The sequence below is a fragment of the Somniosus microcephalus genome, chromosome 1 (genome assembly GCF_052327205.1).
Source record: "Somniosus microcephalus isolate GS21.2 chromosome 1, FLI_Smic_1.0, whole genome shotgun sequence".
NCBI lineage: Eukaryota > Metazoa > Chordata > Chondrichthyes > Squaliformes > Somniosidae > Somniosus > Somniosus microcephalus.
The window spans coordinates 386,385,154-386,457,242 of NC_140987.1; the positions used below are offsets into that span (position 1 = coordinate 386,385,154).

The following is a 72,089-nucleotide window of genomic DNA, read 5'->3' on the forward strand; positions in this document are numbered from 1 at the left end:
CACCTTTCACAACCTCAGGACACCCCAAAAGTGCTTCAGAGCCAATGGAGCACTTTTGAAGTGTAGTTACTGCTGTAATGTAGGAAACGTTGCAGACAGCAATTTGCACACAGGAAGGATGCACAAACAACGAGATAAGTGACCAGATGGTCTATTTTTGGTGGTGTTGGCCAAGAAATCAGGAGAACTCTGAATGAATTACAATAGTGCAATGAGTCTTGGTTTCAACACAGCGAAGGAGCATGGAGAACAGTGGCTCTGCAATATGAAGCAGGCAAGTACCTCTACACCATGAATAAATTGCTTGCAGGTTAGGTTAGCCATTGATGGATGTAGGTTGAACTGCCAGAGTACTAAACAGCTGCTAGTACTGAATCAGGTCAGATTTAAAGGGGTGGGATGGAGCGGGAAAGGACATCTTCTCCAGTCATGCTTCATACTCCATATATCCTTCTGGGGTTATGGTGCCTAGAACTGAATGCAGCAATGTTTCCTTTAAGCTGTGCAGCTGTCCAGTGGTCCCACGCAGCCGGCTCACCGGCTTTTAAATCGAAAAACCGCGCACGCATGGAAGTTTGAATGGGCCATGCACCCAAAAAAAAGTTAAAGGCAGCATCGGAACACAGTACTCTAGATTGGGTCTAACCAGAGCTCTATATAACTGTAACATAGCTTCCACCACTTTGTATTCCAGCCCCCTTCAGATAAAGGCCAACATTCCATTAGCCTTTTAAATTATATTTTGTACCTGTCCACCTGCTTTTAGTGATTTCTGAACGTGGATCCATAAATCTCTCTGCTCCTCCACAGTTCCTGGCTTCTCACCATTTAGAAAATACTCTGTTCTATCTTGTATGTCCAAAGTGGATGACCTCACACTTCCCCACATTAAACTCCGTCTGCCACAGTTTTGCCCACTCACTTAATCTATCAATGCTTCTTTGCAACTTTCTGCTCTCATCTGCATTATTTACTGTGCCACCTAACTTGGTGTTGTCAGCAAACTTGGATATATAGCTCTCTATTCCTTCATCTAAGTCATTTATAAACATAGTGAAAATCTGAGGCCCCAGTACAGATCCCTGGGGGACACCACATCCTGCCAATTTGAGTACATACCCATTATCCCTACTCTCTGTCTCCTACCTCCGAACCAATTCCCTACCCATGTCAATAGGTTACCTCCAATTCCGTGCGCTCTCATTTTTGTGAACAGTCTCTTGTGTGGAACCTTAGCGAATGCCTTCTGGAAGTCCATATAAATAACATCTACAGACAATACTTTATGGGGTGGTGAGGAAAGGGCAGCTAAACGAAGGCAAGGACAAATATAAACATTAAAAAGTCATGGCGTACTACAGTTTTAATATGAATAGCCTTTGTTTTGAATTAGAGCTTTGAATTTGTTTTCTACATTTTAGTTGTGATTCAAACAACCACCTCATTAATATTCTGAATCTTTTGGTGCAGTTAACTCATGCTGGTCAGATTATTGACAACGCGCTGTTGTTTTTCCTTTTTTAAACATATTCAATCATTCACCCGAATACCTGCTTTTTATTCCAAGGTAATATAATTCCATATTATTCAACACAAACAAATGATAGGGTTTTTTGAAAAGAAACATTTATGTTGACAACCAAAAGACAGAATGGGGTTGACATATGTAAAGAAAAGTCTTACTTCATAGACTTAAAGCAAAAAAAAGTCCTCTTTTAAACTAATGCACATTGTCTGTTATTATTTGACATGCCATTCATTCAAATGCAATAAATTTGAGATTTTCAGGGTGACTGATTGTCAAACAGAAGAGTTATATAAATGCATTTTACCAAAGTATACAGCTAAGGATAAAGTGTCACTTGTAATCAGTGGATCTTATGGCTCAAAGAATGTTCAGATTTTCAGAATTACTGTGCCAGATAGTAACAGGCATGAAATGATTTACAAACATCTAACTTTTTGAAGTTATGTGATCTTCCTGACTGCATAGTTGATAAACCAGCTCCACACTCAAATCCTCATTGCCAGCTGTGTCACAGCTATGGCTTTCCCAGCAGGAATTGTTCTTAGAAGATTTTCTAGATTCAGATCATTCAAACTTGCAAAGCCTCAGTGCCATCCTCATCTTGACTTGACCAAAGATATTTGTGTCAATATTTCAATCATTTTCCATTTGCATATTGGTACCAATACACTATATACATCTAATGACATCTGTACACTGGGTAAAATTTATCCACCAGCATATTATTTAGATTCAAAGGGCAATTCTACGTTCCAGCACTCTCAGCAGGGAGTGGCACTTGTTATGTTCATTAATAACTAGACATTCTTATTATGAACACAGCTAGCTTCTAAGCTAGTCACTTTATTTAGTATATGAGGACTTCAGTACATGAGGACTTCTACAGCATCATTCTAGAGGTTTCCATCTTGATTACTGCCTTGTGGGTAGCCTAGTGCATCTTGGGTAATGTAGTCTTATATATATGTATAGACATACAGCAATATACAGCTCTACACAGCTCTACGGCTCCACCTAGTGTCCACTATAGAATGACATGTTATTGATCATTACAGCACTCACATGGAGTGCATCTTGGGAAATCATGGGCGTGTAGTCCATGATTTTTCTACCAATAAATCACAGATTGCTCATTTGTGATTTCCCTGGATAAATTTGCTGCGAGCACAGTTCCCTTCTTCGAGTGCCAGATCATGGAATCATCTCTTCAATCTTTTGCCAATATGGCTCAAGTACCTATGAATGCAATGAAATTCCATGTAGGGTAATAGGCAGTGGGCAGAAACTACTTTGGAGTGTTAATATTCATGCTCTTAAGGTCCTGCTATCCAGGACTTTCTGTTCTGTAGATTAACCATCTCATGTCATTCTGAGCATCTTCAAGCAAAGCTCCCACTCACTCCCCATGGCTTGGTTCATCACTTTAACTCCTCTTCTCATTCCCACTCATAGCTCTCCACCTTTGGTCTCCTACACTGTTCCAACGAAGCTCACCACAAGCTTCAAGAACAGTACCTCATCCCTCTGCTGGGCACTGTCACCAACTGGCCTGAATATTAACTTTAGTAACTTCAAAACCTTAGCTGCATCCTCCATTCTCTCCAAAGCTGTAACTGCTTATATGGGGAAGGAAGCTGGGTTGATATTTAGGCTGGAGACCCCCCATCAGATCACAGCACTAGCAGGCATCTGGGTCCTCAGTGTAGACCTGTCCTTTTTATTTTCTTGTGGTTGGCTAATCCACAGTGCTTTGCTTGCAATTTATGTTTTAATTTCCTATCTGGAGTTTTTTTATTTGTCACTTTTGTGTACCTGGACCTCTTGTTTCTTTTCACTCCCTTCCCCACTATTTGCACATTATTTTGTCCTTTCAATAAGTCTGCATCATATCACTGATGATCTATTCTATCATGTTTTCTGTTTAGCCATTTGTTCGTTAGTTAATAATTCCCTCTCTGTGATTAGTGTATCCATTCTTCCCTCTTTTTATAGCTTAATAAAATGCCTGTTTATTTCTCATCTTCACTTCTATTGAAGGGTACACTTTCCCTTTAGAACTGCTGATCGAGTTGTTGAGCACTTCCATCATTTTCTGTTTTTATTACTCACTATCTCTTTAGCCACAGTAACTCTGACACACTCTTTCTAAACCCCTTTGCCTTGCCACTCTATTCTCTTGTCACCTTTGAATCTCCTCAAAGCCTATCTTGTTGTGCCTTCTGTCACCTCCCATAATGTCTTGCTCACTTCCTACTAGAGGTTCTTTGATCTCCTGTAAAGTAACTTAGATCATTTGTTACACAAAAGGCACAATATAAGTTGCTGTCTCAATGATCCTGATAAACTGGATCAAAATATACAAATCCTCCATTGGGAGCAAGTTCAGCTTTTTTTACATAAATAATGCAGTTTCCATGGTGTCACTTGTGCAGAGGGAGCGACCAGACCATCCTACCTGTAGAATAATAATAAGTGTACCCAATCACTCTGCCTGGTAGATGTGACATTATGAAATAGATGCATCAAAAGCATGCATTTCCTATCATGTTACATAGAAACAATAGAAGATAGGAGCAGGAGTAGGCATTCGGCCCCTCGAGCCTGCTCCGCCATTCGATGAGATCATGGCTGATCATCCAAACTCAGTACCCCGTACCTGCCTTCTCCCCATATCCCTTGATACCTTTAGCTCTAAGAAATATATCTAACTCCTTCTTGAATATATTTAAAGACTTAGCCTCAACCGCCTTCCGTGGTAGAGAATTCCATAGGTTCACCACTCTCTGGGTGAAGAAATTCTTCCTCATCTCTGTCCTAAATGGCTTACCCCTTATCCTTAGACTATGACCCCTGGTTCTGGACTCTCCGACCATCGGGAACATTCTACCTGCATCTAGTTTGTCCAGACCTGTCAGAATTTTATAAGTTTTGATGAGATCCCCTCTCATTCTTCTAAACTCCAGCGAGTATAAGCCCAATCGACTCAATCTCTCCTCATACGTCATTCCTGCCATCCCAGGGATCAGCCTTGTGAATCTTCGCTGAACTCCTTCCATGGCAAGAACATCCTTCCTCAGATAAGGCGACCAAAACTGCACACAGTACTCAAGGTGTGGTCTCACCAAGGCCCTGTACAACTGCAGCAGGACATCCTTGTTCCTGTACTCAAACCCTTTCGCTATGAAGGCCAACATACATTTGCCTTCTTCATCACCTGCTGCACCTGCATGCTTACCTTCAGTGACTGGTGTACAAGGACATCCAGGTCTCGTTGCACTTCCCCTTCTCCCAATCTATTGCCATTCAGATTCAGATAATAGTCTGCCTTTCTGTTTTTGACACCAAAGTGGATAACCTCGCATTTATCCACATTATATTGCATCTGCCACGCTTCTGCCCAATCACCCAACCTGTCCAAATCATCCTGGAGTTTCTCGGTATCCTCCTCGCAGCACACACGCCCACCCAGCTTTGTGTCGTCTGCAAACTTGGAGATATTACATCTAGTTCCCTTATCTAGATCATTAATGTATATTGTGAATAGCTGGGGTCCAAGGACCGATCCCTGCGGTACCCCACTAGTCACTGCCTGCCACTCGGAAAAAGACCCGTTAATGCCTACTCTCTGCTTTCTGTCCGCCAACCAGTTCTCTATCCAAGTCAATACCTTGCCCCCAATCCCATGTGCCTTAACTTTACATGCTAATCTCTTATGCGGGACCTTATCGAAAGCCTTTTGAAAGTCCAACTACACCACATCTACTGGTTCTCCCTTATCTATTTTCCCAGTTACATCCTCAAAAAATTCCAGTAGATTAGTCAAGCACGATTTACCTTTTGTAAATCCATGTTGACTTTGTCCGATCCTGTCACTGTTTTCCAAGTGCTCAGCTATTACATCCTTTATAATGGACTCTAGCATTTTCCCCACTACTGATGTCAGGCTTACCGGTCTGTAATTCCCCGCTTTCTCTCTACCACCCTTTTTGAATAGTGGGGTAACATTAGCTACCCTCCAATCCATGGGTACAGTTCCAGATTCCAGCGAATTTTGGAAGATGATCAGCAATGCATCTACTATTTCTAGGGCCACCTCCTTAAGTACCCTAGGATGTAGATTATCAGGCCCTGGGGATTTATCGGCCTTCAATCCCGTCAATTGCCCTAACACCATTTCCCTACAAATACTGATTTCTTTCAGTTCCTCCCTCTCATCAGACCCTATGTTCTCCAACATCGCTGGGAGGTTATTTGTGTCCTCCTTTGTGAAGACAGAACCAAAATATGCATTTAATTGGTCTGCCATTTCTTTGTTGCTCAAGAATTTTTTTCAAAAAGACTTAAAAATACATAAATAAATCTGACCCTAACACATCCCAGTTATACTTATTAAATTCAACCGTAACAAAATTCCTAACAGAATGACTTAAGAACAGTGCTTCTCAACATAAATCACCTTCCCTTCACCTGTGGCTCTTGGAGTTGACAGATTTGCTGAGCCTCTGGTCATGATCTACCCCTCTGTGGAATGTTCATGGAGCTGGGATTCAGTGTTGCTGCTTCTCAAGGCAGCAAGGAATGCTATTAAGAGGCAGGGTATCCTATACAACATGTGAAGGGACCTTATTAGAAGTCAACTATGTAATAAAACTATTGACCGGTTGTTGTGTCTCAAGGGGTTTTATACCTTTACCTATATAACAATTAAGAAGGACTCCGGGTGGAAAGTTTAGTTAACGGCCATTTTATTTACAATGTGCTTCTTCACTCAATGCACTACATTTCCCATAATGCATTGCAAATCACCACTATGGTATCCCATGTGGGACAATTCTAATACACATTCAAAATATACAACATATTTCCTCCCCCTTAAAATAGAATGTCCACAAAACAGAATAACTGAAAATGACTAACTTTGGAAGAGAGGGTAGACTGCCTCTACATTCCGCTAACCCTGGGGATTATTCTGCCACATGCACACAGGTTAGCACTAACTGTAACTAAGGCGCTCTGGAGGCTACCTTTCTTTTTGGGGGTAACGCCTAGTCTCAGGAGCAGGCTCTGGCTGGCTCTCCCGTGATCCTGCAGGCGTGGCTTCCTCCCTCGATGGCACAAGAGTGGATGGTGCCACCATCTCAGGGTCGGACGACCAGTCCCTGCTGGAGCCCCCAGCAGGTCCTTGATCCTCTGTTTCTTGGGTTACCTGTGGTGACTGTCTTGGCAGTAACTGGTCTACATGCCGTCTCCATGTTTGGTCGTCTCCAGTGCGGACTCGGTATGAAACAGGGCCCGTCTTTTGAATGACCGTAGCCGGGACCCACCACTCCGGGGTGGTGTAGTTACGCGCGAGGACTTTGCCCCCCCACCACAAAGTGTCGTTCTTTGGACATCTGAGCTCATCTGCTGACTTGATCCTGCTGATTGGGGTGCACCACTGCTTCTGTGGACGTTGGCCTCAGCAGGTCAAGGCGTGTCCATAGCTGCCTTCCCATGAGTAGGTAAGCAGGAGATGCTCCAGTCATAGCATGAGGCGTGTTTTGGTATTTCAGCAAGAAAGCATTCAGGCGCTGCTTTAGAGGAGCATCACTTCTTGCCACTTTCAATGCGTGTTTCAGCGTTCTGACAAATCTCTCCGCCAATCCATTTGTGGATGGATGATGAGGCGTGGAGCATGTGTGCTGGATTCCATTGCTCTTGAGGAACTCCTCCATCTCCTGGGATGTGAACTGTGTTCCATTGTCGGTTACGATCTGCTCCGGCAGACCAAATCGCCCAAACATCTCTCTCAGAGTCTCAATGGCTTTCTCCGTAGTGGTAGTGGGCATTACTGCAACCTCCGGCCATTTGGAATGGGAGTCCACCGCGACCAGGAACATCGCTCCTTCCACTGGTCCCGCGAAGTCCAGATGGATCCGTTGCCACGGTGTCGCCGGCCATTCCCATGGATGCAGTGGCGCTGCTCTTGGCGTATCCCTGGTTGTCTCGCATGATGGGCATGATTTTGCTTCAACTTCAATTTCATGATCCAGACCGGGCCACCAGAAGTAGCTTCGTGCCAGCTCCTTCATCCGGACAATACCACAATGTCCTGAGTGCAGCTCGTTGAGGACATGTTTCTGCAGCTTTGGTGGTATGATCACTCGCATGCCCCAAAGGAGGCATCCTGACGTGACAGACAACTCCTTCCCTCTTGACAGGTAAGGTAGGAGCTCAGGTGGTGCGTCTGACACCCGTGATCCGTCTCCTCGCATCACCCGATCCAGCACCTTGAATAGCGTAGGGTCCACTCTGGTCTCTTTCTTGACCTGCCGGGCCATGACAGGGGCATTGCTCACCATGTCAAAGTAGAAAATCTTCTGCTCACAGCCGTCAGAGGGCACAGGCAGCGGAAGTCTTGACAATCCGTCCGCATTGCCATGTGCTGCTGACCTCCGGTATTTGATGTTGTAATTGTGAGCGCTTAACATCAGCGCCCAGCGCTGCATCCTGCCAGGGAGGGTATTCCTGTGTGTGGACCAAAGATCGATGTCAGAGGACGATGATCCGTCAGCAAGGTGAATTTCCTTCCGAACAAGTAGTGATGGAACTTTTTGATTCCAAAGATGATGCCCAAAGCCTCTTTTTCGATCTGCGGGTATTTCACCTCCGCCTTGCTCAGGGACCTTGACATGAATGCAATCGGCTTCTCTTCGCCCGAGGGAAAGATGTGGGACATGACCGCGCCGACGCCATAAGGCAACGCGTCACAGGCCAGCTGAATCTGCAACGACGGGTCAAAGTGCGTCAACACTCTGGGGTCAGTCAAAGCTGCTTTGGCTTTCTTGAATGCAGCTTCGCACTCCTTCGTCCACGCCCAGGCCTTGCCCTGACACAGCAACTCATGTAATGGCTTCAACAGTGATGCCAGCTGTGGAATAAACTTTCCATAATAGTTCAGGAGACCTAAGACTGACCGCAGCTGGCCGACATTTGTAGGTGCAGGAGCATCGGCAATGGCTTTCACTTTCAACGGTGCTGTGTGTAGGCCGTCCGTGTAGATGACATGGCCTAGGTACTCCACTGATGGCTTGAAAAATTCACATTTGTCCTTGCGAACGCGTAAGCCATATTCTTCAAGTCTTCCCAGTGTCTTCGTCAGGTTCTGCAGATGCTCGTTGTCGTCCTTTCCTGTGACAAGAATATCATCGAGATAACATTTTACCCCTGGAATGCCGCTTAAGATCTGGTCCATAGCCCGCTGAAACAATGCTGGTGCTGACGTTATACCAAAGGGTAGGCGGCAGTACCTGTAGAGGCCCTTGTGGGTGGTGATGGTGAGATACTTCTGTGAGTCCTCTTCTACATGCATCTGCAAGTAGGCTTGGCATAGATCAATCTTGCTAAACTTCTGACCGCCTGCTAGACCCGCGAAAAGATCTTCAATGATGGGGAGGGGGTACTGTTCAGCTGAGAGCACAGGATTCACTGTTACTTTGAAATCTCCACATAAGCAAACCGCGCCGTCACTCTTCATCACTGGTACCACGGGCGTGGCCCACTCACTGTGCGAAACCGGCACCAGGACCCCTATCTTGACCAGACGCTCCAGGTCAGCCTCCAGCTTTGGTCTGAGGGCGTAGGGAACGTTCCTGGCCTTCAGGAATCGTGGCTGGCTGCCAGGCTTCACCTTGAATTTGACCGTAATCCCCTTCATACTCCCCAATTCTCCATCAAAGACAGCCGCATGCTTTGTCAACACTGCCGCTAGCCCCGCCTCTTCGACTGACACCGCATTCACTTTTTTCCAATTGATGCGCCATCAATTACTCAAAAGACTGAGGTTAAGCGAGTAACAACCAGGCTTTTATTAACTAAAGAATGAAGGTCCAGTCTCGAGTGGTCGACCCGTCCAGAATACTAAGGGACTGGGAGGTAGTCACTTATATACCTGGAATAGTGGGAGGAGTCAGCCGAGGCATGTCCAGACCTGTACCTAGTGGAATACACATACACATACAGACAGGTATAACAGTAGTTTACCACACCAATCCAGATGAATTTTCTCCAACCATGGCCTGCCCATCAGGGATGGATAGTCACCCTTAACCACGTAAACTGGCAGCATCACGGTTTGTCCATTAAGCTCCACCTTGACCTCCGTCTTACCCAGCATTGGGACTGTTTCCCCAGTGTAGATCTTTAAGATGAGCTTGGCCGGCGTCAGTAATAGGTGGTTCAGTTTTTCTTTGAATAGCTTCTCTGAAATCAAGGAGACAGCGGCCCCCGTATCCAGCTCCATTTTGACCGGTATTCCCTCTAGTAGTGGAGTGACTCCATAGCCTAATGAGCCTCCATTCACTGTTAACACATGGAGATTCAGCTCCCCATCAGAGTCTGTGTCACTGTCTTCCTGTTCTTGTTTCACCATGTGTAGGTTTTCTTTTTAGAACACCAGTTGGATGTGTTTCCTTGTTTGTTTTTGTGTGTCTCTGTGTAGGATTGTTTGCGCTTTGCCCTTTACACACACGTTCAATGTGTCCTTTCTTTTCACATTTCCGACAGGTCAGGTCTTTACACCAGCAGTCAGATGGCTGATGACCTGACCTTCCACATCTGTAACACTCTCTGGCGCCCCTTGCATGCTTATCCGGTGTAGCAGCTACCCTGTGCACTCTTGTTGCAGCCCCCAACAGCTGTGCATCTTTAGCTGCTAACTCCATAGACACAGCGAGCTCCACTGCTGATTTAAGCGTCAGTTTGTCAGTCGTGAGCAAGTGCTTCTGTGTTGCTTCACATCTTAATCCACACACAAACCTATCATGGACAGTGTGATTTAGAGTTTCACCAAACTCACAATGCTCAGTTAGCTTCTTTAGCACTGCAACATATTCGGCTATGTACTCACCCTCCCCTTGGTTTCGTTTGTGAAACCTGAACCTCTCGGCAATCAGCAGCAGCTTGGGTGCGAAATGTGTTTCCAAAACTTCCACAATCTGATCATATGTCTTAGCGCCGGGCTTATCCGGGTGCATCAAACTCTAACAAGCCAAATGTTTTTGCTCTGATCACACTGAGGAATGTCGCCACTTTCACGTCATCTTTAATGCCATTTGCTGTCACGAAAAATCCGAAACGCTCTGTATAAGCACTCCATTGCTCTGCCGTTTCATCAAATGGTCCAAACGCTCCGGTTAGCATAGCCATTTTGTTATTTTTTTTTTTTTTTTTTAAATCTTTACAGTCCTTTTCCTCCACTTTAAAAAAATTTTTTTAGTCCTTTTCCTCCACTTCATTTCACTGTATCGTTACTCTCCCCCTTCTTATTTGTGTAACACACGAACCGCCACCTTTACGAGGCGATTGCATCAGCACTAAACTGTGGGCGCGCCATTAAGAAAAGACAGGAACTTCTTACTTTAAACATCGCCAATTCCAGTGCAAAGTGATGCGCAAGTCTGTCGGCCTCGTCGCCAGTTTTGTTGTGTCTCAAGGGGTTTTATACCCTTACCTATATAACAATTAAGGAGGACTCCGGGGTGGAGAGTTTAGTTAACGGCCATTTTATTTACAATGTGCTTCTTCACTCAATGCATTACATTTCCCATAGTGCATTGCAAATCACCACTACAGTATCCCATGTGGGACAATTCTAATACACATTCAAAATACACAACACCGGTTAGCTTTCTTTTCCCCCCCACTTCCTCGGCAGCTGAAGGCACAGCCAGCAATGGTGAAGCGATTAAAATTGGGGATGCGCAGGAGGCCAGAATTGGAGGAGCAGATATCTCGGAGAGTTGTAGGACCGGAGGAGATTACATAGTTGGAAGGGGCGAAGCCATGGAGGGATTTCAAAACAAGGATGAGAATTTTAAAAATCGAGGCGTTGCTCAACCGGGAACCAATGTAGGTCAGCGAGCACAGGGGTGATGGGTGAACGGGACATGATGTGAGTTAGGACACGGACAGCCGAGTTTTGAATGAGCTTAAGTTTATGGAGGGTGGAAGATGGCCGTCCGACCAGGAGTGCACTGGAATAATCAAGTCTACAGGTAACAAAGGCATGGATGAGGCAGGGATGGAGTTGGGCGCTATTACGGCGGAGCGGATATGTGGTCAGAAGCTCATCTCGGGCTCAAATACATCAGAGAAGCATCAAATATCATTACATGACAAATACTAAACTGCTTAGATCATCTTCCAGATTTGCACAACATACAGTGCCTCCTTTTTCCAGACTTAAAAGGCTTTGCAATAATTAGGTTTAATATAATCTGCAATTATTTGCTGTTGGACTGGCTATCATTTCATCCAGAAACAGCTACACAAAGTCAACAATCTTGTACCTTTTATATTGTGTGAATCAGGTACTCCTCATTTTTATTCCTTTGATACACTAAGTGAATGTAAAATGCAAAGTCTCAACACAAGGTTATGACATTTCCATGGAAGCTAAAAATTAATCTCAAAAAGTCATGAAGCTGATACAAAGAGTTGTAATCCGGTGATGGGTTGTACAACCAATGCACCATTGTCACCAGATGTATTTATCCTTCTTTCATTTTTCAAATCCAGCATTGCTTTTTGCTTTCCAAGTACTTACTAATGTGTTTTGTTTGAACATACGTTAGAAAACATATGCTTCATTGGATGTTGATGAATATCAAATTAGCATAAGTGCTTTTAAATGTCAGGTTCTTTTCTGCACAAGTCTACATAATGTGAGGAGAATCTCTTTTTACATAATTCTCACAGTGAGATACAACATTAAAGGGACAGTCTCATCAGAAGAACACTTGACAAAAGAGCTCCTTGCGATGAGAGCACATTGAAAAAGGAGACTCAGGAATTGGGATCACTTCAAAGAGGCAGGTCTCATGACAAGAAGCCATTCAAAAATGTTTACAACAAAAAAAACTCTCTATTGTTTTCTTTAAAAAAAATTGTTCCAACAATGAACTCTGAATGTGCATTTTATTGCCCTAGACAGTAGAGGGCCCAGACTACATTTGGCCTCAGTGCCCGAGCTAAGGAAGGGAAGAAAAATCAGCCACGGTTCCCATTCCTGACCATTATCCAGTGACCCTCTGCTGGAAAGTGAGCATGTTGTGGACAGGATCAAGCATGACCAAAGCCATGGTGCAACAAGTCGAATAGTAAGCTGACAGGTCAAAGCAGTTGCCATTTGGGTGAGGTACTGGAGGACTTTCGAATCCTGTGGAACTGTATCCTAACATGGGTCAGCGGATAAATATGCAAGACTACGTCATATTTTTTAAAACAAGTTAGGGTACAGTTTCCGCTTTGGGCGCAATTGCCGATGCAAATTGCGCACGTTTTGAAAAGCGTCCTCCCACCCCCCGAGATTCCACTCAAACATGGGCAGTGTTTTAAAACGTAATTTAAAAAAAATTTACTTGAAAAAATTTGCCTTCATATATTTAATAAAAGTGGTAACTTGGTGAAGTTTGATTAAAACAGTTGAAAATAGGTTTATCACAAAAAATAAATATTTTTAAGCAGTGTCAATCCACCACCCGAGTAACCCAATTCTAAATTAGCCCTAGAAATAGTAGATGCATTGCTGGTCATCTTCCAAAAAATCTATAGACTCTGGCACAGTTCCCATGGATTGGAGGGTAGCTAATGTAACCCCACTGTTTAAAAAAGGTGGTAGAGAGAAAACAGGTAATCCTGACATCGGTAGTGGGGAAAATGCTAGAGTCCATTATAAAAGATGTAATAGCAGAGCACTTGGAAAACAGTGACAGGATCGGACAAAGTCAACATGGATTTACAAAAGGTAAATCGTGCTTGACTAATCTACTGGAATTTTTTGAGGATGCAACTGGTAGAATAGATAAGGGAGAACCAGCGGATGTGGTGTATTTGGACTTTCAGAAGGCTTTCGATAAGGTCCCGCATAAGAGATTAGCATGCAAAGTTAAAGCACATGGGATTGGGGGTAAGGTACTGACTTGGATAGAGAACTAGTTGGCAGACAGGAAGCAAAGAGTTGGAATAAACTGGTCTTTATCCGAGTGGCAGGCAGTGACTAGTGGAGTACCGCAGGGATTGGTGCGAGGACCCCAGTTATTCACAATATATATAATGATCTAGACGAGGGAACTAGGTGTAATATCTCCAAGTTTGCAGATGACACAAAGCTGGGTGGGCGTGTGTGCTGTGAGGAGGATGCAGAGAAACTCCAGTATAATGTGGATAAATGTGAGGTTATCCACTTTGGTGGCAAAAACAGGAAGGCAGATTATCTGAACGGCAATAGATTGGGAGAAGGGGAAGTGCAACGAGACCTGGGTGTCCTTGTGCACCAGTCGCTGAAGGTAAGCATGCAGGTGCAGCAGGCGGTTAAGGCGGCAAATGTTGGCTTTCATAGCGAGAGGATTCGAGTACAGGAGCAAGGATGTCTTGCTGCAGTTGTACAGGGCCTTGGTGAGACCACACCTTGAGTATCGTGTACAGGTTTGGTCGCCTTATCTGAGGAAGGATGTTCTTGCCATGGAGGGAGTGCAGCGAAGATTCACCAGACTGATACCTGGGATGGCAGAAATGACGTATGAGGAGAGATTGGGTCGATTGCGCTTATAGTCGCTGGAGTTTAGAAGAATGAGAGGGGATCTCATTGAAACTTATAAAATTCTAACAGGACTAGATGCAGGAAGGGTGTTCCCGATGGCGGGGGAGTTCAGAACCAGGGGTCACAGTCTAAGGGTAAGGGGTAAGCCATTTAGGACAGAGATGAGGAGGAATTTCTTCGCCCAGAGAGTGGTGAACCTGTGGAATTCTCTACCACAGAAGGCAGTAGAGGCCAATTCATTAAATATATTCAAGAAGGAGTTAGATATATTTCTTAAGGCTAAAGGGATATGGGGAGAAAGCAGGGACAGGGTACTGAATTTGGATGATCAGCCATGATCGCATTGAATGGCGGAGCAGGCTCGAGAGGCCGAATGGCCTACTCCTGCTCCTATCTTCTATGCTTCTATTACTGAAAGAGCAAGATACTGCAAATGCTGAGAATCTGAAATAAAAACAGAAAATGCTGGAAATACTCAGCAGGTCAGGCAGCATCTGTGGAGAGAGAAACAGTTCTGAGAAAGAGTGTCCAGTTCTGACGAAAGGTCATTGACCTGAAACGTTAACTCTGTTCCTCTCTCCACAGATGCTGCCTGACCTGCTGAGTATTTCCAGCATTTTCTGTTTTTATTTTAATGACTTTTATAAAACTATTTTCTAGTTGTATTGGGGTACATTAGTCAGTTTCTTGTTAAATTAAAAAAAATCACATTTAAAAGCTTTAAAAATGTACCTTAGTGTCCTTGCGCCCAAAAGAACCAGGTTAACTTTTATAGCCTCCCCGAAGGCTTGCAAACGAGCGCAATTAGCGGAAACCCCGAATGATGATTAATTCACCCTGGGGGCGTGGCCAATTCTGTTAGTGGCTTCCAGTGCGATGTTTTTAAAACGAGCGCAAAAGATTGCGAAACTTGAGTTGCGCTGAACGCTTAAAATTCCGATCTTTTGTGCAATCGAGCAGAAACTGCAGCCCGTTATCTTTAAGCCTGTGGTAAAATTAACAGAGGTAAACAGAACTCAGGAAATTGATGGAAGCCCACAGAACGACAAAGCACAACAGCAACACTCTGCTGTCATTTAGTAGCACTGGCTCCAGTGGGATGGGCAGGTACATGGGAGACAGCAAATTTTTAGGAAGTATATAGATTTGTAAAATGATTCATCAATGAAATGCCGGTGTTTCAACAGTTTTGACAGCTAGTTTATAACTGTATTTAATAGAATTTGTCACGTAAAAAGAACAACCACTTTTCCTTAACAGTTTTTTTGAACAAAACATACGTTTTTAAATAAGTATATATCCTGCCTCAGCATCTCCTGTTACAGTGCAGGAGCCGTTTTGAATACACTTTATTTCGGGAGCAGATAAAACAATAATTCTGGGCTTGGCTAACTTGTTACAGGGCTTAATGTAAAAGGTGCTTTGACACCACTGCAGTGCAGCCGACGGCAGATTTCCCTGTATTATAATGTAAATGATCCAACATTTGTGTAACTGACAGCATTATAGACCCACCAACATGTGATTCTAAGCATCATTAATTTAGTTCAGTAAATGTCAAGGAGTCATGCTTGCAGTCTGGATCTCTGCATTGTACAGCAGAGCCCGGCACCCGGAGACTCACTCCTAACACAGAATGGAAAAGCAATCAGGGGCAGTCACTCTCCTCAAATAGGATCAAAATCCAGTGAAGCGAGCCAGAAAAATGGACCATCATGAATTATTCAATTTTTAATCATCTGAAAGTGAACCACTAAATAAATGCACATCTAACAATCAAGGACAATACGACTCTACTACAAACAAACACCCAAATCAGTGGCAAAGTGCCAACGGCAGGGGGCACAATTTTAATTCCTTCCATGTCACTGTGGGCAACCCCTGGGAGGGGAGGGAGACTCGGAGGTAGGCGGTGCGTGGTTCAAGTGAACCAGGGAGAAAAGTTGCAAAATGTACTGGATAAGTCCTTCTGCAGCCAATGAATGGGAATGAGAATCCTCGCCACTCCTGGGCACTGATCCTCCCTCTGTGTGCTACTGCTTTTCCATTGGAGGGCCAATAGAAAGGGACACTCATTTTCCACAAAAATTGGGTCTGCTTTGGTTAGTTTTATGGGGTGATTTGATGAAGGTGTCTGCAATTAGGAAGCAATAGGACAGAGTCGACTGAAAGACTGTTTCCTGTGGTGGAAGGATTTCGAAGAAGACATAGATAGAAGATTAAATGCAAGAAATTTAGGACTGATTAGGAGAAACTTTTTTTTTTTTATAAACACAGAGGGCTGTGATGCTGTGGAATGCACTACTGGAGTTAGTGCTTGAAGCAGAGACAATGTCAACATTAAACAATAGGCCAGGTAAGTACAGGTAGACTATCCTTTATCCGCACTTCCGAAAACCTCTAAAAACCGAAAGTTTTTTCGTGGAGCGTAAGTCGTGCGCATGACATGACTCGAGTGGTGCCAAACATGACAGGAGTGGTCCGGGAACTCTGCCTTTCCCTGTGAGCAGGGCAGAGGTTCACAGAGTTCCCTCCTGGGTAGGAGATTGCAGACCGAGCCGGGCAGTGTGAAGGAGGTACTGGGAGAGTGAACCCAACAATACAGATAGTCTTTTCTCCGCCACCCCCCCCCCCCCACCCCCGGACCTGATTTGCGGGCCAGCTTAGTGCAGGGGTCAGCCGATATCCGGCTTTCCCACAACTGGTGGCGGCAGTCGGGCCCCAGACCCCCGCTAAGTCAAGGAATTCAGATATGGAGCAGGGGGAGCCGGAAACCTCAATCTAACGGCAGAAATCAGCAGCCGTTTTGTTAGGTTTTTTTCTTCCCCTAGCATTTTTTTTAAACAGTCAGGCTATGGAAAGAGTCTCTGTAGCTTAGCAACAGCTTCAGAGACGCTTCCAAGGCAGGGCCCGAGTGTTTACAAGCTGTTGCTAAGCAACAGTGTTTGTTGTCAGATACGGAGATGAAAACCTTCTGAAAGCCGAAAAATTCCGAAAACCGAAACACAGCTGGTCCCAAGGTTTTCGGATAAAGGATTGTCTACCTGTAGTTTAAGGAAATTGGGATAATGTGATGTGGGAACAGGGCAGTCTCATGGGATTAGGACTGTTGTTTGGTGTAAAGGATAAACACCAACGTAGATTGGGTAGGGCCAAATAGCCTGCTTCTGAGTTGTAATTTCTATGTAATGCCTCTGAACACTTTTCCTGGTACCCATGAAAAGCTGGGAGCTGGAAGTAGACACCTCCCGTATATCAGAGTGCTGTCTGACATTGGGAGTGCCCCGGATCTGCCCCCGATTACACGCTGCTTAAAACTCGGCAGTTGCTGGAATCTCAAGTGAAACAATTTTTCTACTTCCTGTTGAAAGGTTCAGTAATTGGAAAACCAGTTCAAAGCTGGAGTTCAAGCAACCTACCCAGCCTAACTTCAGCCTGGCAACAGCCCTGTTCAGATGCACCTTAAAAGGTACTTTCGTATTAAAAGTTGGGAGTCCAAGGAGGGTAGCATTTAAACAAGAGACCCACAACCTTCATGCACCACTGTTTGCTCAGCCAACATTCACTTTTAAGCATGGACAGGCAAGAACTTGACCCAAGACCAGTCGAACAGGCCTCAGGCATGGCCTTGATGGAGACGAGAAACAATAACATTGAAGAAGTCAGGAAATATAAATGCACCTTGAAATGTCATTTCACTTGAATCCTCTGTAATAAATGGTGTAGACAGCAGCATCTTTTGATGAAGAGTAGCTTATAAGCCCTTGATAATGCTATTCTTACAGTAAGATCACAGGAAGTAAATAACCCGTTGTTCCTGCTGGTCCAAACCCTCTAATCCTGGAGATTCTCCATCGGAAAATATATCAACAATGACAGACGATGAACAATTCGAAGGAGTCAAAAACGACAGAGGTTTTCCACAGTTGGTTCGAATATTCTTCACCCATTCCTGCCATTGTCTTTTTATAAATATGTTGCACACCTAAAACCCTTTGAGGACAACAGTGACATCCCTACATTAAAATCAAACATGGAACAATTTTCTACTGAAATCGGTATTACGAATATCAAAAATGTGACTTTAGAACACTGTTAGAAATGTACAGAATTCAGTGGATAAATGCACTGCCTGCGTGGAGCTGAAGCATGTTTGACCAATAAGGGAGCTCAATCCCAGGTCATTTGAGTTAGTCGATCTCAGCTGGGTGGCAGTGGGGATACTACAATTGCTTCAGTGTCCCCTGGGCTAGGGGAGGAAGAAAGTAATTTTAAAAATGAGCTGGCATTCTCACTGCTGACTGCCCTCCAGTGACTCCTGTTGGAATAGGCCTGTGTGGGGACGTGGGGCAAGAGCAGGATCGAGCTTGGCTGCGATGCCCTCCCATCACTTAAAAGCCTATTGGCACTCACTGCCTAGCTTCACACATGAAGAATGGCCAGCTATTGAAGTACTAGAGGATAATCAGTGCGCCAATAATCAAACCCCTGCTTATGTCGGCACCTTCTAGACAGGGAGAAAATTAGAAAAAAATTACTTAAATGCCAATTTTTACACAGGTTATCAGATAGACATTTTGAAAGATTATTAAAAAACGATCCTTCAGCACTTAAAGGAGTTTTGCATGTTGCTTGATATTCTCCATTGCAAAAATACTCCAAACATAGAGAAATAGTTAAAAAAAAAAAACAGGCTGCAGGAAAGCAGCAAATTTCAGAATGATGTCTTTATTTCTGGTTATTAACTGCTGGGGCTTAAGTTCATGGATTGAGATAAAACCTTGAACTATCAACTTGGCTTCAGATGGCGAGATGAGATTAGGTTTACCTGCAGAAAGCTTCTAATTGCTCAGTTTCTTCTATGATCACTGTCTCTGTGATTGTCTCTTTCCTTGTAATGGCTGACTTTGTCATACTCATTTCTCCTCTCTTTATGCTTGATGCTGTCACAATGTGAATCCCGCTCTTCTCTCTTATTGCGATCGTACTTCCTATACTTGTCTCGGTCATCATACTTGCTGTCAAACCTCTCTTCTTGCCGCATTTTCTCTTGTTCACTCTGCCTTTCCTCATCATATCTCACCTCCCTCCCATCACTGTGAGTGTACCTTGGGTCTCTCTCCGACCTTTCATTGAAAGATCCTCTGCCATTTTGATCATCTCTTCGCCTTTCTTCTCTCTCCGAGCTCCTAGACTGATTCCTCTCGTTCCATTTCTCTCTGTTTCTCATTTCATCAGCTCCATCCGAGTGTTTCCTTCCATCTGTTGTTCCTCTTTGTTCATTCCTGCGGTTCACACTGCAATCCTGAGGAGAGTCCCGGTTTGTATTGGCATATTTCTCATATCCCGCATCCTCCCTTTCCCACTTGACTCTCGCAGGGAGTGGAGGTGATTGGTTTCGGCCAGAGTTCTTGGCCAGTTGCTTGGAGCCTCGCTCCTCCGCCTCCTTCTTCTCCAGCTTGAATTTTTTCTCCTTTTTCTCTCTCTTTTTTTTCTTTTTCTTTTCTGGAGAACAAAAAAATGTTCTGGTGAATTCTGTGCTCATGAAGAGGGGCGATGTTAGCCCCAAGAAATGGAATTATTCCTCTTTTCAGCGCCCACTCAGTATCAAGTATTCTCAGGCAGGTATAGCACAGTAAAACTCTGCCTTCTGTGCCAACCTCAGGAGACCACCAGCGTGATCATTCCATTTCTCACACTGGCCATCTTTGTAACTTTACTGACTGAGATTGCCAATTCATGCTGAGTTAAGAGGCCCTTTTGTGCAGTGCTTCATTACGCACTAGGAACTGGATTGAGACACATTTGATGCAGATCTCTCTCAGACAGTGCTGACAGATGATTTTCATCCAATCAGTTTGGGATGGATTTTGACCAGATCCAGAGATGAAAAGCTGAATCACTAACTCCCTACACCACCCAATATCAACAAAAATCCAATCCTGAAGTGTTGGGACTCCTTACTGGTAAAGTATACTTCGATTATTGGACTGTGACTACAACTAGTCCACATTATAAAATCAGTACACTGGTGATACCGATTTGCTGTAAATCAGTAATCCATAAACTCTATCATCTAATCTGCCCAAACCCAAACAAAATTTTGACAAAAATCACATCCCCCAAAAAATCAGTTAACCCATACATTTCACTTCATGTACCTTTCTTCCGTTTCTTAGCTGCCACCTCGGTAACATCCTCTCCAGAGGATTCTGAGGAAACTGGTGCTGGGGGAGGTGCTCTTGGTGCACAGCCTTCCTCCCTCAGTGTTTTTGTCACATCATCGATATCATCTCCGTCCTTTGGAGGGCGATAATTGGCCACATGGTCTACACGGATTGTCCGTCCCTTAATCTAAGGTGGAGATACATAGAAGTTACAACACGCAAACGGGCCATTCAGCCTAACCAGTCCATATCGAGCAGATAGTTCTAACCATATTTACCCGCCCTGTTCCTATAAACCTTCAAGTCTCTAAGGCCCCTTGTTCCTCAACTACTGGAAAACAGTCTGCTTCTAGCTACCTCATCCCATTCTTTCATTAGTTAGCATATTAAGTATTCCACATGATTGACTGATCTAGAACCTCACACTCGGTGCACACTAACAACTGCAGCAGATATGAACACACAATGAATGTGGTTTCTTCAATATAAATTTCAACATGAACTCCCCTCATGGCTCACCCGATGAGGTACTAAGCAAAACAAACCAGGAAATCCTCTGTTGTTTTCAGCGAGTCCTATTTTCCTTTGTGTTCCTATTGTTTTGCTGCGTTGGACTGAAAATAACTTGCATAAACTAAAATCTGCACTAAGGGCAACATTGCAATACTTCATTGCAAACAGGCAATTAACAGTTGTTTTTCAATGAGTAACCTTGATGAAAAAGGAGAGACGGGGCAATTCAAGAAGTAGTGAGTAGATGTTATCAAGCTTGGGTTTTGGAAGCCTGTAGATTGTAGGAGGAAAGAAAGACTGAGGGAGATACGGAGTTTCACAGTCCTGAAGCCCAGGGAAAAGATGAATGAGAAAAAGATGGTACAATGAGTCCTGATTCTAACAGTGGGAGCATGAAGAGCATGTCGGATGTTGTATTTGGAGCTTACGAGGAACAAGAAAGGAAAGTTCAGAGGCGCATGGCCACAGCAGCATCAACAAAATAGAGAGGGACAAGGGGTGCGATGAAGGGGGAGGCTGAAAGTAGAGAAGAAAGGATTGCCTATTGCACGCCAAGCTTTTTCTTGTATCTGGTCTAAGAGTAGGATCCTGTTGTAGGATTACTGGAATATGCTCACAGAAGTACTTGTTGATTTGTACTGGATGTAGTCACAGTGGCATCGTCAGTGAACAGATGCTGCCTCCTTCACTACAAAGGATTTGAAACCCTCAATATATTTTAGAAACTAAAAAATACAAATGTTTACCTGCCTTTACTAGTTAAAGCTGAAATTTGGTACTAATCGTTTTTTTAAAATCAGTCCATTACTACAGTGACTTAAATTTCATTTAAAAAACTTGCAATAAGGTCGTAAAATCTAAACATTAAAAATGTAAACAGCTGCAGTAGCACTAGTGTCCTGTTGGTGGCACTGCTGCCCCATTACAAGTCACATTTCTCTGCAGCTGCACACCAGGCCAGCAGTGATACAGGAGCCTCAAATTCTATTGGACATTTGATCCCAGATTATTTATATACTCACAATTTTTGAAAAGTTAAAACACTAAGGGCTAGAAATTCAGTATAGCCACTTTTGGGGCGGTAAAGTCGGGCGGCCGCTAAAGTTTGCGCCCGGCGCACAGTCGCGCCCCCTTCGCCGATATTCAGTGGCATCGCCCCAAGAGGTTGCAGCTGCGCTAAAACAGGCGATGCACGACAATTAGGTGCTAAGCCGGCAGGCTGGGGCAAAGCCCCGGATGTTGGGCGCAGGGCAGGTGCGGCGAGCCGCTGATTGACTCCTCCTCCTCCCTCCTCAAGATCCGTCTCTCACAAAGAAGGAGTGTTGCAACATGGCTGCCGTTTCTACTGCAGGAGGAGTGCCCTTTAATTTGCGCCCCCCGCGCCCGAGCACCGTTCCACTCAACAGTCGCTAGGGGCGCCAGGCGCACAATGGGGCGGCGCGACTCAAGTTCCGGATTGGAGCGCACAAAGGGTGTTGCACGAGGAAATTACGTCATCATCTGCGCGCGCGCAAAGACTTTGCGCCGGCGCTAAATCTCTACTGAAGTTGGGGCGAAGCGCAGATCGCGCAGCGCCTGGGCGCTAGCCGCCTAGCGCTCGACATCTACTCCTCCGAAGGCGCTAACGGCTGGCGCAACCAACTGAATTTCTAGCCCTAAGAATGTTGGATCTGCAGTTGAAATTCTAATCAATCAATTAACAGAACTTTCAAAAATCAATTAGCCACCTCGCTCAGAAATGATTAAATGGCTTCAGGCTGGGAACTCAACAACCAGGGGTATTTGATATTCAGGAAAGATAGGCAAAAAGGAAAGGGAGGTGGGGTAGCATTGCTGGTTAAAGAAGGGATTAACACAATTGTAAGGAAGGATATTAGCTCTGATGATGTGGAATCTGTATGGGTAGAATTGAGAAATACCAAGGGGCAGAAAACCTTAGTGGGAGTGGTATATAGACCTCCAAACAGTAAGGCGGAGGTTGGGGATGGCATTAAAAGGGAAATTAAAGAAGCGTGCAATAAGGGCAGAGCAGTCATCATGGGTGACTTTAAGCTACACATCGATTGGGCTAACCAAATTGGTAATAATACTGTGGAGGAGGAATTCCTGGAGTGTTTACGGGATGGTTTCCTGGACCAATATGTTGAGGAACCAACCAGAGATCAGGCCATCTTAGACTGGGTATTATGTAACGAGAAAGGATTAATTAGCAATCTTGTTGTACGAGGCCCCTTGGGTCGGAGCGATCATAATATGATCGAATTCTTCATTAAGATGGAGAATAAAGTAGTTGACTCAGAGACTAGGGTCCTAAATTTAAATAAAGGAAACTACGATGGTCTGAGGCGCGAGTTGGGTAGGATTGATTGGGGAATGTCACTCAAAGGGTTGACGGTGGATAGGCAATGGCAAACATTCAAAGACCGCATGGATGAACTACAGAAAATGATCATCCCAGTTTGGCATCAAAATAAAACAAAAAAGGTGACTCAACCATGCTAACAAGGGAAATTAGGGATAGCATAAGATCCAAGGAGAGGACATATAAATTGGCCAGAAAAAGCAATAATCCTGAGGATTGGGAGCAGTTTAGGATTCAACAAAGGAGGACAAAGGGATTAATTAAGAAGGGGAAAATAGAACATGAGAGTAAGCTTGCAGGGAACATAAAAACTGACTGTAAAAGCTTTTATAGATATTGTGAAGAGAAAAAGATTGGTGAAGTCAAGCGTAGGTCCCTTGCAGTCAGAATCAGGGGAATTTATAATGGGGAACAAAGAAATGGCAGACCAACTAAATACATATTTTGGTTCTGTCTTCACAAAGGAGGACACAAATAACCTCCCAGAGATTCTGGGGAACATAGGGTCTGATGAAAGGGAGGAACTGAAAGAAATCAGTATTTGTACGGAAACGGTGTTAGGGAAATTGATGGGATTGAAGGCCGATAAATCCCCAGGGCCTGATAATCTACATCCTAGGTGTAATGAAATCTGTTTGTCTTGATCCTGTATTCGTTTTGCACTCATGTATATTACCCTCCCCCACTGTGTATAGTTTCACTTCCTCTTTCCCGACTAACCTGGGAGGTTCCAGGTCTTGGCTCTTGGCTCCGCCCCGGACTTCTCTTACATAAAGATCCCAGGATCTGTATGACTCATTCCTGTGAACCAGTCGGCGTGTTGAGATGTTAGCTCTGATCATAGTGATTAAAAGCCAACTTGTATAAGTCTATAACTTCTAGTTTTGTGGTTATTGAAGGCCCATCAATTTTAATCACTAAAGAATACTAGGATGGATCGACTCCTAAAACCAGAGCGTCTGGACTTGGATCCACATTCTGCTGAAGCATCAAATCAATTTGGACACTGGCTCAAATGCTTCGAACTCTTCGCGGGGGCCTCATCCGCTAGCGAGGTAGATAAACTGAGTCTACTGACTACTCGCGCAAGTCATCGGATTTATTCGTTCATCCGGGACGCCACCTCTTACACGGAGGCCATCACTATCCTGAAGGCCCAATACCAGAGGCCGGTAAACGAAGTGTACGCCAGACATCTGCTGGCTACACGCAGGCAGCGACCAGAGGAATCAATGGACGATTTCTTACAGGGCCTAAAGGACCTGGTCCGGGACTGTAACTGCAAGGCCGTGACGGCCAACGTGTACTCTGACGAATTGGTCCGTGATTCCTTCATCACGGGCCTCAAATCGAATTATATCCGGCAGAGACTGCTGGAGAAGGAGGTCCTCGACTTAAAAAAGGCAGTGGCCACTGCGCGATCGCTGGACGTGGCCCAGAGAAACTCTTGACTCTTATTCTTCCGGCCATGTGGCCCTCACCGCCTCGTGCGCGCCGAGGGGGCTGCCATCTTGGAATCAGCCATCTTCCCCATCCAGGTCTCAAACCAGCTCTACGCCGCCGGAGTCCCCACACAGAAGTTCACCCAGGAGTCCTACTACAGCGGCAATGTCTCGAGGCCTGAAATGCAACTTCTGCGGCCAGGCCAAGCACCCCAGACAACGATGCCCAGCGAAGGACGCTACATGCTTCAAATGTAAGAAAAAGGGGCATTTTAGCAAAGTCTGCAGGGGGAATCCGATTTCCAACTCCGTCACCGCCTCGTGCGTGCCATGCGGGCCGCCATCTTGGGATCCGCCATCTTTTCCCGACTCAACGGCCGCCCAGGGCCCAACAGTGGCTTCGATCACAGTGGATCAATCCAGGCCACACCCGTTGACAAAATCCATGATGGACATACAGGTAAACGGGAATTTAACGAAATGTTTAATTGACTGTGGGAGTACCGAGAGTTTTATCCACCCTAGCCTGGTACGGCGGCACTCATTAACGGTAACCCCTACACGGAGCAGAATTGCTATGGCTGCTAAGCCCCACACTTCGGACATGTTGGGCTACTGTGTGGTAACACTGACTGTAAAAGGCACGGACTACAAGGATTTTAAACTCCTCGTGATGCCAGAACTCTGTTAATATAATCTTGGGCCTGGACTTCCAGTGCCACCACGAAAGTGTCACGCTAGCATATGGCGGGTCCCAGCCGCCACTCACAGTCTGTGGCCTATCAACCTTAAAAATCAGCCCGCCCTCTTTATTCGCTAATCTCGCTCCGAACTGTAGGCCCATAGCGACCAAAAGTAGACGGTACAGTCTGGAAGGCAGACACTTTATCAAGGCGGAAGTGGACAGACTCCTGCGGGAAGGCATTATTGAATGCAGTACCAGTCCGTGGCGTGCCCAAGTAGTCATAGTTAAAAATAGCGAAAAGAAACGGATGGTAATTGACTACAGCCAGACTGTTAATATTTATACCCAGCTGGACGCCTACCCTTTACCCCGCATATCAGAAATTGTCAACCAGATTGCGCAATACCGAGTCTTCTCGACTATCGACCTCAAATCCGTGTATCACCAGCTCCCCATTAGAACGGAGGACCGCCCATACACCGCCTTTGAGGCGAACGGGCGCCTCTACCATTTTCTCAGAGTGCCCTTCGGAGTAACAAATGGGGTCTCAGTCTTCCAACGTGAGATGGACCGCATGGTTGACGAGAATAAACTACAAGCTACCTACCCCTATCTGGACAATGTCACTATCTGCGGGCACAACCAGCAAGACCACGATCTAAATCTTGCGAGATTTTTAAAAACTGCCCTAAAGCTGAATCTAACCTACAACGAAGACAAATGTGTCTTCAACACAACCCGTCTCTGTATCCTCGGCTGTGTGGTGGAAGATGGGGTAATTGGACCGGACCCTGACCGATTACGCCCCCTAAAAGGAACTGCCCCTGCCACACAATCCCAAAGCTTTAAAAAGGTGCCTGGGATTTTTTTCGTATTATGCCCAATGGGTGCCCACTTACTCTGATAAGGCCCGACCCCTCATTAAATCGACGTCCTTCCCACTATCAGCTGAAGCTCGGGAGGCTTTCACCAGTATTAAACAGGACATTGAAAGGGCTGCAGTGTGTGCAGTGGACGAATGCATTCCCTTTCAAGTCGAAAGCGATGCGTCAGACTTTGCCTTAGCTGCGACCCTCAATCAGGCTGGGAGACCTGTGGCCTTCTCCCGAACACTTCAGGGACCTGAAATCAGGCACTCTTCTGTCAAGAAGGAGGCACAGGCTATAGTGGAGGCAGTGCGGCACTGGAGACACTACCTAGCCGGCAAACGTTTCACCCTGCTCACCGACCAGCGGTCGGTGGCTTTCATGTTTAATAACAAAGGGGGAAAATCAAGAATGACAAAATACTCAGGTGGAGGATCGAACTATCCACGTTCGACTATGATATTATGTACAGGCCGGGAGCCCTTAATGAACCCCCAGACGCCCTATTGCGGGGAATGTGTGCCAGCATTCATACGGACAAATTACAGGGTCTCCACAACGACCTGTCACCCAGGGGTCACCCGACTATACCATTTTATAAAGTCCCGCAATCTGCCCCACTCCATCGAGGAGGTCAGGGCAATGACCAGAGCCTGCCGCATCTGTGCGGAATGCAAGCCTCGTTTCTACAGGCCTGACCGTGCACATCTTATCAAAGCCACACGGCCATTCGAGCGCCCAAGTCTGGATTTCAAGGGACCCCTTCCCTCTGCCGACCGTAACGTATACTTCCTCAATATCATTGATGAATATTCCCGCTTCCCCTTTGCCATTCCCTGCCCAGACATGACCAGTGCCACAGTCAAGTGCCTCTGTAATCTATTCTGCATGTTTGGCATGCCGAACTACATACACAGCGATAGGGGGACGTCATTCATGAGTGACGAGCCGCGCCAGTTCTTGCTCTCGAAGGGGATAGCCACTAGCAGAACCACTAGCTACAACCCCCGGGGTAATGGGCAAGTGGAAAGGGAGAATGCTACTGTTTGGAAGGCGGTCACGTTAGCCTTAAAGTCAAAAGGCCTTCCGACCTCCCGCTGGCAGGAAGTCCTCCCAGACGTGCTCCACTCCATAAGGTCTCTGTTATGTACTGCCACTAACGCTACCCCTCACGAAAAGATGTTCGTTTTCCCCCGGAAATCCACCTCGGGCATATCTCTACCCGCGTGGCTGACGTCTCCGGGGACAGTACTATTGCGGAAGCACGTGAGAGGCCATAAAACGGACCCCCTTGTGGAAAAGGTACAGCTCCTCCATGCAAACCCTCAGTACGCCCATATCGAATACTCTGACGGGCGAGAGGACACTGTTTCCATAAAAGACCTCGCTCCCTCGGGGAGCGGAGAGAACGATGGGAGACTACCCGATGAAGACCTACACTACAAAGAGACAGGACGCCCAGAGGTATCAATACCCAACTTTAACCTGGAGGACACTGCAGATAACCTGGAAGGCACTGCGGAGGCCCGGACAGCGGAGGAACCAGAATCCACTCCCCTAGAGGCACCCCAACCGGCTTTGCGCCGATCACTGAGAACTGCAAAACCTCCTGACAGACTCACTTATACCAACTTTTAAGAAACATCACCCCGATGGACTAAATCTATAGAAGGGGTGAATGTAATGAAATCTGTTTGTCTTGATCCTGTATTCGTTTTGCACTCATGTATATTACCCTCCCCCACTGTGTATAGTTTCACTTCCTCTTTCCCGACTAACCTGGGAGGTTCCAGGTCTTGGCTCCGCCCCTGACTTCTCTTACATAAAGATCCCAGGGTCTGTATGACTCATTCCTGTGAACCAGTCGGCGTGTTGAGATGTTAGCTCTGATCTTAGTGATTAAAAGCCAACTTGTTTAAGTCTATAACTTCTAGTTTTGTGGTTATTGAAGGCCCATCACTAGGGTACTTAAGGAAGTGGCCCTAGAAATAGTAGATGCATTGCTGATCATCTTCCAACATTCGATGGAATCTGGAACAGTACCCATGGATTGGAGGGTAGCTAATGTTACCCCACTATTCAAAAAAGGTGGCAGAGAGAAAACGGGGAATTACAGACCGGTAAGCCTGACATCGGTAGTGGGGAAGATGCTGGAGTCCATTATAAAAGATGTAATAGCAGAGCACTTGAAAAACAGTGACAGGATCGGACAAAGTCAACATGGATTCACAAAAGGTAAATCGTGCTTGACTAATCTATTGGAATTTTTTGAGGATGTAACTGGTAAAATAGATAAGGGCGAACCAGTGGATGTGGTGTATCTGGACTTTCAGAAGGCCTTCAATAAGATCCCGCATAAGAGATTAGCGTGTAAAGTTAGGGCACATGGGATTGGGGGCAAGGTATTGACTTGGATAGAGAACTGGCTCGCAGACAGAAAGCAAAGAGTTGGAATAAACGGGTCTTTTTCCGAGTGGCAGGCAGTGACTAGTGGGGTACCGCAGGGATCGGTCCTTGGGCCCCAGCTATTCACAATATATATTAATGATCTAGACAAGGGAACTAGATGTAATATCTCCAAATTTGCAGACGACACAAAGCTGGGTGGGCGTGTGCTGTGAGGAGGATGTCGAGAAACTCCAGGATGATTTGGACATGTTGGGTGATTGGGCAGAAACATGGTAGATGCAATATAACGTGGATAAATGTGAGGTTATCCACTTTGGTGGCAAAAACCAGAAGGCAGATTATCTAAATGGCAATAGATTGGGAGAAGGGGAAGTGCAACGAGACCTGTGTGTCCTTGTGCACCAGTCGCTGAAGGTAAGCATGCAGGTGCAGCAGGCGGTTAAGAAGGCAAATGGTATGTTGGCCTTCGTAACGAGGGGGTTTGAGTACAGGGACAAGGATGTCTTGCTGCAGTTGTACAGGGCCTTGGTGAGACCACATCTTGAGTATTGTGTGCAGTTTTGGTCACCTTATCTGAGGAAGGATGTTCTTGCCATGGAAGGAGTTCAGCGAAGATTCACCAGGCTGATACCTGGGATGGCAGGAATGATGTACGAGGAGAGATTGGGTCAACTGGGCTTGTACTCGCTGGAGTTTAGAAGAATGAGAGGTGATCTCATTGAAACTTATAAAATTCTGACAGGACTGGACAGACTAGATGCAGGAAGGATGTTCCCAATGGTCGGGGAGTCCAGAACCAGGGGACACAATCTAAGGATAAAGGGTAGGCCATTTAGGACAGAAATGAGGAAGAATTTGTTCACCCAGAGAGTGGTGAACCTGTGGAATTCTCTACCACAGAAGGCAGTGGAGGCCAGTTCATTAAATATATTCAAGAAGGAGTTGGATATATTTCTTAAGGCTAAAGAGATCAAGGGGCATGGGGAGAAAGCAGGGACTGGGTACTGAATTTGGATGATGAGCAATGATCGCATTGAATGGCGGAGCAGGCTCGAGGGGCCAAATGGCCTACTCCTGCTCCTATCTTCTATGTTTCATTAATGGCCAAGTGAGTAGCTGAGCTCTACAGTACGAGAAGGTGCCAGATTTAATCCCTGGTCTGTGACGAGTTACCTGATTGGAGTGGCAGCAGAGGAGCTATAATTGGCCTCAACCAGCGTTCACTCCAGATCACGTATCCAGGGGACCACTGCTGGAAGTGCATGTGTGTGAAGATAGGGTCAGGCATAGTTATAAGGCTCCCACATCCATATATGCTGCAAGATTCACATGTGTACAATGGTCACTTGGGCAAGGTACCAGAAAATGCCCGCTGATCACGGAACTGTTGCCAGAATGAGTTAATGCCTTCTAGAATTATGGGCAAAGAATAATTTTAAGCGGGGGGGGGGGGGGGGGGTCTTAAATAAGTCAGGTAGAATCCATGTCTAAAAAGCTATATGATCAATCGCAGGAACGGGCAAACATGGTGTTTTTTTGTACCATATATCTTATGTTCTCTGAGACACTGTTACAAGAAAAACAGACATGGATTGCTTTCTGACTTTTACATTGATTAAATCAGGCAAATTACTGACTGATTGAATGTCATTTGAACAAGCTGGAATGTATTTATTGCAATTAACATTATTGTGCACAGAACAACATGGGCCTTTTTTATATATAGACTACTTCCAAAATGTTTTCATCTTGTGATTTACCCCAATTTTCAGTCTGACTTATCTTGACATCTCTACTGCCTAGAAAGCAGGCACATCATCTCCTAGGCTGCAGCAAGTGTCCTTCCCTCATAGCAAATTGCCAGGAGGTGTCACAGACTGCCCCTAGTACAGTTGTCCTCTCATTTTGCTTCTCCTTTGTAGGGGTCAGTGCAGCCTCTGCTTGATGGGAACAATGTGTTCCAGGAATTGAACTTAAACTGGCTAGCGATATCTCATGAGCTTCACAAATCTGTAGATTAGTTGCTTTCTTTTCTATTAATTAACATAAGCTTAAAAAATACTTCATGTTCATTATTTTACTGTATTTTTGGTGCAAATTTTAAAGAGCCGCGCTCACACTACACAGTAAACACAGGACAGGTCATGACTGCCTTTGCAAATGGGCCACCTGGAAGAGGCCAGATATGACACCTAGGATTCATATATTACATATACAGGTAGACTACCTTTTATCCGAACTTCCGAAAACCGAAACCCTCTAAAAACCGAAGGTTTTTTCGTTCAGCGTAAGTCGTGCGCACGACATGACCAGAGTGGCGCACGACTTACGCTGAGCAGAGGGTCAGCGTAAGTCGTGCGCACGACCCCCCGCGGACCCCGACCCCCGCAGACCCCGACGACTTACGCTGAGCAGAGGATCAGCGTAAGTCGTGCGCACGACTCCCCGCGGACCCCGACCCCCCGCGGACCCCCCCCCCGACCCCGACGGACCCCCCCGCGGACCCCGACCCCCCGCGGACCCCCACCGACCCCCCCGCCGGACCCCCCCCGCCGACCCCGCCGGACCCCCCCGCCGACCCCGACCCCCCCGACCCCGACGGACCCCCCCGCGGACCCCCACCGACCCCCCCGCCGACCCCGACCCCCGCGGACCCCGACCCCCGCCGACCCACCCCCGACAAATTTCCCAGTCTTATAAAATACCTTCCGAAATCCGAAATTTTCCGAAAACCGAAACACGGCTGGTCCCGAGGTTTTCGGATAAAGGATAGTCTACCTGTATAGGATTACATTACATAGGCTATATGGCACAGAAACAGGCCATTCGGCCCAACCAGTCCATGCCGGCGTTTATGCTCCACACGAGCCTCCTCCTGTCTTTCCTCATCTAAATCTATCAGCATATCCCTCTAAACCCTTTTCCCTCATATGCTTGTCTAGCCTCCCCTTAAATGCATCTATACGATTCACTTCAACCACTCCCTGTGGTAGCGAGTTCCACAGTCTCACCACTCTCTGGGTAAAGAAGTTTCTTCTGAATTCCCTATTGGATTTCTTGGTGACTATCTTACATTGATGGCCTCTAGTTATGCTCTGCCCCACAAGTGGAAACATTCTCTTTGTATCCACTCTATCAAAAATTTTCAAACTTTTAAAGGCCACTATTAGGTCACCCCTCAGCCTTTTTTTTTTGAAGAGAAAAGAGACCCAGCCTGTTCATCCTTTCCTGATAGGAATAACCTCGCATTTCTGGTATCATCTTTGTAATTCTTCTCTGCACCCTCTCCAGTGCCTCTATATCTTTTTTATAATATGGCAACCAGAACTGTACACAGTACTCCAAGTGTAGTCTAACCAAGGTTCGATACAGGTTTAGCATAACTTGCCTACTTTTCAATTCTATACCTCCAGAAATAAATGCTAGTGCTTGGTTTGCCTTTTTTATAGCCTTGTTAACCTGTGTTGCAACTTTTAGTGATTTGTGTATTTGTACTCGGAGATCCCTTTGTTCTTCTACCTCACCTAGACTCGCACCCTCCAAGTGATAAGTGACTTCCCCATTCTTCCTACCAAAATGTAATACCTCACATTTATGTGTTGAACTTCATTTGCCAATTATATGCCCATTCTGCAAGTTTATTAATGTTCAGAGAGCTGGATATGATCCCTCTATTTTCATACCCACCTTGATTCCATTAAAGTTGTCTACAGCCAAAATGGTGCTTCTCTGATCCTCATAACAGATAAAGCAGAAGCCTTTTGATTTCCCAGTCTTCTTGTCGCGAACTAGATTGATGTTAACAATCTCCCCATACCTGTCACAAGAAGATGATTAATGGTTTACTGCATTTCCCCCCCTCTCTTTTACAGCAGCTTTATCAGAGGTTACGCCTCGCCAGATCCTCCACTGCAGTCTCATCTGTAAACACCTCATCTCCCTCTCAGCTTGCTCGCAAGGGGTTAGCCTCTCCCTAGCCTCTGAATTACTCTCCTGAATGTCCATGCAAACAAGGACTTTCCCATCCAGTATCCCATCCAGGAAGAACCTGTCAACATACTTGGCTTGATGGGCCCCTGGCTCAAGGATGGTGAATGTTCTATTCACCGAGGCCACCCCACCCGGCTGCACAGTCCAGCATGTCGTCTGCCCAAACGATCTGGAGCTGTTGCATGGCTGTCATTGCCAGATGCCTTCTGGGTCTCTCCCCCTCCTTCCCTGGCACCTTTTCTTTGTTTGAACACATCCCCCTCTTCTAACTCTCGTTTAAAGTCTTTGGGGCAGATTTTCCTCTGCCGTTCTGACTGCTTTTGGACAGATCTGAGGTGGGCAGGAGAGGAATATCGGGCAGAGAGCTGGTACTCTGGCTCTCCACCACCCGACGCCACTTCTGCACATTCTTGCTGGAAGTGACATCAGATGAGCAGTACATCCCTACACAAACTTCATCTCATTCCAACTTACACTGCATACATCCAGTTCCACACTGAATCCTGCTCATCCATCACCCTTTCCCTTGCTGATCTCCACCGGCTCCCTGCCTCTCTACAAACTTAGTTCTTGTCCGTGTTTACAAATCTCTCTACAGACCATTGACCATCTACACAAACTTTTCCAGTCCTAAAGTTCTCTGACTCTGGCATTCTGTGCAACCCAGCCCCTCTCACTGCTTTTCTTTCTGTGCCAGATAATTCAGCCATCTTGGCCCTTCTCTGGATCTCCCTCTCTAAATCTCTTTGCCTTGCTCCTTTCTCCCTGCTTTTAAAACCTTTTTGACCGTGCATTCAGTCATCTCTCCTAGCTCTTCTACATCTGCTCGATGTCTGCTCTCTCTATGAAGTGCCTTGAGGTGTTTGGCTCAGTGGGCAGCACACTCGCCTCTGAGTCAGAAGGTTGTGGGTTCAAGTCCCACTCCAGGGACTGGAGCACATTAATCTAGGCTGACTCTCCAGCGCAGTGCTGAGGGAGTGCTGCACTGTCGGAGGTGCCGTCTTTCGGAGGAGACGTTAAACCGAGGCCCCATCTGCTCTCTCAGGTGGACGTAAAAGATCCCATGGCATTATTTCGAAGAGCAGGGGAGTTATCCCCAGTGTCCTGGCCAATATCTATCCCACAATCAACATAACAAAAACAGATTATCAGGTCATTATCACATTGCTGGTTGTGGGAGCTTGTTGAGTGCAAACTGGCTGCCGTGTTTCCTACATTACAACAGTGACTACAATTCAAAAAAAAGTACTTCATTGGCTGTAAAGTGCTTTGGGACATCCGGTGGCCGTGAAAGGCATTACATAAAAGTAAGTATTTCTTTTCTTTTTAAATGCACTACAGTATATAAATACAAGAAACAGAAAAGGCTGGAAAAACTCAGCAGCCCAGGCAGCATCCATGGAGAGAGAAACAGAGTTAACATTTCAGGTCGAAGACCTTTCGTCAGAACGAAAGATCTTCGACCTGAAACGTTAACTCTGTTTTTCTCTCCACGGATGCTGCCTGGCCTGCTGAGTTTTTCCAGCATTTTCTGTTGTTATTTTGGATTTCCAGCATCCGCAGTATTTTGCTATTATATATAAATATACAAGACATTGTTAGCAAACTGCAGGCTGGTGCTGGAGCTGTGAGATGGTGCCACCTACTGGCACAAAACCAGATCATTTTCACCAATACTGAAATGATTTAAACCATTCAAGCACACATTGGTGATGCTGCTGCTTTTGGGACAATAAAAAAAGAGACTTGCAATTATATAGCGCCTTTCACGACCCAAAGCTCTTTACAGCCAACGAAGCACTTTTGAAGTGTAGTCACTTGAGATGTAGGAAGCACGGCAGCCAATATGCGCACAGCAAGCTCCCACAAACAGCAGTGCGTCTGTTCAGTGACCAGCTAAGCCATACAGACCACAAAGGATCCATGTTTGATCTCCAGCGTGTGCCGTTAGGTGGTCCCAGCCGAGGCAGTAGTAGGGGCTACTACAATTGGTCTCAGTACCATTGTGTCAGAGGGGAAAAAATTAGCCAGAGTTTCCACTTCTAATCACTATCCAAGAGACCCTGCTGTAAGTGCACAAGGGTGAATGTCAAGTGAGGACAGGATCGAGATTAGATGTGCTGCTCCCATGATTGAATTGTCTGCTGTTACTGTCATGGCTCAGACGTGAATACTGGTCACTTGGTTGAGGTACCCAAGCGGGGCTACTCCTGTGGAACTACATGCTAACATGATGTCTACAGCCTCAGGAGGGGGAGGGAAGCCAGGAGTGAAAATTGGCAAGGGGAAAAAATACTTACTGTGAAAACACACAGATAATGTCTCCTTCAGTTAATTCGTAGGGCAAGCCACCTAGGAACAAGAAAACAGAGTGTATTTACAGACAAAATCAAACCCTTACTGCTGATGTCAGCACTACCAAGCACCAGGAGCCTGGACAGTCAGTACCACACTAGCCTCAAGTACAGGAAACTTTCGTTTATCCGGAGGTTAAATGTCCAGAAAGCGCTATCCACCGGCAAAATTCAGGAGTCGGTTCAGATAAGTTTTTTTTCTTTTCGTTGCTTTTTTTCTGCAGTCGTGGCTCTGCAAGGTCTAGCTGAAGCTGTTGCTTAGCTACAGAGACGCTTGCAAGCTACGCCGGCTGTTTTGAAGCTGTTGCAACAGGGTTTGTTGCTTCACACGGAGCTCAGAAGCTCCGTATGTTTTAACATTAGCGCTGGTTTCTACAGCAGTTTTGATGGGACGGCACCAGCTCGGTCTCGTCAGTGCCGGATACCAGAAAGTTTCCTGTAGTATAAAATCTGGGGTTGACGGTTACACATATTTTCCAATAGAAATGCATGCTGTTCAACCATTTGATTACTTAATCCAAACTCTCATTACATAAGGACATCAAAAACATTCTGTAAGTATCTAACTAGGAGCCGTATCATGTGCGTGGGAGTGAAGAGAGAAACTCAGTGACCTATTGTGCAGTGATTATTTTCAGCACAAGGTGAAGCAGTGTCTCCTGAAACATGGCCCTGGTAACCAAATATCTAGCTGTGTGATCACATGTTCTTGTTCATTATTGGCAATCGAATCCTTATACCCATCTCCCAGGAAAAAGCACAACTAACAGTTTTCACTTAAAGCAATAACCACAGAGCTAAAGAAATTTTTAATGGAATATTAAAGAGAAATTAAAATGTCCCAACCTTCAGTACCTTCCCCTCCTCAGGGTGCCTCAAGCAGTCCAGGTGAATATTGATACTGACACTCGTTCACTCAGTAAGCAGCTCACCAACACACCTGCCAATGGCTCGGATTTCATTAGCCCAGTCGTGAAATCTCTCAGCCTCAAGTCCGAGTAGCAAGTACTGACAGCGGGAGCCCGATCTGTGCCGCGTCACAATATCACTAAGCCCAGTCTGCACCTTATCCCACTTCAGGATGTCACCTTCACTGAAACCCTGATGCCCAAGAAAGACAGCGCCGATCTGCACAGGGAATGGGTGAAACAATAGCAGCCCCCATCCCTGCTCATTAAATAGCTCTTGTTTTCTCACTCTTCCCACCTGACTCTATCTTGACTTTTGTTTGCAAGTTGTTAGAGGAGAGGCAGCAGTGTAACTAGGCCAGTGAACAGCCAGGCAGCAAGGTGGGTGGCCAGGAAAGTGGCACTGTACAGGAAACTTTGGTTTATCCGGAGGTTGTATGTCCGGAAACCTTGATCTACCGGCAGAAATCGGGCTCTGGAAAGTCTCTCTGAAGCTGTTGCTAAGCTACAGAGACGCTTCCAAGGTACGGGCCGACTGTTTACAAGCTGTTGCTAAGCAACAGTGTTTGTTGTCAGATACGGAGAGGAAAACCTCCGTATGCTTCAACATTAACTTTGTATGTCCGGCAGTTTTGATAGATCGGCAACAGCTCAGTCCCGTCGGTGCCAGATATCACAAAGTTTCCTGTACAAGGAAGGCATGGGCTAGCAGGTGGCAGTGGAGAGGGGAAAAAGAAAGTGGCAGGCCACTGTTGGCAGTCCTTCACTGCCTCACCAGAGCTGGAATTCAGCATTATTCCTAACCTACATGTAGGAAAAACTAGGAGTGAAACCTATCGGATAGGATGGGGGTTAAAACTTCATTTTTTAATATTCAGACTCTTAAAAACACAAGATTGCTCTGTGTTTAAATATCGGATACCAAAAGCCAGGTCCAGCGAGGGACAATAAACAAACAAGTGTTCGAGGAAGCAAAGATTTTAAAAACACTTTTTGACTGTTTATCCTACAAGACATTTCCTAATTGATAAGCACCAACAATGTGTTACAGTAAAAGCTCTCCTTTCACCTAGTTTACAATTGTTGGCAGCAAGTCTTTACAAGGAGACGCCTCCTGTTAAATCATCTTAAAGGGGTCCCCTGTAGTAAGCAGAGGTCAACCCATGACCCAGCCAATTCCATTTGATACAATAAGGGTTGAAGCCTTTCAATACCCGGGATAGAATGGAAGCATTCCAGTCTTGGGGCGGGACAGATTGACAGGTCAAATTACTGAAGGTCTTTTGACTGTGGGATATTAGAAAGGCTGTTTGTGCCTTAGCTTTTGATTAGGCATGGCCAGAGGGGCAGGTTGCTTTCAGCAGAGAAAGAACTGTGGTTGAAGACGTCAAAAATAATCTAGTTTAGTTCACAGAGACATTTAGTACCCTCCCCCTTCTTGCCAGGAAGTGACCATTTAGAACTGCCAGGGTGGCACATATGAAATTAGGAGCTGATTGTGAGGGAATTATAGCCACAGACAGACCTCTTCTCAGGGGTACAGTGTGTTGGAACGTGCCGGAGACAGAGCTTCAGGGGAAACCCTTCCAAAATTGTGGTCCGCAAGGAAAGATAGAGAGTATTCTATAGACTCTGGAACAGTTCCCATGGATTGGAGGGTAGCTAATGTTACCCCACTATTTAAAAAAGGTGGTAGAGAGAAAACAGGGAATTACAGACCGGTAAGCCTGACATCGGTAGTGGGGAAAATGCTAGAGTCCATTATAAAAGATGTAATAGCAGAGCACTTGGAAAACAGTGACAGGATCGGACAAAGTCAACATGGATTTACAAAAGGTAAATAATGCGTGACTAATCTACTGGAATTTTTTGAGGATGTAACTGGTAGAATAGATAAGGGAGAATCAGTGGATGTGGTGCATCTGCACTTTCAGAAGGCTTTCGATAAGGTCCCGCATAAGAGATTAGTGTGTAAAGTTAAAGCACATGGGATTGGGGGCAAGGTACTGACTTGGATAGAGAATTGGCTGGCAGACAGGTAGCAAAGAGTTGGAATAAATGGCTCTTTTTCCGAGTGGCAGGCAGTGACTAGTGGGGTACCGCAGGGAACGGTGCTTGGACCCCAGCTATTCACAATATATATTAATGATGATCTAGATGAGGGAACTAGATGTAATATCTCCAAGTTTGTAGACGACACAAAGCTGAGTGGGCGTGTGTGTTGTGAGGAGGATGCCGAGAAACTACAGTACGATTTGGACAGGTTGGGTGATTGGGCAGATGCAGTATAACGTGGATAAATGCGAGGTTATCCACTTTGGTGGCAAAAACAGGAAGGCAGATTATCTGAACGGTAATAGATTGGGAGAAGGGGAAGTGCAACGAGACCTGGGTGTCCTTGTGCCCCAGTCGCTGAAGGTAAGCATGCAGGTGCAGCAGGCGGTTAAGAAGGCAAATGGTATGTTGGCCTTCGTAGCGAGATGATTTGAGTACAGGAACAAGGATGTCTTGCTGCAGTTGTACAGGGCCTTGTGTGAGACCACACCTTGAGTATTGTGTGCAGTTTTGGTCACCTTATCTGAGGAAGGATGTTCTTGTCATGGAGGGAGTGCAGCAAAGATTCACCAGACTGATACCTGGGATGGCAGGAATGACGTATGAGGAGAGATTGGGCTTATACTCGCTGGAGTTTAGAAGAATGAGAGGGGATCTCATTGAAACTTATAAAATTCTGGCAGGACTGGACAGACTAGGTGCAGGAAGGATGTTCCCGATGGCGGGGGAGTCCAGAACCAGGGGTCACAGTCTAATGATAAGGGGTAGGCCATTTAGGACAGAGATGAGGAGGAATTTCTTCACCAGAGAGTGGTGAACCTGTGGAATTCTCTACCACAGAAGGCAGTTGAGGCCAATTCATTAAATATATTCAAGAAGGAGTTGGATATATTTCTTAAGGCTAAAGGGATCAAGGGATATGGGGAGAAAGCAGGGACAGGGTACTGAGTTTGGATGATCAGCCATGATCTCATTAAATGGCAGAACAGGCTCGAGGGGCCGAATGGCCTACTCCTGCTCCTGTCTTCGATGTTTCTATGAGTAACCCAGCCCCACACCATCTCCTTCTTTCTATTCATTTTCCTACATAGAAAATCTGCTTTAGATCTTCCCACTTAACTCTGGAATTTGGAAATACATTTTGATACATCTGAGGTTTGACCATATCAAAGAAAATAAATTCAATTGCATTTAGATTTTAAACAAGCAGACACTATGGGCCACAAATTATTGTGCCCCACCAAAACAATGACAACCTGGAGCCTGGAAAAGGTGTCACTTACCCAGAAAGATCCAGGCACTGTCCCTGTACTCCGAGTGCCAGGACACTTTATCTTGAACACCCAGCTCTGCCTCTCTTGCATTTAGCTCATTGATGAGCTTCACTTTCGTGAGTGGACTAAGTATGGAGGGAAAAGAAACATCAACTTGATTATAGAGTGCTGAGACCATGGTGTTCGAACAACACAGTCATTTGCCGAGGCTACGTGCTTCATCCACTGATCGGACCGGTTACCACAGCAACTGAATCAAGACATATGAAGGATCATTTTAGAATAACCTCACCTACACTCCATCACCAAGACCACCTATTTCTAGCTCCAAAACATCACTTTTCTCCGTCTCAATCTCATCCCCACTGACTGTACACCCCTCAATTACATTCCCATCAGCTCCAGACTTGGTTTCTCCAATGCTCTCCCTGTCTGCGTCCCGACTCCACTCCACATAAAGGCCAACTCACTCCAAACACCACCGTCTGCAGCCTAACCTACACGCAGCTATGCTCACCAATAGGTTTCAAATTCCTGATCCTCGTTTAACAATCCCTCCCTGGCCTCACACACTACTGCTGCAACCTCAAGTCTCCGAATCCGGACTACTCTGCCTCGTTTCATCTCTACTCTCCTTTGAAAAAATATCCTGACAAATTCTTTGGACAGGCTTATGGCCACCCACCCATACCTGCTCCCAGTTCCTACTCTATGGGGGCGATTTTCTGACGTCGGAGGAGGCGGGAAAATCAGATTCAGAGAGGTCGGGTTTGGAAGACGCCTCCAACCTGCCTCTGCGGGATTTTTGCCAGTGCCAGTTTTGGAGGTCGGGAAACGCTCCCGCCTCCAGCTGGCCATTGCACTATTTAACATCCTAAAATGCTAGTTAAGGGCCTCTCTAAGCCTATTTTGAGAGGCCCTCGTGATTTTTCCAGCTTTTCCGCGTGATTCACGCATCTCCTAAACCACACTAGGTAAACCTGGCGGGTTGGCTCGTGGGTGGCCTCACTACTGCAGGTCCAACAAGACATCGTATATTGCAGGAAGGATTACTTGCAGGTGCCAGACCTTGGCTTTAAAAGGTCTCAGATCTTTTAGAAGGCCTTCCGAAGTCGGAGGTGCTGCAGCTTGACTCCATCAACTGTGGGACTTCCTTGGAAGACCCTCTCCCCACTTGCAATGAGCGCTTCCCCAAAGGAGGCATCTACAAGCAGCATGGGAACCATTCAGTTTCTTTCTGCATGGACCTCAGATGAGGAGGAGGAGGAGGTCAGAGTGCCAGTGTATCGACCAGCGGCAGCACGCGAGCACATGGCTGCCCGGGATGCAAGGGATAAACTTATAATGGCCAGATTTGCATAGGTTTCCCAAGTTGGCACATGTCCTTGGCTCCATCCTAGGACATCATTGACAATGGACATGACTCTCTGGCCTCCTTTCACTCTAGCCACCAACCTGACAACGCAAGTGTGGCGGTGCCCGCAATGTGCAGTTGCCTAAGGCGAATGAACAGAGAGCATAACGCCAACATTTTGACTTCAAATCATTTTAATGCTTTCCAACAGGGATGGCATTTCATCTATACACAGAAACAGTCTCCCAATCTGCACACAGATCTGGAGGTTATATCCCTTGCCAGTTGTACCCACACAGCCTTGGTTTCTTTGGCAGGCCTCTTCCTCCGAGATGAGTGGAAGAGCACCTCCATGCTAGCTGTCAACCCCTCAAACAACATTTGCAGCGCCTCATCCGAGAGCCTTGGGTAGGCCCTTGCCTTGGAATTGGACATAGTGGTTTCTCAAAAAATGTTGGAGGTGGTGCAGGAGACGCAGAAATGCTGTGGAATGAGCCAAGGGAGCAAGAAGCCATAAAATCAGACTGGAAAAGTGCGGTCAACAGAGGCGAGTTTCAGTCCCAAAGCACTAATTGAGCAAGGGCATCCCACGCCTCTGAAATCAAGTGGCCAATCAGAGGAAAAATCGCAAATTTTTGAAACCTATCAGTGGAGGCGAGTTTCAAACCCACCCAAAACTGAAAGCCACCTCCATCTCACCTCCAGTGGGAAAATCGCCCCCTATGTCTGTCCCTCTGAAGTGCCCAGGAATATTTTGCTCTATTGTTAATGCTGCTGCCCCAGGGTGTCATACCTGCTAACCCACAGAATTCAGAAAAGCCAACAGACAACAAAAGCTGACACCTCAATAAAAAAATGAAATGCAACTGAAAAACAGCCCGGAATTTAGGTCTTTGATCAAGGCCACTGCTTTAAAGTGTCTGAATTTAATTCCTTTTTATTACATTGGATTTCAGGACTTTTATTCCTCCTCAACCTCCCTGCAGCCTTCAGACAATCCTCCTCAAATGCTTCTCCTCTAGTGTCCAACTCAGTGGGACTTCCCTTGCTTGGATCCACTTTTACCAATCCATTCATAGCCAGGGCATCTCTAGCACTGGCTTCTCTTCCAGTCCCCACACTATCATCCCCAGATTCCTCCAAGGATCCATCCATGGTCCCCTCCTCTTCTTCAATTACAAGACGGGCTTTAGCGACATCATCTGCAGACGGGGGGGGGGGGGGGGTCAGCTTTGACATGTGTGCCAATAACACACACGGTCCCGCTCCAATGTGCAGTGGAGACAGGGCGCCTCTTGTTACCTGTGGGCAGAAGGGGGGAAAGCCTGGATATCAGGCTTAGTGGAGACGGAATACTGGAGTCACGTCTCCTTGTTATAACCATCAGTCTCGTGCATGCCCCTCACTACCTCCCTGCCATGATGGTGAGCGGCTGGACATCAGGATCACAAAATCAGCTGCTCTTCCAGCCAGCACACAGACAGTGGACTCACTCACTCTCAGCAACCTGCAGATATACTCCAATATTTCCTTCACTAGATTTATGGACATAAAATTGATTCTTGTGTAACACCTTATAACTGTACTTAAAGGAGGAGCATGCCTTAACTGGCAGTGGAAACTTTCCTATTGATTACACTGTGACTCTACAACCAACAAGTAGCCAATTAAAAGAGACTCTTTATATTAATTTCAAATGGATATTCAGCCAAGGTTGGCATTGGGTTGAGTGCAGTGTGGTGAGACCGGTATAAAAACCGGAGAGAGGCGAGGCCCGAGACCAGTCGGGACCAGCGGGAGCAGCGAGGAGGAGCTCGGGAGAAAACCCGGCGACCAGCGAGGCCCGAGACCAGTCGGGAGCAGTGTGGTGAGACCGGTATTAAAACCGGAGAGAGGCGAGGCCAGAGACCAGTCGGGACCAGCGGGAGCAGCGAGGAGGAGCTCGGGAGAAAACCCGGCGACCAGCGAGGCCCGAGACCAGTCGGGAGCAGTGTGGTGAGACCAGTATAAAAACCGGAGAGAGGAGAGGCCCGAGACCAGTCGGGACCAGCGAGGAGGAGCTCGGGAGAAAACCCGGCAACCAGCGAGGCCCGAGACCAGTCGGGAGCAGTGTGGTGAGACCGGTATAAAAACCGGAGGCGAGGCATACCAACTCAGCAGCGGGGAGAGAGGTAAAAAGTAATCAGTGTGTGACGTCACCAGGGAGCAGGTAGGTGATTGGTTGGTGAGTATTTCTCTTTTTTCAATACAAGCTTGAATTCTGTGGTGTAGTGGGGATAGTTGGTAAATAAAGCGCCCTAGAGCATACCTGTAACTGGGGTATTGAATAAATTTTTAAAGAAATTAAAGGGGTAAGTCATGGCAGGAGAGTTCAGACCCGTGCTCTGCTCCTCCTGCTCTATGTGGGAAGTCAGGGATGCTGCCAGTGTCCCTGATGACCATGTGTGCAGGAAATGCATCCAGCTGCAGCTACTTGTAGACCGCATTGCGGCGCTTGAGCTGCGGGTGGATGAATTTTGGAGCATGCGCGATGCTGAAAGGCTCGTGGATAACACGTTTAGCGAGTTGTGCACGCCTCAGGGTAGGGCAGCACAGGGGGTGACCATCAGGCGGAGCAACAAAGGCAGGCAGGTAGTGCAGGGAACCCCTGCGGACATCCCCCTTTCAAACAAGTATACCGCTTTGGATACTGTTGAGGGGGATGACTCACCAGGGGAAGGCAGCAGCGGCCAACTTCCTGGCACTGGGGGTGCTCCTGCTGCCCAGGAAGGGGGGAAAAAGAGTGGGAGAGCAATAGTGGTAGGGGATTCTATAGTAAGGGGAACAGATAGGCGTTTCTGTGGCCGTAGACGTGAATCCAGGATGGTTTGTTGCCTCCCTGGTGCCAGGGTCAAGGATGTCACTGAGCGGCTGCAGGGCATTCTGGAGGGGGAGGGAGAACAGCCAGTGGTCGTGGTCCACATTGGTACCAACGACATAGGTAAAAAGAGGGATGAGGTCCTGCAGCAAGAATTTAGGGAGCTAGGTGAAGGATTAAGGAGCAGGACCTCAAAGGTTGTAATCTCTGGATTACTCCCGGTGCCACGTGCTAGTAAGTATAGGAATAGGAAGATAGAACAGATGAATGCGTGGCTAAAGGGATGGTGCAGGGGGGAGGGCTTTAGTTTCCTGGATCACTGGGTCTGCTTCTGGGAAAGGTGGGACTTGTACAAGTCGGACGGTTTACACCTGAACCAGGGGGGAACCAATATCCTTGCGGGGAGGTTTGCTAGCACTGCTGGGGAGGGTTTAAACTAACTTGGCAGGGGGTTGGGGTACAGAATGGAGCTATAGTAGGGGGTGATTTACGGCCAAATACAGAGGGAAAAACAAGTCAGCTGGGAAGGCAGAGCAAATATGTGAAGGCAAAAGAGAATATGGCAGGGCTGGAAGGCATTTATTTTAATGCAAGGAGTCTTGCAAATAAGGTGGATGAACTGAAGTTGTTGTTGAACACATGGGAGTACGATATTGTTGCTATCACGGAGACATGGTTGAGGGAGGGTCAGGACTGGCAGCTCAATATTCCGGGGTATAGAATCTTCAGGCGAGACAGAGGGGGGTGTAAAAGGGGAGGGGGTGTTGCAATATTAATTAAGGAGTCAATTACTGCTGTAAGGAGGGACGATATATTAGCGGGTTCCTCTAATGAGGCCATATGGGTAGAACTTAAAAACAAAAAGGGGGCAAGCACTTTGCTGGGAGTGTACTATAGGCCCCCAAACAGTCAGGGGGAGATAGAGGAACAGATATGTAGGCAAATCTCCGAGAAGTGCGAAAATAATAGGGTAATAATAGTGGGGGATTTCAACTTCCCCAATATAAATTGGGACAGTCGGAGTGTGAAAGGCTTAGAGGGTGCAGAATTCTTAAAGTGCATCCAGGAGAGCTTTTTGAGCCAACATGTAGAAAGTCCTACAAGAGAGGGGGCGGTACTGGACCTAATTCTGGGGAATGTAGCCGGGCAAGTGGTGGAAGTGTCAGTAGGAGAGCATTTTGGCGACAGTGACCATAATTCGGTGAGATTTAAGGTGGTCATGGAAAAAGACAAAGACGGCCCGGAAATAAGGGTTCTAAATTGGGGGAAGGCCGATTTTAATATGATAAGGCAGGATCTGGCCAAAGTGGACTGGGAGCAGCTGCTTATAGGAAAATCCACATCAAAACAGTGGGAGACTTTCAGAAGGGAAATAGAGAGAGTACAACGCCAACATGTTCCTGTAAAGGTCAAGGGTGGGACCAACAAGCAAAGGGAACCTTGGATGACAAGGGATATACAAAAATGCATTAGAAATAAGAGGGGGGCTTTTGGCAGTTACAAAAGACTAAAGACAGAAGAAGCCCTAGAGGAGTATAAAAAGTGCAGGGGCATACTTAAAAAAGAAATTAGGAGGGCGAGGAGGGGCCATGAAATAACACTGGCGAGCAAAATAAAGGAAAATCCTAAGATGTTTTATAAGTATATTAAGGGCAAGAGGATAACCAGGGAAAGGGTAGGGCCCATTAGGGACCAAAGTGGCAATCTGTGTGTAGAGCCAGAGGATGTAGGCGGGGTTTTAAATGAATTTTTTGCATCTGTGTTCACTATGGAGAAAGACGATGCAGACATAGAAATCGGGCAAGGGGACTGTGACATACTTGAACATATTAGCATCGAGAGGGAGGAGGTGCTAGCGGTTTTAGCGGGCCAAAAAGTGGATAAATCCCCAGGCCCGGACGAGATGTATCCCAGGCTGCTGTGGGAGGCAAGGGAGGAGATTGCAGGGGCTCTGACACTAATTTTCAGAACCTCTCTGGCCACAGGGGATGTACCAGAGGACTGGAGAACAGCTAACGTAGTACCATTATTCAAGAAGGGTAGCAGGGATAAACCAGGGAATTACAGGCCAGTGAGTCTAACATCTGTGGTGGGGAAATTATTGGAAAAAATTCTGAGGGACAAAATTAATCTCCACTTGGAGAGGCAAGGATTAATCGGGGATAGTCAGCATGGCTTTGTTAAGGGTAAATCATGTCTAACAAATCTGATCGAATTTTTCGAGGGGGTGACTAGTGGGGTGGATGAGGGAAATGCTGTGGATGTGGTGTACATGGACTTCAGTAAAGCTTTTGACAAAGTCCCGCATAGGAGACTGGTCAAGAAGGTAAGAGCCCATGGGATCCAGGGTGCCTTGGCGCGTTGGATCCTAAACTGGCTGAGTGGCAGGAGGCAGAGGGTGATGGTCGAAGGTTGCTTTTGTGACTGGAAGCCTGTGTCCAGTGGGGTACCTCAGGGATCGGTGCTGGGTCCCTTATTGTTTGTGATCTACATAAATGATTTGGATGAAAATGTAAAAGGTATGATCAGTAAGTTCGCAGATGACACGAAAATTGGTGGGGTGGTAAATTGCGAGGAGGAAAGCCTCCGGCTACAGGACGATATAAACGAGTTGGTCAGATGGGCGGAAAAGTGGCAAATGGAATTTAACCCTGAAAAGTGCGAGGTGATGCATTTTGGACGGACAAATAAGGCAAGGGAATACACAATGAGTGGTAGGACCCTAGGAAGTACAGAGGGTCAGCGGGACCTTGGTGTACATGTACATAGATCCCTGAAGGCAGCGGAGCAGGTAGATAAGGTGGTTAAAAAGGCATATGGGATACTTGCCTTCATTAGCCGAGGCATAGAATATAAGAGCAGGGAGGTTATGATGGAGCTGTACAAAACGCTGGTGAGGCCACAGCTGGAGTACTGTGTGCAGTTCTGGTCGCCTCACTATAGGAAGGATGTGATTGCTTTGGAGAGGGTGCAGAGAAGATTCACCAGGATGTTACCTGGGATGGAGCGCCTCAGCTATGAAGAGAGGCTGGACAGGCTGGAGTTGTTTTCCTTGGAGCAGAGAAGGCTGAGGGGGGACCTGATTGAGGTGTACAAAATAATGAGGGGCATAGATAGGGTAAAGAGGAACTTTTCCCCTTAGTGGGGGGGTCAATAACAAGGGGGCATAGATTCAGGGTAAGGGGCAGGAGATTTAGAGGGGATTTGAGGAGGAACTTTTTCACCCAGAGGGTGGTTGGAATGTGGAACTCAATGCCTGAAAGGGTGGTGGAGGCAGGAACCCTCACAACATTCAAGAAGCATTTGGATGAGCACTTGAAATGCCATTGCATACAAGGCTATGGACCAAATGCTGGAAAATGGGATTAGACTGGACAGGGATGGATGGGCGGCGCAGACACGATGGGCCGAAGGGCCTCTTTCTGTGCTGTAAAACTCTATGACTCCTGCTCAGTGTTCCCCATTCTACATGCACTTGTAGGACAGTGACACACAACAGACTCAGTCCAGCTGATTCAAGGGGAGGTGGGATCGTCTGGTTTGGATGCAAACTATCTTCAGTTCAAAATGAAAAGAGTCCTGTACAAAGGGTTGAGGGTACATTACACTCACAGATTATGCGGAAAAAAGAGAGTTTCCAGCAGTTTCTGTTGTTATTTCAGGTTTCCAGCATCCGCAGTGTTTTGCTGTTGTTTAATTCACTGCCACTTCTCTTCCAGGAATGCCCAGCTTGAAGAATTTCAGCTGTTTCTCTGACAGGATTTACATTTGTCTCTTTCACCCTGTTCACCTTCTTTGCTCCCGGGCTCTGTACTTGCCTAAAGTTGTTCATCTCAAACACCCTCCAATGCCACTTTAAACAGTGTGCTGAGCATTTATAATTCACCAACCTATGACTGATCATGGTTCAACAACTCACATTTCATCTTGCTCCTCACAAACTGTAAAATCCCTAAAAGTACTTTACAGGTCAGAAAGAAAGACTTGCATTTATATATCGCCTTTCATGACCGCCAGACGTCCCAAAGCACTTTACAGCCAATGAAGTACTTTTTGAAGTGTAGTCACTGCTGTAATGTAGGAAACACAGCAGCCAATTTGCGCACAGCAAGCGCCCACAAACAGCAATGTGATAATGACCAGATAATTTGTTGTAGATGTTGATTGAGAAATAAATATTGGCCAGGACATTGGGGATAACTCCCCTGCTCTTCTTCAAAATAGTGCCATGGGATCTTTTATGCCCATCTGAGAGGACAGAAGGAAAAACATTGAGGAAGAGGGAGGAAGAAAGGGAAACAAAAAGCATAATAGAAGAGGTTTTTAGGAGATTTTTGAAAGCAGGGAGGGAGGTGTGAGGCAGAGGGGCTGAAGGAGGGAGATCCAGAGGGCAGGAGCACAGTGGCTGGCAGAACAACAACCACCGTTTCATTCACCATTTGTAGTGACACCAAGTTTTCACCTCTCCATGGTTAATAAGAGATTCAGTCCAGTATCTGCCCAAGTTAACCAAACTTCGACTGACAAACAATTCAGCTCAGACACCCTTTGTCCACATTTACTCTGTTCAGACCAGGGCCATTAATCACCCTGACCCTTTTATTTAACATAAATTCTAGAATTAAGAGTTGGTGTTGAAAACAGGCTCTGTCGAAGCAGCAGTTTTGAGGAATGGCTGCACCCTCTGAATCAAAGGAGCCTTCCACTGAACATTTACCATCTCTGGACAAACAACAGCACGGAGAGACCTCTTGCGCCCACGCCAGGCAGAGGACTTCCTCCCTTTGCTGAACATGGTTATTAAACCAGTAACTCAATCAGGTTTAGTGTCCGACTCACTTCATGTTGGAGCAAATCCCAGTCTCTGCTGCAGGAGCTCCACTTCCGGGTCAGTAACAAGGAGCCGCGCTAGAAAAGCCACGGCAGGAGAATGTCGAGCTCCACCGACACCACCATCTACTGGTACAGAGCACCAACGACACGCTCCGGATCAAATAGGCTGCTCTTTGCAGTTTAGAATTTTTAAAACAATGCGCAATATGGCAATTTATACAAATGTAGATGAATGCAATTTATATAAATACAGATTAATGCAATGTAGAGGTAGAAGTGGACATGAATATCAAATTTGTTTATCAGTCAATCTGGTGGTGGAAATTTGAATTAAGGTGGGACACAGAAATTTGCATGAGTTAGTGTGAAGTGTGATACAGGAAATGTGATGGACAAAAGGAAGTGTGTCCAGGCATACCATTTTTATAGTATTACTGGCAGATTTGTTGCAGAGGTGCTAATGGTGAGTCAACAGATACAGTATTTTAGATTTTTTTGAGGAAGTGACCAATTGGATTGAAAGAAAAAAAAGACTTGCATTTATATAGCGCCTTTCACGACCACCGGACGCCTCAAAGCGCTTTACAGCCAATTAAGTACTTTTGAAGTGTAGTCACTGTTGTAATGTGGGAAACGTGGCAGCCAATTTGCGCACAGCAAGCTCCCACAAACAGCAATGTGAAAATGACCAGATAATCTGTTTTTGTTTTGTTGGTTGAGGGAGAAATATTGGCCCCGACACTGGGGCTAACTCTCCTGCTCTTCTTCAAAATAGTGCCATGGGATCTTTTACGTCCACCTGAGAGAGCAGACGGGGCCTCGGTTAAGCATCTTATCCGAATGACGGCACCTCCGACAGTGCAGCGCTCCCTCAGCACTGCACTGGAGCGTCAGCCTAGATTTATGTGCACAAATCCATGGAGTGGAACTTGAACCAACAACCTTCTGACTCAGAGGCTACCAACTGAGCCACAGCTGACATTGATAAAAGGAATGCAGTAGGTGCGGTGCATATGGATTTTCAAAAAGCATCTGATAAGGTGTCTCACAAGACGCACACAAATTGGATAAGTGAAAATGTAGCAACCTGGACAAAATGTTTGACAATCAGAAAACAAAGAATTGGAGTAAATCGGTGTTGCTCGGATTGGAGAAGTGTTGGAAGTGGTGTACCCCAGGGGTTAGTGGTGAAACCACTTTTGTTCTAGTTGTATATACATGGTTTGGACTTGGGCATAGGCACCACAATCTCAATGTGCCGAATGACACAAAAGTAGGCGGTTTGACAAACAGGCAAAGAGGACTATAAAAAATTTCAGGAAGACGTAGATAGGTAAATGGAATGGGCAGACAGGTGGAAGATACAATTTAACGTGGATAAGTGTGACATAATACATTTTGGGAGGATAAACAAGGAATTGAAGTATACATTAAATGGAAAGGCGCTGAACAAAGAGCCCTAAGTGTTCAAATACATAATTCCCTGAAAATGCGAGTGCAGGTAGATAAAGCCATAAAAAAGGCTCCAGCATTATGGGTTTTATATTCAGGAACATAAAGTACAAGAGTAAATAAGTAATAATTAATTTGTAGAAAACACTGGTTATGCCACAGTTTGAGCACTGTGAGCAGTTTTGAGTGTCCCATTAAAGAAAGGGCATTAAAGCCCTAGACAGCATACAGTGCAGATTTAACTGGGAAAGAATACCTGTGACATGAATTTAAAATTGTCACTAAGAAAGTGAAGAGAAAGGTTAGGAGAGGGAACGGGGCAGTGGAATCAGATTTCAATTACTCGAGCAAAGAGACGGCACAGCATGATGGGCTGATTTACTTGTTGTGCTGTAAATTTCGATGGTTCTATTTTCTAATAATAGGGGTGTTCTGCTATGTCGTATTATCAACACACTGATTTACAGTGACTGAGTAAGTCATGTTCAAATTCTGAGATTCAGTCCATTTCTTCATGAAAATCATAAATGATTATCATTATTTGGTTCTTTATATATATATATACAGGGTATATATATATATATAAAATTTTTATCTGTTACATTTTTAAATCTCAATATATAGAAAGAGGGTCAGATCAACATGTAGCAGATTGGCGGTATGTGGGGTTTAGCAGTAGTGGGGAGAAGTAGGCTGTGTGGGGTTTGGAGCATTGTGGGTGTTTCTGGACTATGGTAGTACTGTGGAGAAGGAACCTTGAGTTTGGTTTAGTGGGTGACTCCTGGCATCCGGCAGTAGTGCAAGGAGATGGAGTCGCAGAGCTTGGTAGCAGTTGTGGGATCCAGTGTATGGCAGCACTGTGGCATTAAGCCCTGGGGTTTTGGAGCATTCGGGGAGTTATTGAGGTCTCGGGGAAGAGAATCCTGGGAGATGGCAACATCAGGGAGGGTGGAGTCTAGAGAATAAAGGGGGTCCTAAAGTATGTTAGTACCACGGGGCTTCCTGGGGTATGGTGACACTGAGAGGAGGTATCTGACAGCAGTGAGTAGATGACCCTGGTGTGTTCATGTACCAGGTGGGCAAGATCATGGGGTCTGGTAGCATTGCAGAGGGATCTGCTAGTGCAGAGGTGTCTGGCAGTAATGGAGAGGACAATTACAAGGTTCAGAAGCACTGTGGAGGAGGGCTCAGCATCTGTAAGCACTGGGAGGGGGGATACCAGAGTCCAGAAGGTCCCAGGGGTTAGGAGCACAGGGTGGGATCTGAGCATCTGGATGCATTTGTAGGCTTTGTGAGTACTGGGAAAAAGGTCCAGGGATTTGGGAATATTGGGAAAGGGGTCCTAGAATCAGGAAACACGAGACTGTCTTAGGATCTGAGAGTACTGGGAACAGGGCTGCCTGACTGCAGGAACGCGGGGGAAGGAATCATGCTATGGTTTGGTAGGGGGGCTTCTCACAATCTGGGAGCACTGAGGAATCTAGTCCAACCCACCCCTGGCCTGTTCCCGGCCGCTATGCAATCCATTTCGTAAGCATGCATACAGTCAGCAAATATAGTATTTTGTGCTAAAATCTGGCCTCCAGCTGGGAATGTGGACGATGGCTTGGGAACAAAGGGATCTGCTTTATTGGTGGAGGTGGGTTGAGTGGCTGATATGCCTCAGGGACTGTGACAGGCAAGGATGGCTGGGAGCATGCTGGGGAGCCTGTTGGATGGGAATGCATTGGCACTCCAGACCCACAGCAATGTGGTTGACTCTTAACTGCCCTCTGAAATGGCCTAGTAAGCTACTCAGTTGTAACAAACCGCTACGAGAAACAACAGTACGAATAAAAAAAACAGATGGACCACCCGGCTTCGGACACGACAACGACACACCCAGCCCAGTCGACCCTATAAAGCCCTCCTCACTAACATTGGGGACTTGTGTCAAAATTAGGAGAGCTGTCAAACAGACTAGTCAAGCAACAGCCTGACAGTCATACTCACAGAATCATACCTATCAGCCAATGTCCCAGACGCCTCCATCACCATCCCTGGGAGTCCTCAATATTGACTCCGGACTCCATGAAGTCTCAGGGCTTCAGGTCAAGCATGGGCAAGGAACCCTCCTGCTGATTACCACCTACTGTCCTCCCTTAGCTGATAAATCAGTACTCCTCCACTTGGAAGAACTACTGAGGGTAGCAAGGGCACAGAATGTACTCTGAGTGGGGGACTTCAGTGTCCATCACCAAGAGTGGCTCGGTTTGGATATGTGACTTTCTATGCCATCATCTAAGTCGTTAATAAATATTGTGAATAGTTGAGGCCCCAACACAGATTCCTGCGGGACACCACTAGTCGCAGCCTGCCAATTTGAGTACCTACCCTTTACCCCTACTCTCCGTCTCCTGCCGTTCAGCCAATTTCCTAACCAGATCAATAATTTGCCCTCAATTCCATGGGCTTCTACCTTAGATAACAGTCTCTTACGTGGGACTTTATCAAATACCTTCTGGAATTTCATATAAATAACATCCATAGACATCCCCCTGTCTACTACTTTAGTTACATCTTCAAAAAATTCAATCAGGTTTCTCAGGCATGACCTATCTTTCACAAATCCATGCTAGCTCTCTCTGATCAACTGAAAATTTTCAAGGTGTTCACTCACCCTACCCTTAATTATAGACTCTAGCAATTTCCCAACAACAGATGTTAGGCTAACTGGTCTATAATTCTTAAAAAGCAGAGTGACATGCGCAATTTTCCAATCTAAAGGAATGGTTCCTGAATCAAGGGAACTTTGGAAGATTATAGTTAGGGCATCTGCAATGTGCTCACCTACTTCCTTTAAAACCCTGGGATGGAAACTATCTGGTCCTGGGGATTTGTCACTCTTTAGAGCCATTATTTTCTTCATTACTGTTATTTTACTTACATTAATTTTGTTGAGTCCCTGTCCCGATTCAATATTAGTTTCTTTGGGATTTCCGGTATGCTATCCTCTTCTACTGTAAATACTGACGCAAAGTATTTATTCAACATGTACACCATTTCCCCATTGTTATTGACAATATCACCACTTTCAGTTTTTAAGGGGCCAACATTGCTCCTGACCACCCTCTTCTTCCTAATGTAACCGTAAAAAAAATTTGTATTGATTTTGATATCCCTTGCAAGTTTCTTTTCATACTCCCTTTATGTAGCTCTTACTATCTGTTTTGTGACCCTTTATATCTTTCCCATTCACCAGGATCTGTGCTATTTTTTGCATTTTTGTATGCCCTTTCCTTTAGTTTTATGCTGTCCCTCAGCTCTGTAGTTGTCCGTGGCTGTTTTTTTTGTCTCCACTGGCTGCCTACCTCTTGTTATATCCGCTCTTATCATTGAAGTGATTTCATCCTTAATCACTGAGGCTACTCCTCCCCCCCTGCCATTTTCCCTATCTGTCCGGTAGACTTTATAACCTGGTGTATTTCGTTCCCAGTCCTGACTGTCTTGCAGCCATGTCTCAGAAATGGCTACCATGTCATACCCTCCAGTTTGAATTTGTGCCTGCAGTTCATTCAATTTATTCCTTATATTCCTTCACGGGATATGAAGAAGCGGCTGAGCGCACTGGATACAGTAAAGGCCATGGACCCCAACAACATTCCGGCTGTCGTGCTGAAGACTTGTGCCCCAGAACTAGCTGCACCTCTAGCCAAGCCGTTCCAGTACAGCTACAACACTGGCATCTATCCGACAATGTGGAAAACTGCCCAGGTATGTCCTGTCCACAAAAAGCAGGACAAATCCAATCCGGCCAATTACCACCACATCAGTCTACTCCCAATCATCAGCAAAGTGATGAAAGGTGTCATCCAGCTTTAAGCAGGGTTATAAAGGGATACACAAGGCCTACAATTCAGAGCAGCTGAAGGCAGTTAACTAGGGAAACTAGATTAAACTGGCTGTCCTGTAGCTGGGCTCAGCAAGTCTCCTTTGTTTCTGGGCCTATAAAAACAGGATTTGAAGTGCGATTTTGCACTAAGTGCGGTTTAAACAGAGTGCTCTGAGTTGGATGAGTCAGGGAATTAGGTGAGGAGTGGAAGGAGGAGCTCCCTTGCTTCGCCTTTGTTTTTCCTAACTTTTCACCCTGTAGGAATTGGTTCTTACTTTACACCAAGGAAAGAGTCCGAGAGCGGGAGCAGTCAAACAACAACAACTGCAAAACCGCTAAAGTGACGTCACAAGCAGGGAAGGAGCTGATTGGTAAGTAGGACCTGATGAATATTTCTACAGTCCAGTCGTTGAAGTCAAAGTAAGGTCTCTAGTTTAGAGTAAGTAGTGTTTAAAGGGAAGTAAGGTCCCTAGTGTATTTAATATTCTTTAATTTAAAGGAAGTAAAGGGAGTAAATTAAGGGTAGGACATGGCAGGGCAGCTCGGCTGCATGGAGTGCTCCTCCTGTGCTATGTGGGAAGTCAGGGACACTTTAGGTGTCCAGGGCGAACACATGTGCAGGAAGTGTCTCCAGCTGCAGCTACTCGAAATCCACGTTTCGGAACTGGAGCTGCGGCTGGAGTCACTGTGGAGCATCCGCGAAGCTGAGATCTTCGTGGATAGCACGTTTAACGAGGTGGTCACACCGCGGGTAAAGAGTGCACAGGCAGACAGGAAATGGGTGACCACCAGACAGAGTAAAAGAACTAGGAAGGTAGTGCAGGAGTCCCCTGGGTCCATCTCCCTCTCCGATTTTCCGTTTTGGATACTGCTGGGGGAGATGGTTTAAACATAGAAACATAGAAGATAGGAGCAGGAGTAGGCCATTCGGCCCCTCGAGCCTGCTCCGCCATTCAATGCGATCATGGCTGATCATCCAAGTTCAGTACCCGGTCCCTGCTTTCTCCCCATACCCCTTGACCCCTTTAGCCTTAACAAATATATCCAACTCCTTCTTGAATATATTTAATGAATTGGCCTCTACTGCCTTCTGTGGTAGAGAATTCCACAGGTTCACCACTCTCTGGGTGAAGAAATTCCTCCTCATTTCTGTCCGAAAAGGCCTACCCCTTATCCTTAGACTGTGACTCCTGGTTCTGGATTCCCCGACCATCGGGAACATCCTCCCTGCATCTAGTCTGTCCAGTCCTGCCAGAATTTTATAAGTTTCAATGAGATCCCCTCTCATTCTTCTAAACTCCAGTGAGTAGAAGCCCAATCGACCCAATCTCTCCTCATACGTCATTCCTGCCATCCCAGGTATCAGCCTGGTGAATCTTCGCTGAACTCCTTCCATGGCAAGAATATCCTTCCTCAGATAAGGCGACCAAAACTGCACACAATACTCAAGATGTGGTCTCACCAAGGCCCTGTACAACTGCAGCAAGACATCCTTGTTCCTGTACTCAAACCCTTTCGCTACGAAGGCCAGCATACCATTTGCCTTCTTAACCGCCTGCTGCACCTGCATGCTTACATTCAGCGACTGGTGCACAAGGACACCCAGGTCTCGTTGCACTTCCCCTTCTCCCAATCTATTGCCATTCAGATAATAATCTGCCTTCCTGTTTTTGACACCAAAGTGGATAACCTCACATTTATCCACGTTATATTGCATCTGCCATGCTTCTGCCCAATCATCCAACCTGCCCAAATCATCCTGGAGTTTCTCGGCATCCTCCTCACAGCACACATGCCCACCCAGCTTTGTGTCATCTGCAAATTTGGAGATATTACATCTAGTTCCCTTGTCTAGATCATGAATATATATTGTGAATAGCTGGGGTCCAAGGACCAATCCCTGCGGTACCCCACTAGTCACTGCCTGCCACTCGGAAAAAGACCCGTTTATTCCAACTCTTTGCTTTCTATCTGCCAACCAGTTCTCTATCCAATTAAATACCTTGCCCCCAATCCCATGTGCCTTAATTTTACACGCTAATCTCTTATGCGGGACCTTATCGAAAGCCTTCTGAAAGTGCAGATGCACCACATCCACTGATTCTCCCTTATCTATTCTACCAGTTACATCCTCAAAAAATTCCAATAGATTAGTCAAGCATGATTTACCTTTTGTAAATCCATGTTGACTTTGTCCGATCCTGTCACTGTTTTCCAAGTGCTCTGCTATTACATCTTTTATAATGGACTCTAGCATTTTCCCCACTACCGATGTCAGGCTTATAATTCCCCGTTTTCTCTCTACTACCTTTTTTGAATAGTGGGGTAACATTAGCTACCCTCCAATCCATGGGTACTGTTGCAGATTCCATCGAATGTTGGAAGATGATCAGCACTGCATCTACTATTTCTAGGGCCACTTCCTTAAGTACCCTAGGATGTAGATTATCAGGCCCTGGGGATTTATCGGCCTTCAATCCCATCAATTTCCCTCACACTATTTCCCTACAAATACTGATTTCTTCCAGTTCCTCCCTTTCATCAGACCCTATGTTCCCTGACATTTCTGGGAGGTTATTTGTGTCCTCTTTTGTGAAGACAGAACCAAAATATGTATTTAATTGGTCCGCCATTTCTTTGTTCCCCATTATAAATTCCCCTGATTCTGACTGCAAAGGACCTACGTTTGACTTCACCAATCTTTTTCTCTTGACATATCTATAAAAGCTTTTACAGTCAGTTTTTATCTTCCCTGCAAGCTTACTCTCATATTCTATTTTCCCTTTCTTAATTAATCCCTTTGTCTTCCTTTGTTGAATCCTAAACTGCCCCCAATCCTCTGGATTACTGCTTTTCCTGGCCAATTTATATGTCCTCTCCTTGGATCTTATGCTATCCCTAATTTCCCTCGTTAGCCACGGTTGAGTCACCTTTTTTGTTTTATTTTTATGCCAAACTGGGATGAACAAATTCTGTAGTTCATCCATGCGGTCTTTGAATGTCTGCCATTGCCTATCCACCGGTAACCCTTTGAGTGACATTCCCCAATCAATCCTACCCAATTCGCGCCTCAGACCATCGTAATTTCCTTTATTTAAATTCAGGACCCTGGACTCTGAGTCAACTACTTAATTCTCCATCTTAATGAAGAATTCGATCATATTATGATCACTCTGACCCAAGCGGCTTCGTACAACAAGATTGCTAATTAATCCTTTCTCGTTTCATAATACCCAGTCTAAGATGGCCAGGAAACCATCCCGTAAACACTCCAGGAATTCCTCCTCCACAGTATTGTTACTAATTTGGTTAGCCCAATCTATATGTAGATTAAAGTCACCCATGATGATTGTTGTGCCCTTTTTGCACGCTTCTCTAATTTCTCAGGGGAATGCAGCAAGAGCCAAGTCCGTGGCACTATGAGTGGCTCAGCTACACAGGAGGGGAGGAACAAGAGTGGGAGAGCAATAGTGATAGGGGATTCTATCGTAAGGGGAACAGATAGATGTTTCTGTGGCTGCAGACATGACTCCAGGGTGGTATGTTGCCTCCCTGGTGCCAGGGTCAAGGATGTCACTAAACGGCTCCAGGGCTTGGATTACTTTTTACCTCTCTCCTTCCCTCTGAGGTCCGAGACTGGAGATTGGTACGCCTTACCTGGGTCTCGGGAGCCTTTATACAGCCGCTCAGCCCAGCATGTAGAAAGTCCTACAAGAGAGGGGGCGGTACTGGACCTAATTCTAGGGAATGTAGCCGGGCAAGTGGTACAAGTGACAGTAGGAGAGCATTTTGGTGAGAGTGACCATAATTCGGTGAGATTTAAGGTAGTCATGGAAAAGGACAAAGATGGACCAGAAATAAAGGTTCTAAATTGGGGGAAGGCCGATTTTAATATGATAAGGCAGGATCTGGCCAAAGTTGACTGGGATCAGCTACTTGTAGGAAAATCCACATCAGAGCAATGAGATTCTTTCAGAAAGGAAATAGAGAGAGTACAACACCAACATGTTCCCATAAAGGTCAAGGGTGGGACCAACAAGCCCAGGGAACCCTGGATGTCAAGGGATATACAAGAATGGTTTAGGAAAAAAAGGGAGGCTTTTGGCAGATACAATGTACTAAACACAGTGGAAGCTCTAGAGGAGTATAGAAAGTGCAGGGGGGTATTTAAAAATAAATTAGGAGAGCGAAGAGTGGGCATGAAAAAACACTGGTGGGCAAAATAAAGGAAAATCCCATGGTGTTTTATAAGTATATTAAGGGCAAGTGAATAACCAGGGAAAGAGTAGGGCCCATTAGGGACCAAAGTGGCAATCTGTAGAGCTGGATGATGTAGGAGAGGTTTTAAATGAATATTTTGCATCTGTGTTCACTATGGAGAAGGATGATGTAGACATAAAAATCAGGCAGGGGGATTGTGATATTCTTGAACAAATTAGTATTGAGAGTGAGGAGGTACTAGCGGTTTTAACGGGCTTAAAAGTGGATAAATCCCCAGGCCCAGACGAGATGTATCCCAGGCTGTTGTGTGAGGCAAGGGAGGAGATTGCAGGGGCTCTGACACAAATTTTCAGAACCACTCTGGTCACAGGGGAGGTGCCAGAGGACTGGAGGACAGCTAACGTAGTACCATTATTCAAGAAGGGTAGTAGGGATAAACCAGGGAATTACAGGCCAGTGAGCCTAACATCAGTGGTAGGGAAATTATTGGAAAAAATTCTGAGGGACAGAATTAGTCTCCACTTGGAGAGACAAAGATTAATCCAGGATAGTCAGCATGGATTTGTCACGGGGAGATCATGTCTAACTAATTTGATTGAATTTTTCGAGGGGGTGACTAGGTGTGTGGATGAGGGTAGTGCAGTTGATGTAGTCTACATGGACTTCAGTAAGGCTTTTGACAAAGTCCCGCATGGGAGACTGGTCAAGAAGGTAAGAGCCCATGGGATCCAGGGCAATTTGGCACATTGGATCCAAAATTGGCTTAGTGGCAGGAGGCAGAGGGTGATGGTCGAAGGTTGTTTTTGAGACTGGAAGCCTGTGTCCAGTGGTGTACTGCAGGGATTGGTGCTGGGTCCTTTGTTGTTTGTAGTGTACATTAATGATTTAGATATGAATGTAGGAGGTATGATCAGTAAGTTTGCAGATGACACGAACATTAGTGGAGTGGTAAATAGCGAGGAGAGAAGCCTCAGGCTACAGGACGATATAGACGGGTTGGTTAGATGAGCAGAACAGTGGCAAATGGAATTTAACCCTGAAAAGTGTGAGGTGATGCATTTTGGGAGGACTAACAAGGCAAGGGAATACACAATGAATGGTAGGACCCTAGGAAGGACAGAGGATCAGAGGGACCTTGGTGTGCATGTACATAGATCCCTGAAGGCAGCAGGACAGGTAGATAAGGTGGTTAAAAAGGCACATGGGATACTTGCCTTCATTAGCCGAGGCATAGAATATAAGAGCAGAGAGATTATGATGGAGCTGTACAAAATGCTAGTTAGGCCACAGCTGGAATACTGTGTGCAGTTCTGGTCACCACGCTATACGAAGGATGTGATTGCATTGGAGAGGGTGCAGAGGAGATTCACCAGGATGTTACCTGGGCTGGAGTGCTTCAGCTATGAAGAGAGACTGGACAGGCTGGGGTTGTTTTCCCTGGAGCAGAGAAGGCTGAGGGGGGACCTGATTGAGGTGTAAAAAATTATGAGGGGCATAGATAGGGTAGATAGAAAGGAACATTTCCCCTTAGTAGAGGGGTCAATAACCAGGGGGAATAATTTCACGGTAAGGGGCAGGAGGTTTAGAGGGGATTTGAGGAAAAACTCTTTCATCCAGAGGGTGGTTTGAATCTGGAACTCACTGCCTGAAAGGGTGTTAGAGGCAGGAACCCTCACAACATTCAAGAAGCATTTAGATGAGCACTTGAAATGCCATAGCATACAAGGCTACGGACCAAGTGCTGGAAAATTGGATTAGAATAGATAGGGTTTGATGGCCGGCACGGACACGATGGGCCGAAGGGCCTCTTTTTCTGTGCTGTGACTCTATGACTCTATGACAGAGCTATCAAGCTGCACTTACTCATTGATATACCTATCAATTCATCCAATGAAAAGCGACGAGTTAAGAAAGTAACTATAGGTTTTTATTGGTTAAATAACAGAGCCCACCCTCGTGGGTGATCGGATCCAACAAGGAGGAATACCAGCCAGTCGACCACCTTTATACCTGGGCAAGTAGGTGGAGCCATGGGCGGAGTCAGCAGTGGTCAGCCCAGGTATAACAGCGTGACAAGAGGCGACCTCATGTAGTGATACAACAGTGTAAACAGTGATAACCATAGTGTAACGATATAACAGTGATAACCATAGTGTAACGATAGTGAACGATAAAAGTGGTTTACCACATTCACCCCTTGTTTAGATTTGAGTCCGGCGGGGTGAAGTGTACTACCAGTTCGGGTATGTCAGTCTGTCCGGAGGCCTCGTAAGTCTTTCTGATCGGCGCAGCAGCGGCGGAGGTGTTGCAGTCTCCGGTGTTAATGCTGGTGTCTGCGTGGTTGACGAAGGCTCGTGGGGTTCCGGCATGCCGTCTACCTGGGCTGGATTTGGGGGGGTGGTGGGGGGTAACGGTGGTGTCTCGGGGTGCCCGAGGGTGCAAGGTCTCGTAAGGAGACTGTGTCCACAACAGTGTAAACAGTGATAACCATAGTGTAACGATATAACAGTGATAACCATAGTGTAACGATAGTGAACGATAAAAGTGGTTTACCACACTCACCAATAACCTGCCCACCGATGCTCAGTTTGGATTCCGGCAGGACCACTCGGCTCCAGCCCTCATTACAGCCTTGGTCCAAACATGGACAAAAGAGCTGAATTCCAGAGGAGAGCTGAGTGTGACTGCCCTTGACATCAAGGCAGCAGTGTGTACCAGCTACAAGATGCACCACAGCAATTTGCCAAGGCTTCTTTGGCAGCATCTCCCAAACCCGCGACCTCTACCACCTAGAAGGACAAGGGCAGCAGGCGCATGGGAACACCACCATCTGCAAGTTCCACTCCAAGTTACACACCATCCTGACTTGGAAATATATCGCCATTCCTTCATCGTCGCTGGGTCAAAATCTTGGAACGCCCTCCCTAACAGCACTGTGGGAGTACCTTCACCACGCGGACTGCAGCAGTTCAAGAAGGCGGCTCACCACCACCTTCTCAGGGGCAATTAGGGATGGGAAATAAATGCTGGCCTTGCCAGTGACGCCCACATCCCAGAATGAATAATAAAAAGCATTTGGAACCAAAAATATAATAAAGAATGGTCAGCACAGATTTCAAAATGGAAGGTCATGCTTGAATAACCTTATTGAATTCTTTGAAGAAGTAACAGAAAGAGTAGACAAAGGTTATGCAGTAGGTGTAATATATTTGCATGTTCATAAGTTACCGCATAGTAAATAAGGTCAGAGCATGTGGAGTCAGGGGACAAGTAACAGAGTGGATAGCAAGCTGGCTACAGAACAGTAAACAGAAAGTAGGGGTTAAGGGTAGCTACTCAGACTGGCAAATGGTGAGAAGTGGTTTTCTACAAGGATCAGTGCTGAGACCACTGTTTACACAATTTACATGAACGATTTGGACTCGGGAATTGGAAGTACAATTCCAAAATTTCCGGACGACACCAAATTAGGGATATAGTTAATAGAGTCATAAAGTCATAACGGCACAGAAGGAGGCCATTCAGCCCATTGAGTCTGCACTGGCTCACTGCAGAGCAATCCAGTCAGTCCCATTCCCCCGCTGTATCCCCGTAGCCCTGCAAGTTTATTTCCCTCAAGCGCCTATCCAGTCTCCCCTTGAAAACATTCATTGTCTCCGCTTCCACCACTTCCATCGGCAGCGAGTTCCAGGTCCTCACCACTCGCTGCGTAAAAGTTTTTCCTCACATCCCCCCTGTAGCTCTTGCCCAAAACCTTAAATCTGTGTCCCCTAGTCCTTGTACCATCAACTAGTGGGAACAGCCTTTCTCTGTCTAGCTTATCCAAACCCGTCAATCCTGTACACCTCTATCAAATCACCCCATAACCTCCTTTGCTCTAATGAAAACAAATCCAGCTTCTCCAACCTGTCCTTGTAGCTAAGATCCCCCATCCCTGGAACCATTCTGGTAAATCTCCTCTGCACCCTCTCAAGGGCTTTCACATCCTTCCTAAAGTGTGGTGACCACAACTGGATGCAATACTCCAGTTGTGGCCTAACCAGAACTTTATAAAAGTTCAGCATAACTTCTCTACTTTTGTACTCAATACCTCTGCTTATGAAGCCCAAGATCCCAAATGCTTTGCTAACCACTCTTTCAATATGTCCTGCCACCTTCAGGGACCTATGCACATTAACTCCCAGGTCCCTCTGTCCCTGCACACTCTTTAAAACTGTGCCATTAAGTGTATATTGCCTCTCCCTGTCCCTTCTGCCAAAATGCATCACCTCACACTTCTCCGTATTAAATTCCATCTGCCACTTGTCTGCCCATTCTGCTAGCCTTTCTATGTCCTGTTGCAGTCGATTGGTATCTTCACAGTTTGCCACACCCCCAGGTTTGGTGTCATCGGCAAATTTAGAAATTCTACTCTGTATTCCAATATCCAAGTCATTTATATATATCAAAAAAAGCAGTGGCCCCAGCACTGACTGTTGGGGAACACCACTGTCTACCATCCTCCAGTCTGAAAAACAGCCATTTACCACAACTCACTGTTTTCTGTCCTTAAGCCGATTCCTTATCCAAGCTGCCACTGACCCACCTATTCCATGAGCCTCAATTTTGCTAACCAGCCTTCTATATGGTACTTTGTCAAACACCTTCCTAAAATCCATGTAGACAACATCCATTGCATTCCTTTCATCAATCCTCCCTGTTACTTCATCAAAAAATTCAATTAGATTAGTCAAACACGATCTGCCTTTTACAAATCTGTGTTGGCTCTCCTTAATTAGCTTAAACCTCTCCAAGTGCCCGTTAACTTTTTCCTTGATTATTGTTTTTAAAACTTTACCCACCACTGATGTTAAACTGACCGGCCTGTAGTTACTAGGATTGTCCTTACACCCTTTCTTGAACAACTGTGTCACATTTGCCACTTTCCAATCCTCAGGCACCTCCCCCGCATCTAGGGAAGATTGGAAAATTATGGCAAGCCCTTCCGCTATCTCCTTCCCCACTTCCCTTAGCTGAGGAAGACTGCGATAAAATACAAGAAGACATTAATAAACTTGCAGAATGGGTGTGTAATTGGCCAATGAAGTTCTTGATTGATAAGTGTGAGGTGTTACATTTTGGTAGGAAGAATAAGGAATTCACATACTCCCTGGAAAATAAGTGTCCAAATGGCGTAGAGGAGCAAACGGATCTAGGGGTACAGTTACACAAATCACAAAGTAGCAACACAGGTTAATAAGACCATAAAAAAGCAAACCAAGCACTGAGGTTCATTTCTAGAGGGATAGAGTTGAAAATTAGAGAAGTTATGCTAAACTTGTATCGAACCTTGGTTAGACCACACTTGGAATAGTGTGCACAGTTCTGGTCGCCATATTATTAAAAGGATATCGAGGCCCTGGAGAAAGTACAAAAAAGATTCACAAGTATGATACCAAAACTGACAGGATATACTGATCAGGAAAGGCTGATCAGGCTGGGGCTCTTTTCTCTAGAGAAGAGAAGGTGACCTAATAGAGGTCTTTAAAATTATGAAGGGAGTTAATAAGGTAAACGTAGAAAATATGTTTCTACTTGTGTGGGAGACCAAAACTCAGGGCCGTAAATATAAGCTACTCACCTATAAATCCAATAGGGAATTTAGAAGAAATTTCTTTACCCAAAGAATGTAGAACTCGCTACCACAAGGAGTAGTTGAAGCGAATAGCATAGATGCATTTAAGGGGAAGCTAGATAAGTACATGAGGGAGAAAGGAATAGAGGGTTTTGCTGATAGGGTGAGATGAAGAGGAAGTTTGTGTGGAGCATAAACACCGGCATAGACCAGTTGGGCCGAATAGCCTGTTTCTTTGCTGTAGACTCTTGCAATGCTACACTTAGGGTTTTAAAAGTCTCCAGATAGTTTTCAAGTCTTTTTGAAATGCAAGCAAACAGAAACCTCTCACTGAATGAGGATATATAACTTGCACTTTCAAAATCCAGAGAAAATACTACTAGTGCTGGGAAATTCTGCAAACTGCATGTGCCCAGACTGCACAAGTATAGTTGGTAACTCCTTTTAACTGTCCTGGGGAAAATATATAAGTTGAAGCATGGGCTTGTGTGACAGTGAGTCCTTGGAGCAAAAATATTAATGAAACTATCAAAATAAACAAAACAATTTGAATGCAATCTTGTTATTTTGAAGTATGCATTTTTTATGTCTTTATTTGTTTGAATCTTATTTTGGGCATTACAAATTTTAGTTACTGATTTTAAAAAATGGCAGGTTTAAAGACTAAAAACAGAAAATGGTGGAAACACTCAGCAGGTCAGGCAGCATCTGTGGAGAGAGAAACAGAGTTAACGTTTCAGGTCGATGAGTTTTCATCAAAACTGTTCTGACGAAGGGTCATAGACCTGAAATGTTAACTCTGTTTCTCTCTCCACAGATGCTCTCTGACCTGCTGAGTATTTCCACCATTTTCTGTTTTTGTTTCAGATTTCCAGCATCCGCTGTATTTTGCTTTTGTAGCAGGTTTAAGGAATTGGGGCATGTTTTGAGCGATGTGATTGGTTCCCTGTGCCACACATATTTTCTGACTGAGGTAACAGCCAGACATTCTGTACTCGAGCTTTGGTCTCAGCCATTCTTGGGCATTATCAGATTCTTGAGAAATATTTTGATATCTGTTTTCCCCTTATATTTGTGTGTTTATTCATTCTTCCACAATGACGGTGCCACTGTCCTAAGTCAGACCCAGAGTGGTGGTGTCACTTTCGAGATAGGGAAAATTAGAGAGTGAGTCAATCCGCAGAACTCGTGTGTATCTCTTAAGTGACCAGCTCAAGAGCAGCCAGTGCAGATGTTTGGGAAGAAAGATTCTCAGTCAACTGGTGGTGCAGATGTAAGAGCAAGAAAAGAACAACTTCTTTAAAAATGTGGAATAATACTGCTGGAGCATGGATTGAGGGAAGTGATACCTATTGCTCATTAGTACCCTGGTACAATTTCAGACCAACCACAAAAATCAATTTCCTGAGACATATGGCCTTGTCACAACTGTCTCTGGCTGCACCCTGTTGTCATACCACCAAAAAAACTCTTAAGTAGGTGAATTGTGTTAAACACTGGGGAGGAGTGCTTAGAGCCTCATGGTTGCTTCAACATTCCTGGTCACCTTTTGTTGTTAAGTTTAAATTGAGCATTGGACACAATTGAATAAAAATAGAAGCAATTTATTGAGGTATATGAATAGACTATCATTCAATACATTCCGGGCCACAGACCAAAGCGCAGATGACAATCTCAACAATACATGGAATCACACCTACTACAGCAGGCTTTACTTCATACTGTGGCGGAGACCACATAGGGACAGTAACACAATTCACTATGTATAGCCAATGTTGTTATCGCTCCACGTTATGTACAGAACTTGGTTGGGTTATCGGGGCAGGGTTCCTTTAAGAGTCGTCGATTGTGTGATGACGTCATAGCCCTGCGACGAGGCTGAGTCCCTCAGTCCATGCGGAGAGTTAATAAAGCTAACACGCGTTTTTCTTTGCTGCTATGAAAGTCTCGCAGTCTGTTTATTTCCAGCGACTCCTACATTGGTGACCCCGTTTCTCTTTTGGACGTTTCCAAAGGCTTTATCCGAGATGGCGACGAACGCCGTTTCTCTCAAATTACCGGAGTTTTGGGAACGGCAGGCTGCCGCTTGGTTTGCCCAGGCCGAGGCTCAGTTTGCTCTCCGGGACATCACCGCGGACGACACGAAGTATTATTACATCGTCTCTGCTCTCGGCAGCTCCACCGTGGCCAGAGTCGTGAGCCTGCTCGAGGAGCCCCTGGAGCACCACAAATTTGCACGCTAAGAACGCACCTCCTAGAGACTTTTGGACTAACTGAACCCGAGCGCGCACGCCAGCTTCTCTCTCTACCCGGGTTTGGCGACTCCAAGCCCTCAGAACTGATGGACCACATGTTAACCCTCCTGGGCAAGCACAAGCCGTGCTTCCTCTTCAGAGAACTGTTCCTACAACAGCTGCCAGGGCAGGTACGGTCGGCTTTAGCCAACTCTCATATTAGTGATTTCCGCGCCCTGGCCAAGGAGGCTGACAAATTTTTCTCCGCCAGGCAACAGTACTGCGCGGCCATGCGGGGCCCTGCCCCCACCGCCACAGCCCAACGGCAGCAGCCCCCAAGCATATGCTTCTACCATGCGCAGTTCGGCCCCAACGCTAAGAAGTGCCGGCCCCCGTGCAGCTTTACCACGTCAGGAAACGCGAAGGCCCACTCATTAGCTGCCATGGCTATCGGCCGTTCAGGTAGTCTGTTATTCATTACGGACACTGACCCTGGATGTCGTTTCCTCTGCGACACGGGTGCCCAGGTGAGCGTCCTGCCCGCGTCAACCGTAGACATACAGGGGGGGAACCACGGCCCTGTCCGCGAAGCCGCCAACGGCAGTTCCATCCGTACTTTCGGGAAACGGAGCGTGGCGCTGTGTTTTGGCGGGCAGCGTTTCGCTTGGGACTTTGTTACAGCGAAAGTGTCCACCCCCCTTCTTGGCGCTGACTTCCTCTGCGCCAATGGCCTTTTGGTGGATGTCAAGAACCGACGTCTCGTCAACGCTGAGACTTTCAGTTCGCTCCCATGTTCACTCAGTGGTTCCGGCACGACGAAGTTGTCCAGCGCACTCTCGGCCTCCGACGAGTTTTCCTGCCTCCTCGCCGGGCTCCCGGACCTCACGAAGCCCGCTTTCTCGTCCGCCGCCAGCAAGCACGGGGTAGAACACCACATCCCGACCACCGGTCCGCCTGTCTACGCCCGCGCTCGGCGCCTCGACCCGGGGAAACTTGCCATCGCTAAAGCCGAGTTCGACACAATGGAGCGCCTCGGCATCATTCGCCGGTCGAACAGTCCTTGGGCCTCGCCCCTCCACATCGCACCGAAACCAGGCGGCGGTTGGCGCCCGTGCGGCGATTACAGGCGCCTCAACGACGCTACGACCCCCGACCGCTACCCGATTCCACACATCCAGGACTTTTCCGCCCACCTGGCCGGGAAAGTTGTTTTCTCTAAAGTGGACCTCATTCGGGGTTACCACCAGGTCCCCGTTCGGCCGCAGGACGTCCCGAAAACCGCAGTGATCACCCCGTTCAGGCTGTTCGAATTCCTCCGCATGCCATTCGGCCTCAAAAACGCCGCTCAGGCTTTTCAACACCTAATGGACACCATGTTACGGGACCTGCCATTCCTGTTCGTCTACCTGGATGACATTCTCATCGCCAGCGCCTCCAGGACAGAGCATGTGTCCCACCTCCGGACTCTCTTCGAACGCCTCAGCCAACACGGCCTAATCGTCAATCCGACCAAGTGCCAGTTCGGGCTGTCCTCGATCGACTTTCTCGGGCACCGCATCTCGAAGAACGGGGTTGTGCCACTGCCGTCGAAAGTGGAGGCCGTGAAGGATTTTCCGCGACCCCTCACCGTGTGAGGGCCCTGCAAGAGTTTTTGGGCATAGTGAACTTTTATCATCGCTTCGTTCCCCGGGCAGCCCAGCTTATGCGGCCCCTTTACGAGGCCCTCAAAGGCAAGCCCGCCAAGCTCGCCGTCGACTGGTCCGAGGAGATGGCCAATTCTTTCACGGACACGAAAAGGGCCCTGGCTAACGCGACCATGCTGGCGCATCCGTTGCCCGATGCGCCGATCGCTCTCACCACAGACGCTTCGGACTATGCTGTCGGCGCCGTCCACAAACAGTGGGTCAATGGCACATGGCAGCCGCTTGCCTTCTTCAGCTGGCAGCTCCGCCCCAACGAGCAGAAGTACAGCACCTTCGATCATGAGCTTCTCGGCCTCTACCTCGCCGTCCGACACTTCCATTTCCTGCTGGAGGCCCACCCGTTCACGGCGTTCGTGGACCACAAGCCGTTGACCTTCGCCATGGCCAAAGCTTCCGAGCCGTGGTTGGCCCGTCAGCAGTGCCAGCTTTCCTTCGTCTCCGAGTTCACGACGGACATCCAGCATGTGGCTGGGAAAAACAACCCTGTCGACGACTGTCTCTCCTGGGCCATCACCAGCACCGTACACCTCGGCATCGACTATACCCGCATGGCGGCCGACTAGGCCTCCGACCTGGATGTCCAGGCCTACAGGACGGCTGTCATGGGCCTTCAGTTAGCGGACGTCGCGTTTGACGATGCCGGCACCACGCTCCTGTGCGACGTCTCTGCTGGGCAGCCACGCCCTGTTGTGCTCGACGGGTGGAGATGGCAGGTTTTCGACGCTGTCCATAGCCTTTCCCACCCGGGCAGGAAGCCGTCACAGAAGCTGGTGGCGGCTAAGTTCGTCTGGCACGGGCTCAAGAAGGACGTTCGTGACTGGGCCAATACCTGCGTGGTATGCCAGCGCTCGAAAGTGCATCGCCATACTAAGGCCCCGTTGGCGCCTTTCGCGGTGCCTGAGAGGCAGTTCGACCATGTTAACGTGGACCTGGTGGGGCCCCTGCCGTCCTCCTGCGGGTTCACCCACCTCCTCACGATGGTCGACAGAACCACCCGATGGCCGGAAGCCGTCCCACTGTCGTCAACAACGTCCACCGATGTGGCTCGGGCGTTCATCAACACTTGGGTCGCCCGGTTCGGCACTCCATCTGACGTCTCCTCCGACCGGGGGCCCCAGTTCACGTCGGAGCTCTGGAACGCTGTTGCCCAAGGCCTCGGGTTGAGACTCCATCGCACCACCGCATATCACCCTCAGGCTAACGGGCTGTGCGAACGGTTTCATCACTCCATGAAGGCCGCGCTCCGGGCCAGCCTCCGGGACGACAGTTGGATCGACAGACTCCCGTGGGTTATGCTGGGACTCAGGACCGCCCCCAAGGAGGACCTCCAGTCCTCGTCCGCCGAGCTCATCTACAGGCAGCCGCTGCGGGTTCCCGGGGATTTCATCCCCAACGCCACGGACCCTTGGTCCGCAGCCCGTCAGCGGTCCGCCCTCCTGGACAACGTCAAGGTTTTCGCGCCGGTGCCCGCGTCGCAGCACGGTCTCCCTCAGTCCCACGTTCCGCCTGACCTTCGTGCGGCGGAGTACATTTCCGTCCGCCACGACGCCCACCGGGGACCTCTTCACCCACCCTACGACGGACCATTCCACGTCCTGGAAGCCGGGGACAAGGCCTTCGTGGTGGATGTCGGCGGTAAGCCGGACTACATTTCCGTGGACCATCTTAAGCCGGCCCACCTGGATCTGGACCGACCCGTTGGGTTGGCTCAGCCCCCGCGGCGGGGCCGGCCTCCGGCTTCTGCACCCTCAGTCCACCACCGAGCGCCCGGGGACCCTCCTGCGACCCCCCCCGGTCCCCGCCCCGGACTTAAGGAGCTGTTTCGGCCGTGTGATCCGGGCCCTTCAACGACTAACATTGCCAGTTCTAGTGAATTCTGGGGGGACGTATGTGGCGGAGACCACATAGGGACAGTAACACGATTCATTATGTATAGCCAATGTTGTTATCGCTCCACGTTATGTACGGCACTTGGTTGGGTTATCGGGGCAGGGTCCCTTTAAGAGTCGTCGATTGTGTGATGACGTCATAGCCCTGCGACGAGGCTGAGTCCCTCAGTCCATGCGGAGAGTTAATAAAGCTAACACGCGTTTTTCTTTGCTGCTATGAAAGTCTCGTAGTCTGTTTATTTCCAGCGACTCCTACAATACATACTTAAAAGGAGACAGCAGTGGTGGGCATGCCAGGAACAGGACATCTTACAGTTTCTCTGATACAGCAATGCCCAGAGCAATAAGGGTGAGACCTTCCATGTGTGAAAGGAAAAGTGGTGTACAGAGATCTTTCACCAATTTCAAAGAAAAAAGAACACCCATCTTTTTCCACTATGTCATCCATCACAATGACAGTAAAAACGATGCTGACAGAAAAATAAAGATCAGAAATGGAAAATAATAATTCAAGATGACCGCCTTATCTCTAGGATGTTAGCCGTTTGATCTACACAAATGCTTCCAAAGATAATGAGAATAAAAAATAATGGAGCGGTCTCAGTAACTGTATGAGTGTTTTAAAATGCATGTCCAGTGTCTTTATTTTTGTCTTCTGTGGTTTGACTTATTTATGTAACAAACAGATCATTCCAATGTACAATATATGGATAAACACTGTCACATTAGAGTCTTTGGCATCGGAGGCCTGGAATTATAGATGAATCCTTATGACACACTACATATTTTCCAATATTATTCTGAAGAAGATGTAGAATCCATGTGACACATCACTCTCTTTACATCCCAGCTGTTTGCTGCATTCGAATGAGTCCATGACTGACTTTGTCAAAGCTGCTGAACCAAGTCAAGTCCCTTTTCGTGTATCTAAAGTCAAAGGATAATAATTTCAGATTTCATGCAGAAAACAATATCGTTTTTAAAAAATCATGCCAAAGTAGGCTGTTGTGATGGCGTAGTGTATTTGAGTAGGGTGCAGGTTTGTAATTGCAATTTTCTACAAAGTCAGCTGCATTGTATACTCATGGGTAAAAATGTGTCATTCATATTGATATAAATGGAGCAGGCCAACTCAAACCATACTCACGACTACAACCATGGAAGTTGGGCTACAACACCACATTTCAGTGCATGTGATAGCAGTCTGGCAGTGTTGTTATTGAGTTGTCCATGAATTTGGAGCCAATATGATAATATTTACAGTTTTGGAAGAATAAATAGAAAAGTATCTTAACTTTGCAACATCTTGTTTAAATGTCAGAACTGGGAATGGTTATTAATAAGAGTCAATAAATGATAAACCAATTCATTTTTATTGTTAAGGATGGGTCAAAATCAATGTTAAGTTCCTTTGCAGTTAATTTGAAAGCCAGCTGCAAGACAAATATCAGCATCTGTTTGCTTTGTTATTACAAAATGAACTGCATTATCAGACTTTGATGGACTTCCTGTTACAATTAAGTCCACACTGAGTAACCCAACTGGCTTAAAATAAACTGTGTTCAAGCTGCTTCACTCCATTAAATAACTTTATTAAATAACTTTATTAAAAAGAGATTAAACCTAGATAACAGCATTTATCTGATTGTGGTGTCCACTCATCTATCTTGCAGCTTTACGGGTAGATTAAGTTAGACAAGGAAGGGTGACATTAGACCAATTACAATTCACCTCTGTGCCCCCAGGGCTCAGGAGGAGAAAGCTCAACTTGTATTACTATCCAGTGAACCCCACTAGAAAGTGTGCACAATGAGAACAGGATCAATCTCAGCTGTGATGCCGTCCATAGTCCAATAGCTCAGCACTTATTGTCCAAGCTCACATATGACAAATCACCACTTGAGTGAGGTATCTGAGGGCTCATGGCATCCAACAGCAACAATAACAACAACTCCTTGCATTTATGCAATGCCTTTAATGTAGAAAGACATCCCAAGGCACTTCACGGAAACATGATCAAACAGCGGAATCTGATTGAGCAGTATTGCCCTCTCTACATATTACTTACTCCATTCTGCTATGTGTACCATCCTATAGAATCTTGGACTGTGTTTTGTCCTGCAGCACCATCCAGAGATTTGGAATAACAAAATCTTAAGGGGGAAAAATTCGGTTGAATTCCCTAAGAGGACGCTAACGGGGCGCAAAGCAACTAGCGCCTGGGCACGGTGCCGCTAACGCCACCCGTGAAATTCAACGGGAGGTTAGCGGTGGCGGTAACCGTTAGTGCCCCGCGGCGCTGCGCTGCCAGTGATGACATCATCGCCGTGCGCAGCACCCCACTCGCGATCTTCGGTAGCGCCCACTGACTTATCGCCGGACGGTATGTCCGACAGGGTCAGGGGGGCCTAACTGCGGCCGGGGCGGTGCTAATCAAAGGGATGGTGTTGGGCGACCATTTTTGTTGCTGGCTGCCTGCCAGCACCTGCCCGCTTTGCCATCCCCGGCCTTCTGAGCAGCCACCCCCCCACGGCGTTCCAGCTGTGCTCTGTGAGCCTGGCACTTCCCTTGAGTGCCGGGCTCTTTTGCCGGCACCCCGATCCCTGGTGGCCCAGCTGGGCCATGGGTTATGCTGCGCTAGGCCCCTCCCCTTTAATAAGAGGAGGAAGGCCTGCTGTACCGCGGCGCGATATTCCCTCACAGTGCCCCAAGAGCGAGGCGGGGCACTTCCAGTAGCACCCCGCTTCCCTCTTGGGGCACTACCGATTAATTTTGGCCACGGGGGCGCTAATTTTTTCAGGGCGCTGAAAGTAGCGCCCCGCAAAGTTAGCGCCCCAAAGGGGGCGCGACCCAATTTTTCCCCCTAAGTATTTTTAATTGTTGTAAAATCTAATTTTTTTTTACATGATTAGCAGAGTTTACAGTATG

General features: G+C 46.5%; 2 protein-coding genes across 2 annotated transcripts in view; both read right to left on the minus strand.

Moving 5' to 3' along the window:
• Positions 1 to 15,286: 15,286 nt before the first annotated feature.
• Positions 15,287 to 48,347, minus strand: rbmx2 (RNA binding motif protein X-linked 2). Its single transcript, XM_085997061.1, has 6 exons — positions 48,184 to 48,347; positions 39,143 to 39,258; positions 34,843 to 34,894; positions 32,240 to 32,369; positions 20,270 to 20,462; positions 15,287 to 19,613 (listed from the first exon to the last, which is right to left on the minus strand). The coding sequence occupies exons 1-6, from the start codon at positions 48,186 to 48,188 to the stop codon at positions 18,958 to 18,960; spliced, it is 1,152 nt and encodes a 383-aa protein (XP_085853187.1). The 5' UTR covers positions 48,189 to 48,347; the 3' UTR covers positions 15,287 to 18,957.
• A 20,717-nt stretch (positions 48,348 to 69,064) lies between these two features.
• Positions 69,065 to 72,089, minus strand: part of gpr119 (G protein-coupled receptor 119) — a 6,661-nt gene continuing 3,636 nt past the window's right edge. Inside the window, exon 2 of the mRNA XM_086008694.1 lies at positions 69,065 to 70,088. Coding sequence (XP_085864820.1) covers positions 70,069 to 70,088 — 20 coding nt within the window. The 3' untranslated portion in view covers positions 69,065 to 70,068. The remainder of the gene's footprint in view (positions 70,089 to 72,089) is intronic.

Excerpts from the sequence above, each read along its gene's own strand:
- rbmx2 (XM_085997061.1), bottom strand. Across the intron at positions 34,895-39,142 it reads CAGTGCCTGGATCTTTCTGG|GTGGCTTGCCCTACGAATTA; the intron begins GTAAGTGACACC and ends TCTTGTTCCTAG. Across the intron at positions 32,370-34,842 it reads ATTATCTGTGTGTTTTCACA|GTATGGGGAGATTGTTAACA; the intron begins GTAAGTATTTTT and ends TTCTTGTGACAG.